The sequence below is a fragment of the Cucurbita pepo genome, chromosome LG14, assembly GCF_002806865.2.
Source record: "Cucurbita pepo subsp. pepo cultivar mu-cu-16 chromosome LG14, ASM280686v2, whole genome shotgun sequence".
Lineage (NCBI taxonomy): Eukaryota > Viridiplantae > Streptophyta > Magnoliopsida > Cucurbitales > Cucurbitaceae > Cucurbita > Cucurbita pepo.
The window spans coordinates 5,756,848-5,828,936 of NC_036651.1; the positions used below are offsets into that span (position 1 = coordinate 5,756,848).

Below are 72,089 nucleotides of genomic sequence, written 5' to 3' on the forward strand. Positions count from 1 at the left end.
GAGCTTATAATTTGTACGTCCATAAGATTCCATTGCTAGCTTATAGTAACGTTAAAAGAGTCAATTTATTTAAAAGAAAATTTAAAGGGTTCAAATTGATATTTAATATATTAGATATATTAAATATAAATAAAAAATAAATTTAATTTGAAATATCAAATTAAGANTGGCGACTCTAGATATGTGGAAATTTAGGGTCGTTACATAAAGTCTCGTAATGAATTATTTAGTCTTCTAACAATAATTTTTATTATTTNATTTAATATATTAAATATATTAAATAAATAGAGAAAATATATTTGATTCGNGGATCGTGTTCAAGTAATAACCTAAAGAGTCTATAGTATATGGATAAAGTTGGGTGCCTTATCCTGGAAACACTATTGATACAACCCATTTTGTAATCGTTACAAATGATTTCATCCAAATCGTTCATGTGAAGACATGTAAGTGGGGAATCCTATATAATGAGTTTGTATAAGATTGGACAAGGAAATATTTAATCTCTCTTTATAAATCCATTAATTGAGAAGATTAATATTTCACATGATGATCATATGCGACTCGTTCTTAATCTTGAGTGAGTTATGAACTCCTGCCTGTGAGGGCTTGTCCGTTAATTTACAGGGGTGAGAATGACTCTTTTAGCCGATTCAATTTGCCTATCATTTTGGGCACTTGACCAAATAGGGAGTTGGAAACATAATATCACGAGATGGAATTCACTCCTTTCCGCATAAGGAAAGTAGATGAGTTGTTCTCTTAAGTACCGATTTCGGGACTTGAACAATGGGGCCCCACCCTCTCATTGGTCCAAGAGGGACTTGGTTTATGATTGGATCATAAACAAATTATTCATTAGAGAATTAGTGATACTTAAGGTGAAAAATGTAATTACAAGGGTAAAAAGGACTTTTAACCCAACTGTAATTATGAACAAGTCGTTAAGGATCGACTTGCTTGTAATAGTTATATCAATAGACATAACTTGCCTAGAGTGCATAAGAGTGCAACTCTAGGTCTATAGTGAAGTGACTTATAGTTAATGAATAAAAATTGATTAATTAAAAAGTTTAATTAATTAATTTTATATATTGGAGCTTATAATTTGTACGTCCATAAGATTCCATTGCTAGCTTATAGTAACGTTAAAAGAGTCAATTTATTTAAAAGAAAATTTAAAGGGTTCAAATTGATATTTAATATATTAGATATATTAAATATAAATAAAAAATAAATTTAATTTGAAATATCAAATTAAGATTTAATATATTAAATATATTAAATAAATAGAGAAAATATATTTGATTCGAAGGGTTCAAATTAATATTTAATATATTAAATATATTAAAAAAATATATATTTGTTGTATTTGATAAATTAAATATTAAATTAATTAATATNTTTCACATGATGATCATATGCGACTCGTTCTTAATCTTGAGTGAGTTATGAACTCCTGCCTGTGAGGGCTTGTCCGTTAATTTACAGGGGTGAGAATGACTCTTTTAGCCGATTCAATTTGCCTATCATTTTGGGCACTTGACCAAATAGGGAGTTGGAAACATAATATCACGAGATGGAATTCACTCCTTTCCGCATAAGGAAAGTAGATGAGTTGTTCTCTTAAGTACCGATTTCGGGACTTGAACAATGGGGCCCCACCCTCTCATTGGTCCAAGAGGGACTTGGTTTATGATTGGATCATAAACAAATTATTCATTAGAGAATTAGTGATACTTAAGGTGAAAAATGTAATTACAAGGGTAAAAAGGACTTTTAACCCAACTGTAATTATGAACAAGTCGTTAAGGATCGACTTGCTTGTAATAGTTATATCAATAGACATAACTTGCCTAGAGTGCATAAGAGTGCAACTCTAGGTCTATAGTGAAGTGACTTATAGTTAATGAATAAAAATTGATTAATTAAAAAGTTTAATTAATTAATTTTATATATTGGAGCTTATAATTTGTACGTCCATAAGATTCCATTGCTAGCTTATAGTAACGTTAAAAGAGTCAATTTATTTAAAAGAAAATTTAAAGGGTTCAAATTGATATTTAATATATTAGATATATTAAATATAAATAAAAAATAAATTTAATTTGAAATATCAAATTAAGATTTAATATATTAAATATATTAAATAAATAGAGAAAATATATTTGATTCGAAGGGTTCAAATTAATATTTAATATATTAAATATATTAAAAAAATATATATTTGTTGTATTTGATAAATTAAATATTAAATTAATTAATATATTTTGGTACATTAAATAAAAATATATTTGAAATTTGAATGAGATTCAAATTAGTTAAATATATATTATGATATCTTATAATATTTAAATATGATTTATATAAGATATTATATCCTAATATATTAAATATGCAAATATATTATTTGACAAATATTCTCTAAGAGTTCCTGTAAATAGGACCTTCGGGTAAATAGGACCTTCCGGTTGAGCCAAAAACATACGAATCTCTCCCACTTTCTCGAATGAAATTACATCTACAGAGAATTTTCGAAACTATTCTTCTCCAATCCCTTATTACTCTCCTATTTATTGCTTTGTTTTAATTCATAATAAAAATCAAAATGGTTCCGAATGCTTCCTCTACGTGGAAGAAGAGTTCATTTCTTTTAGGTACATATTGTTTGCAATTTTTGCCAGCAATAACAAGTTCTCAAAGAAAATGATAATCTAGTTCAACATGTTTTACCTGCTTGTGAGAAACGAGATTAGAGCTAAAAAAAATAGTACTTTTGTTGTCATATAAGAGCAAGAGNCGATTTCGGGACTTGAACAATGGGGCCCCACCCTCTCATTGGTCCAAGAGGGACTTGGTTTATGATTGGATCATAAACAAATTATTCATTAGAGAATTAGTGATACTTAAGGTGAAAAATGTAATTACAAGGGTAAAAAGGACTTTTAACCCAACTGTAATTATGAACAAGTCGTTAAGGATCGACTTGCTTGTAATAGTTATATCAATAGACATAACTTGCCTAGAGTGCATAAGAGTGCAACTCTAGGTCTATAGTGAAGTGACTTATAGTTAATGAATAAAAATTGATTAATTAAAAAGTTTAATTAATTAATTTTATATATTGGAGCTTATAATTTGTACGTCCATAAGATTCCATTGCTAGCTTATAGTAACGTTAAAAGAGTCAATTTATTTAAAAGAAAATTTAAAGGGTTCAAATTGATATTTAATATATTAGATATATTAAATATAAATAAAAAATAAATTTAATTTGAAATATCAAATTAAGATTTAATATATTAAATATATTAAATAAATAGAGAAAATATATTTGATTCGAAGGGTTCAAATTAATATTTAATATATTAAATATATTAAAAAAATATATATTTGTTGTATTTGATAAATTAAATATTAAATTAATTAATATATTTTGGTACATTAAATAAAAATATATTTGAAATTTGAATGAGATTCAAATTAGTTAAATATATATTATGATATCTTATAATATTTAAATATGATTTATATAAGATATTATATCCTAATATATTAAATATGCAAATATATTATTTGACAAATATTCTCTAAGAGTTCCTGTAAATAGGACCTTCGGGTAAATAGGACCTTCCGGTTGAGCCAAAAACATACGAATCTCTCCCACTTTCTCGAATGAAATTACATCTACAGAGAATTTTCGAAACTATTCTTCTCCAATCCCTTATTACTCTCCTATTTATTGCTTTGTTTTAATTCATAATAAAAATCAAAATGGTTCCGAATGCTTCCTCTACGTGGAAGAAGAGTTCATTTCTTTTAGGTACATATTGTTTGCAATTTTTGCCAGCAATAACAAGTTCTCAAAGAAAATGATAATCTAGTTCAACATGTTTTACCTGCTTGTGAGAAACGAGATTAGAGCTAAAAAAAATAGTACTTTTGTTGTCATATAAGAGCAAGAGCGGCTGTGAAATAGGGATCTTGAGGTCATGCAAAAGATGCGTAACCCAAAGAAGTTCAGCAGCAGTTGTGGCAAGAGCACGATACTCATATTCAGAGCTGGAGCGTGAGACAATAGGTTGCTTTTTGGCACTCCAAGAAACGAGATTGTTACAAAGATAAATAGAATAGTTGGATGTAGTACGAGGAGTATCGGGACAACTAGCCCAATTAGCATCCGAATAAGCCACTAGCGCACTAGGAATAGTTGATGGATGAAAGGTAAGACCAAAGTGGAGTGTTCCTTTGACATAGCGAAGAATACGTTTGATAGCAAAAAAGTGATATGCAATATGGACATGCAAAACTTGACTGACAGAATTGACAACATAGGCAATATCTGGACGCGTAATGGTCAAGTACTAAATGGTGCCAACAAGAGATCTATAGAGAGTAGGATTAGAGAAAGAAGAATCATCAGCAGTCAGGTGTTGAGAAACAAACGTGAGAGTGTGAATTGGTTTGCTATCGAGCAACTAAGCACGAGTAAGAATATATCGAGCAGATTTTAACTAACTAATAAAGAGACTACTAGGAGTGGGTGAAGCTTCAAGACCAAGAAAGTAACTAAGAGAACCCAAATCTTTGGTAGCAAACTCAGAACAAAGCTTGCGAGTAAAACTGTCAATAAAAAATGAGTTGTTGCCGGTAACAATAATGTCATCAACATGAAGAAGCAAATAGATAAGGTTAGATTGATGATGAAAGACAAAAAGGGATGTGTCAATGTGAGTGCAAGAAAAATCAAGTGTGAGAAGAAATGAGCTAAAACTATTAAACTAGGAATAGTGAGCTATCTCTCCCAATAAGCCACTAGGGCACTATCTCTCCGCTCTCCATTTTTGTTTTGTTTTTTGTTTTTTTTTATAATTAACCGAAAAAGATAATTCTACGTATATTTATGTTTGTAGAGTATTCATCAAAGACATTATTTAGATCACATTCCTTATATTTGATGCTCAACTCAGTTTTTCCTTACAATTCACCCACACTTATAACCAAATCTTACAGGAAAAATAATACATTTTTCACTTCCACCGTATTCCCCGAAACACTTCTAGAATGATTACCGTTCCTTTTTACCTTTGCTTTTGTGATTTGGTTTCACAATTTATTTCATTAATTTTCTCTTATCATAATACTTTTTTTTTTGTCCCAAGAATAAGTCATCCCCTATTCTCTAGGTGCCTCTATCTGATCACGTAAGTCTTCAAGGGATGACTATATAGGCTAACACTCATTCTTCCTTAGCTCGCCTCTCTTGCTAGCATCCTGTAGTTTTTAGTATTGCCACATTTGTGATGCAACTACCCTGAATAATAAGGATAACTTTCTCTTCTTTTTTCTTACATCTCGATTACCTTCGATTCTGACACCTCCATTAGTGATACAGATTGTCTGACAACGAGCAAATAGGACAATATGTTTGCTTCCATTTTTAGCATTGAGAGTTCAAGTTTTAGGTCGAAGAGGNTTTTTTTTTTTTTTTTTTTTTTTTTTTTTTTTTTTTTTTTTTTTTTGCATGGGGTGATAGAGTTGTTTTAATACCCCAAACTTAGACTAGCCATTTTCTTCAATGAGCATGGGTGTGTGGTGTGGAATCATTCTTGAAAGTAGTTTGAGGTGCAAGCTCTTGGTTATTGTTTTTGTTGGGAAAATGGTCTAAAGATATGGTAAATTATGAGAATTTTTGCTGGTTAGGATTATAGTAGATTGGATCCCCACTTTAACTTTGATGAATACTCTTCAATTTGAGCTTTAATTACCTTAACTTTTTTTTTTCGAGTTATATATATATATATATATATATATATATATATATATATTTTCAAGGAAAAACACCTCTCACCTTAGTGTTTTATTTATCACATTGAAGCACTTTACACTAGATCTCTAGTTCTTGCACAAAGCATCCCTACTGCATACTAAAAAATGCATGATATATTACCCTATCTAATAAAGCTCATGTTTTTAAGGTGCATGCATGAACATCATTCAAAATTATATGCAGTCAATAAATCAAAAGTAGACAACAAAATATGGATGCATGCTTCAAAACAACTTAATAAGATTGTAAATGGTGTGTTTAAGAATTCCCTTTATCTATAGGCTGAAGATTCTTTGTGGCTCCATTCTTTTAAAACTTTCTTTAGATGCCACAAATTCTTTTAAAACTTCCTCTAGAAACTTGGAAATATTGTTGCTGTAAATCTGCTATCAGTCCAGCTGCGGGTGCTGTCTGTTATTGCATGTAAATTATGATATCTAGCCGCCCCTTTCTTACCATTTCAAGCTTACCCAAGAATATACAAGGCATATTTTCTGTCAATTTCTCTTCTCCATATGCATTTCTTTACTTGGAGGGGTTAGAAAATCTTTTAGAGTGTTCATAAAAAGCTTTCTTTTGTGGTGGTGCCTTGACATGTAGTTGGATGAGAAAGTGTACAACATTTAAATAAAATAAAACCACATGCAAATGAAAAGGAACAATTATGCGGCAACTAGCACTACAAGAGAATAATATTTGTCATCAATCAATCACATCCTGGCATGCACTGAGTGTAATTAACCTCCTTAATATGATGAAATTAGCAACCTAACCACATCTAAATCTCCCTAATTCATCTACAAAATTGGTCTAACTTCCTTGGGACATGCTAGTTATTCACGACAACAAGTAAAATAAAATCTAAAAGACTATAATTCTAATGAAAGTGAAGGTAACTATTTAAAAACAACTATATAAGTGCATAAATAAAAGAGAAGAAAAACTATCTTGCTTACTCGGAGCTTTCATATATTTGTTTGCAAATTATGACTAGCTCCCTCCTTCTCTCTGTTTTTTTTTTTTTTTAGTTATCCATTGTCAAAGAAATGATGTCCGTTCAGAACTCTCCATCCTACAGTGGGTGAGAATAATTTCGTGAAGTTTATCTACCATATATCAAATAGTTCTTCTAAGATGTAGTTCAAGGGTGTCATCGATAGATAGCTTCATTGATGAATTTATTCTTTCCTCTAATTCCTGTTATTCAAAAGCTCTTACAGTTTTTCCAGTTCTGCTTGTTGTTTAGTGCAATTATTCCCGCTGCTGTCTTTTTCTTGTTGCTGTTTTCAACTATTAGTTGCTGGATTCTCTGTCAATTTATAAATTGCTGAGCATTCCTCTACTACTACTGGATATTTAATGTTGTCATTCATATGAAATTCTATTTGTTGGTCATTCATTTTCAACATTATAGTTCCCTTGTGGACATCTACCAATGTTCTTCCGGTTTTCAAAAATGGTTTCCCCAAGATAATTGGTACATCATGATCCGCTTCATAATCTAAAATGATAAAATTTGCTGAAAATATGAATTTGTCAACTTGAATTAGGATATCTTCGATTTTTTCTTCTAGATGAGTGAAAGATCGATCTATTAGTTGAAGGGTGAGGGTAGTTGGTCTAGTTTCACAAATACCTAACTTTTTGTAAATAGACAGCGACATTAGATTAATGCTTGATCCCAAATCATATAATGCTCGACCTAACTTCTTCCCTCCTATTGATATTTGAATTGTGAATGAACTGGGGTCTTTCTCCTTCAGTGGGATCTCGTTTTTCAATATTGCACTACACTCTTCATTCAATGGTACCACCTTGAATTCTTCAAACTTTCTTCTATTGGTTAGCATATCCTTCAAGAATTTCACATAATTTGGCATTTGTTTCAAAGCTTCCACTAATGGTATGTGTATGTGAATTTCCTTAAATATATTCATGAACTTCTCGAAGTGGGCTTCTTCCTTCTTCCTTTTTATTCTTTGTGGAAAAGAAGGTGCTGGTGTGTTTGTTATACTTTCTTGTCCATTGCTGACTGCTGTTTGTGTTTTAGGAGGCTCCATAGTTTATGCATAATTTTTGCTGTGTTCTTTCTGTACAACAGCTTCCTCCTTTCTCTGTTGTATATCAGCAGCTTCTTGAGAGTGACTATCAATGTGTTCTTTAATTTTGACTATCATTGTGTTCTTTAATTTTTTCTCCCCTATTGAGTATTTCTTTCCCACCTCTCAATTCTATTGCTTGGCATTGCTCCATAACCTCTTTTTGGCATTTTGGTGTCTGCTGGCAGCTTACCAAGAGGTCTATTTCGTAACTCATTTGCTAATTGACCTACTTGAACTTCTAAATTTCGCAATGATGCTTGTTGTCTTTGTATCACAACATTATTTTTAGCCATATTAGGCTCTCAAACGATTTTCCCGGTATGTGTTGAGTTTGGCTAGTTCCTTTCCCTTGAGTGTTGGCTTGTTGAGAACCATATGCCAATTGATTTTGTAATCCAAAACCCGAAAGGTAATTTGCTTCAGGTGGCATTTGTTGATTGTATGAGCCTTCTTCCATGAGAAGTTTGGATAGTTTCTTCACCCAAGATTATAAGTATTTGAGAAGGGATTATTTTTCGGGTTGCCTTGACTAGCTTGATTCCCCACATAAAATATTGAGGTTGGATTGCTTGGACATTGATCAAAAGTGTGTTCCTCTCCACAATATACACAAGATTCACCTACCGTCTCGGTCATTACAACAGTTGTATGGGCTGGTGCTTTGGTCATTGAGTCTTGTCCCAATGCTAGGTTTTGTAAAATATTAGTCACCGAAGCTAGTGAGCGTGATAGAGACAAAGCATCAACTTCAAGTACTCCTCGGGTCTTCTTTCTTGGATTGCTTCTCACATCGACCCATTGACAATTGTTAGATGCTATTCTCTCTAAAATCTCATATGCTTCATTGTATGTCTTTGACAAAATAGCAACATTGGCGGAAGCATCCACCACTTGTTTAATAGCAATATTCAATCCATTGTAGAAAGTCTCCATTTGGATACAATGCGGTAGTCCATGGTGAGGACACTTCCTAAGCATCTCCTTGAATCTCTCCCAAGCTTCACTTAGTGTCTCATCTTCAAACTGTTGAAAAGCAACAATCTCATTTTTGAACCGTGCATTTCTAGTGGGTGGAAAATACTTGATTAAAAATTTCTCTGCTAGACTATTCCAAGAATCAATTGTTCCCGGTGCTATGGTATTCAACCATGATTTCGCACCATATTTCAAGGAATAAGGGAATAAGCTCAATCTAATCACGTCTTTATCCACTCCTTGAAATCAAAATGAGTCACTAACTCCCAAAAATGATTTTAGGTGTAGGTGGGGATCTTCCGACGGTAGTCCATGAAATTGCCCAAATGGTTTGCAACATTTGAAACATCAAGGGCATTAGCTCAAATGTGGTTGGTTGCATTTCAGGTCTAATAATGCACGGATTTAGCTCTTCCATAGCTGGGTGTGCATATGCTCGGATTGCTCTTTCTCTGTCATATGCTAAATGAATGGCATTAGCAGTAATTCTCTCTTGATTAGCCATCATCGCTAGATTTTCAAACTCCTGATTTAGTTGGGCCATTTGCTGTATATTCTGTTATGCCATTATCTTTTTATCCCTCAACTTTCATCTAAAGGTTCTCTTTATTTCGGGATCAAAAATAAATTCCAAACTCGTAGGTGGGTTCATGCACAGAATTCTGCAGCAATTAATTCAGCAGTAGAACAACTTACTTTAGCTTCTTTTTGGATCCAACTCACGAAAATCTACAACAAGTAAAATAACCAAATTAGCTTCCCCGGCAACGGTGCCAAAAAATTGGTCGCTTGTGGATGTATATAATAAAATGATGGAAAATTCACAAGAATAACGGTAAGTATACACTATCACAAGTAGCAAGTAATAAGTATCACAAGTAGCAAGTAATAAGTAAATTATCGATTCCACAGAGAACCTATCTTTTTGGTTAATTTAATGGCGGGAAATTAAGGAAGTTTTTGGGTAACATTCAAATGGGTGTTGGTGATTTTGACCAAATAAATAAAACTAAAGCAGAGTGCCACTACGGTACAATAACAGAAAATGATGAGAAAATCAATGATAATGAAGAAGGTTTGGCAAAAAGAGATTAAATAGATAAGTTATTGAGTTTGGTAGGAGATTTTAGTTCTTTTAATAGATTTCCAAGCCCACTTCTCAGGTGATGCATGGTGATTATTTATTTGTAATTTCTATTAACAAGGCTAGAGGGGAAGAATTATTTCTAACCTTTTTATTACCCTTCAAGTCTCCTTGCGATGGAAGTAAAGTATTAAAAGGAAGTTCATTGCTCCCTCTCTTCTCCCGAATAAGAGAACAACTGTGTACGTAAAGTAGCTAATTAAACACACATGTAAATCATTAACAATGACTCTTTAATCAACTAAGATCATACTGCCAACATACTTAAACTATATAAAACTCTCACGCCTCCCCTATAAAGTTTAGCTCTTCATACAAACTGAATTAAATAGAGGAATCCGCATCTCAATCAAGTAAGATTGATGGAATAAAAAAAGAGAATAAGGAAATAGAGAGTTATCCCGCTTTGTTGTCGTTCGTCAATGGAAATTCCCTTCCCTTGAGCTCTTATGTCCACCTCTTTGCCCTAATCAATCCTTGTTGGTCTCCTTTTCCTTCTGCTGTCAACTGACAGCTACTGGATTAGGGTTCTCTTCTTTTTCTTTGATTTCACAACAGTTTATTGCAGTATAGGCTGCTGATGTCTAATCCGATTTTTCTCCTGAAGTGTGGCTCCACTCCTTTTTTGGTATTCTTTTCCTTTTATAATGTTTGTTTCTTCTCATTGAGGGCTGAGAAAGGATAAAATCGTCCACCTAGGATGTTTCTAATTTGGTAGTCAATGACCCACGTGGACTGCTGATGTGGATTAAAATTTTTCGGTCATTCCCGAAAAGTTTGCTTTCCGGATTGCTTCAGCATAAGGTTCACAATCCCACGCATGTGATAGATTATGAGCCCTTGGAGGTGGTAGAAGACTTTAGTTACGAAGAAAGACCCGTGAGGGTCTTGACATGTGAAGTACAAACTTTATGCACCAAGGACATTGCTTTTGTCCCAGTGTTGTGGAGAAACTAGCAAATAAAGGAGGCTACGTGGGAACGGGAGGACGAAATGAGGAGAAATACCCATAACCATTTTTTAATGTAGACACTTTCGAGGACGAAGGTCCTTTTTAGGAGGGTATAATGTAACGATAGATATTTAAAAAAAAAATCAAACCTCGTTGAAAATCGCTAGATATCTGGCAAGGCGCTCTTTTCGCAGATTCAAACTGTAACATGCCCCTTCATAAACTCCCAACTCACACCCTCCATAACCAGCACAATCTTGGCTTCACTCTAAAACTTGCACACGTAGCCGAGAGAGAAAAGAGATAGAGAGAAAGAGAATCCTCACCGGCGGATCTCACGCCGATGACGTAATTTCTTACTCTTCAAGAAAGCCTCAACGTGGTAGTGGATGTAGCAGATCATAAGGAGTGTCGTTGTCACCATAGATAGCGTTATTGAATGAAGGAGGCGTTGTCGGAGATAAGTCATAAACGACCCACAAGAGAATCATCAAGAGTCGGGTTGAGAAGATGTGATCCATGGGTTGAACACTTAGACTCAGGTATGGCCCATGGACCCACTCGCAACCTTCTTCAACCCAACCTAGAAGCGTACGACCTACGACCAAACGGCCCAACCACTCTTCCACTGCCTAGACCAAAAGCGTGAAGTCCGATCTGCTTGTCGACCCGAAGTCTGTGCCTCAACATGAGTGACGACCCACGCCCCCTCAGCACCACACGTGCCTTGCACGTGTCCTGCTCCCAATCGCGGCTCATCTTGGCTCGGCTTGGCGACTCTACTTGATGGCTTAAATGACTCGATATTCACATTTTATATCGTTTTCTAAGTTTTTGACTCCCCCGAAGTCATTTTAGACCTTATTGAGGCTATTTAAGGTTAGTAAGACTCCTTTTTGCTAAAAAAAAAAATACTTTTGAAATAAAATTAGGAGTAATCAATTCACTTAGCTATAGTATGTGTAATCGCATGTCCTCGAGAATGTGATATGGGTTAGTATAGGTGAAGTTATATATTTGAAGAATAGTTCCGAAGCAACTACAGAATAGTTAGGGACTTCGACTAAGACCAAATAAGTAAGTGGCCTTACGGTTAGAGTTGGACAAGTGACGTTACGGTTAAGTTCCTAAATTATATTTTTTTAAAAGTTTGTGTCTACTCGATTAACTTTCAAAAATATTTAATAAATTCTAAAATTTGATCTATTAAACTTAAATTGAATTTCGTGTAATAACTCTATAAATTTTTCAATATTTAAAAGTTCAATGTATAAATAGACCTAAAAACTTCATTTCAAAATGTAATGATTTTGCAATAAAAGAATAAAATCTGAGTTGCAAGAGACTTCCAATTTTGGGTGCTAAAATTTTATTATAAAAATGAAGAAAAGTGGAGAGAAAAAACCAGGCAGGCATCGTAGAAGAAGAGAGAAAAATGGGTTTGAATTCATCACATATGGAATGTTTAGTGTTGATTACCATTTTATTTTGCATTACAAAATGTTATGCCCAAAATGTGTTCAATATCATGCAATTTGGTGCAAGAAATGATGGACGAACCGATAGCACTCACGTAAACCTTCTTTTTCTTATTTTATTTTGTGAAATTCATCGTCAGCTTATGAAGAGAACGATACATTTCTTATAGAGGTGTGGAAACCTCTTCCTAACAGGCGTGTTTTAAAATCGTAAGGCGGACCGACAATATTTGTTACTGTGGGCTTGAGCTCTTATATGTTTTATATTTCTTTTAAAAGTTTTTGAGAAACAGAAGAATTAGAAGCCAAAGAATTCTTAAAATTTTTACGTTATTTTCAAAACGTGATAGAACTTTTTGAAACAATAAGATGAGAGTTTCTTAGGTCTCATTTCTTGTTTTTTACTTTTTCTTTGTTTTATTATCGATCTCATGTGTACACATTTTAAAAATTCTAACCAATATTTTTTTAAATAAAAAAAGTAATTAAAAAAAACATGGTTTTTTCTTTTGAAATTTTGATAACAATCCCACAGCGGAAAACAATATCAAAGGGAGATTAGCTATTGTCTGTTTCTAGGTTAAGAAAATAAAAGGCTTATTTGATCGTTAAGTGTTTTTTTTTTTAATTTAAATTTAAANAAAAAAAAAAAAAAAAAAAAAAAAAAAAAAAAAAAAAAAAAAAAAAAAAAAAAATCCAAAACTAATAAAATTAAAAGTTTAGGTTATTTTGTTGAAAGAAGATTATAAAAGGTTACTTGGTTTGTATAGGCATTGAGTAAGGCATGGAGCCAAGCTTGTTGGCGTGATGGAGGTGGTGTAGTTTTAGTACCAGATGGGAGGTTTCTAATTCTTCCGTTGGTGCTTAAAGGTCGATGCAAAGGATCCATTGGTCTACGGATTAATGGCGAATTGTTGGCTCCTATCGACCAACATTTCGCCACTGGCCAAACTTGACTGAGTATCTATGAAGTCGACAACTTTTTTGTCGACGGTTATGGCAGCTTGAACGGCCGCGGTTCTTCAGCTTGGTCTATCAAAACTTTTAACCGTCCGATTGTAAATCCTTTTCTCGATTTTTTGGTTAAAGTGTTAGATGGAATAGGAATTCACTTTTTTTTCTTTTTTTAAAGTTATTTGTTTAGTGACCGTGAAAGTGTTTATATGTAGTCTATGAAACTCAATAAAATCAACCATGCGAGAATTACGGGTATAACATCGTACAATAGTAAATACTTCCATTTTGGTGTGCATGGATGTAGTGATGTCACGTTTGATCACATTAGAGTAATGGCTCTAGAAGATAGCCCCAACACAGATGGAATCCACATTTCCAAGTCAAGTGGTATCAACATTGTGCATTCAAGATTCGAAACGGGAGACGATTGCATCTCTCTTGGTCCTGGAAGTAAATTCATCAAAATAACAGACGTCCAGTGTGGTCCAGGTCATGGAGTTAGCATCGATAGCCTCGGAAAGTACCCAAATGAAGAAGATGTCTCTGAAGTCATAGTAAGAGACTCCACATTTGTTGGCACAAACAACGGTGTGAGGATTAAAATATGGTCATCTTCACTTCCTAGTTTTGTTACCAAGATCGCTTTTCTCAATCTCGAAATGAAGGACGTAAAAAGTCCTATTGTCATTGATAAAAAATATTGCCTTGATTGCAACAGAAATAAAATGGTATATATATTCAAATTTGATAGTCTTTGGATAAAGTGAAATTGAAAATGGTATTAATGAATGTTGTTTGTGGTCGACAGAGTAACTCAAAAGTGAAGATTCGAGACGGAGATATGAAAATATACAGGGGATTTCAACGACCCAAGTATGGATAAATTTGGAATGCAGCCAAGTTTTACCATGCGAAGGCATAGTGTTGGGTAACATTAACCTTCCCTTCAAGGGTGCTCGCCAACCAACTTCCATTTGTAATAATGTGAAGGGCCATGCTTTTGGCAAACAATTTCCAAACTCTTGCCTTTAATTACTTTGTGTTCTTCGTTCTTCCTTAAATTAAAAATAATTAGAACCCAAAGTAAGGTTCCATACAGTAATAATATATATATCTTTTTTTTTAGATAACTTCAAATTCGTCCCAATGTTACTATATAGTATATATACATGATGGTAGAAAAGAAGAATGTACAATAGAGTAAACACAGCACACGATCGACCATGTTCTATTTGTTCCACCATAGATGTAACTCAAAAAAATTGGTCGTTGGCTCTCTACGTGGATCGTTGAACCGAGCAAGTTTTTGTTGTTGGTTGAAGATCATAATCGAAGAAGAGATGTTAGAGCATATTTGGGATGACAAGACACCGAAAGAAGCATGGGACACGTTTGTGCTGTTGCTCTAAAAAAAGAACGATACGAGGCTACAAATTCTAGAGAATGAGTTTTTGTCAATTTCAGAACGTGACATGACAATTGCTCAGTAATTTCACAAGGTCAAATCAATCTGCCAGGAGATTACTGAACTAGACTCGAAGTCCGCCATTAGAGAATCTCGAATGAAGAGAATCATTATCCACGGATTGCGACCAGAACATAGAATCTTCGTTATTGCTGTACAAGGATGCCCTTCTCAACCATCACTTGTAGAGTTTGAAGATTTGTTAGCCAACCAAGAAGCCATGACTAAACAAATGAGAGACATCACATTTAAGGAAGAAGAAGCACTATACACAAGTGAAAGTTGGAGCAACAAGAAGTCGTCTACCAAACGTGGATACAAAAATGGTGACAAAAGAAGAAGTCATGAAGGAACTGCACAATCTGAGAGAGCTTAAAAGAATGACAACATGAGTTCTCAACGAAAGAGATTTGAAGGTAAGTGCTACAATTGCGGGAAGAAGGGCCACATGTCCAGATATTGTTGGTCCAAGAAAAAGTTTGTCGAAAGCAATGTGGCATCCTCCAACATAGAGATTGAGGAGGAATGGGATGCAGAGGCAATCTGTGTCATAGGAGAAGACTTGCTAGCGCTCATGGGAATGATGTGAGAACATATCGAACGAGGACGACTGAATCATTGATTTAGGATGCTCAAACCACATGATTAACGATCAAAGTGATGCAATGGAAGAGGGGTGGCCCTCAGAGAAAGAAGTATTACCAGGCTTGGACATTGAAGAAATTCTTCAACAGGTGATGGGGGAGAAAAACTGAAGAAATTCTTTCACAGAAGATGGGGGAGCAAATTATATACATTTGCTTAAATGCTGGTGTGCCTGGAGATTTGAGTGACATTGATGTTGATGAGCAAGAAGTGACTCAACCAAGTGAACCTGATGAAAAGGAAAGGACACCTCAACAACTTAGACACTCAGAAATAATCCAAAAGCCAAATCCGGAATATGCCAACGAAGTTATTATACAAGACAAAGTTAAAGAGCTAGAGACGTATGGAGAAACATCACCAAATACGGCTTGGCAGCAGACAATGGAGGACAAAATTATAGCCTTGGAGAAAAATCAAAATTGGGAACTAGTGCCAAGATCAGGAGAGGTTAAATCCTCTTTTGCAAGTTGAGTTACAAAATAAAGTATACCCCCAATGGATCAATTGTGAGATACAAAGCTCAGACGGTAGAACCAAGGTTCTCTCAACAATATGGACTAGACAATGATTTAATTTAGTCCATTGACGAAAATCACTATTGTACACGTTTCTCTAGTACTTTTGGTAAATAAAAATTGGAAATTATGGCAGATGGATATGAAGAATACTTTCCTGAACAGAGAGTTAAACAGAGAGTTCTACATGAACCAACCAAATGCATTCGAAAATGAAGTTGGAGTCATTAGTCAGTATATGCAAAGTCCGAAGAAGCCTCATTTTGATGCGACTCGACGGACCTTGAGATATGTTAAAGGATATCACGATACTCAAAGATCAAGCACCAGGTCTGTATTCAAGAACAATTTTTTGGTGTAGGAAAAGACAACCAACGGGATCATTGTCAACTAGAGAAGCAGAGTACAGAGCCACTCAGAAAAGTACATGGCTAAAACTCTTGATGGAAGATTGGCACCAGAAAATTGACTATTCAATACCACTTCATTGCGACAACCAATCTGCGATTCGCCTAACATAAAATCTGGTGTTTCATGTTAGAACAAAGCATGTGGAGAGGCACTACCATTCCATTAGAGAGAAAGTTCTGAAGGAAGAAAACGAGATGCAGCAGATCAAGACAGATGACCAAATGGCAGGCTTGTTTACAAAAGGGTTAACATGAGAGCTTTCGTTGTCAGCTCAACATGGTGCAGCGATTGAGGACTAGTGCTGAGGGGGAGTGTTAAAATATCATCACTATCCCAATAGAGCCAAACTCAATAATTGTATGAGACCATCTCTACTTATTATTTAACTCTTTTAGAATAAAAATAACTAGATATTGTAGGGAAGAGAGGTAGATATTTTAGGAAAAAGATTTAGATTTGTTAGGGTTAGATTGTGGGTAGGTTTTATAACTATATATTGTAGGGGAGAGAGGTAATATTTTAGGAAAAAGATTTAGATTTGTTAGGCTTAGATTGTGGGTAGGTTTCAGTATAAATATCCCTCTACCCTAAGTAGTTTATCATCCCAAGAAATACAAAATAGTAGTATGCTAGAAGGTGTGTTGTACAAAGTAGTAGTATTCTACAAAGTGTATTGTAATCTCTTTTTGATATGTCTTAATAAAGAGTGCGAGTGTTTCCCACCGAGAGTTGTGTTCAACACTTTCTATTATGAATCCTTTGTTATTTTATTAAGTTTTTACAAGATTATTAAGGATGATACTATTTGCTTAAGTTCAAACTAAATGATTGGTGTTAAATAATTTTTGTTTTTTTGTGCTCTTAACATGATTAAATCAGTAGTTGACTAAATAAGGAGGTTAAGGATAATCACTTAAAAATACAATAGTTTTTAATATAGATAGGTTTATAGAATGTCCTAATCCAGCATAATCTAACCACCGAAGAATGTGCATGCTAGCACGTTTTATCAATCTTACAAATATTGCTCAAAGAAAGGCTGAGTGTGTCTGTAACGGATCAGAAAAAAAAAAAAAGGTCGTCGGCAGGACTGAAACGGTCGTCGACGTTCGCCGGAGTTTTCGTTCGCACACGACCCACAAAGAGCGCCCGACGCCGGGGTCACCACAGAAACCAAACCCGACCTTTAGGTACCTCCAAGACACCTGCCGAGAAGAAAAATAGTGAGAAAACGAGAAAGACAGTGAGAAAATCTGACGAAGCTACGGCAAAGCCAAACCCTACGAAATCGACGTTGAAACCTCCTATTTACGCAACGAAAATAATCCCAAAGACTTTTACACACACCAGGGATAGATTTAGACGATTCCTACACGTTGTATACTGTAGGATAAGGGAGACAGAACGTCGGATTTCCGAACCCTCTCAGATCCGGGAGTGTTAGGCCTTTACGAACCAAACAAATACCAAAAATGGAATTAGGGGGAGAAGGAGACTCGAAAATGGAGGAAAAATGAGGCCAAAAGGACATCGAAACGACGTTATCGGGGAGAGAGAGAGAGGTCACCGAAAAATTTCGTGTAACCGAGCGAAGAAGACGAAGTCCGACCAGAGGGGCAGACTCCCGCGACTCGAATAGAGTCAACCCATTCCAGTCCAAACCTCAGCCGACGACACCCCCGCGGCCCAGTCGCCTCATTCCAAACCAGAAAGCCCAATTTCGGCCTAACCCATCAGCCGCGACCCGAGACCAAAAACCCAGCCGACCCAAGACCTGCAAGCCCAATCCAATACCCGACGCTCATAGCTCAGCCCACCTGCAGACGTTTCCTCTCAGTCTAGGCCCGATCCATCACTCGCGGTCAACCCAGACCTGCGACTACAACTGAAAACCCGCACACTTGACTCAACAACCCGCGCCTCGACCCGAGACCACTTCACACGCGTTGCCCTCTGGTTGTGCCACGTGGCACGTCTGTAGCGCGACACCCCTTGGCTCCGGTGGCTTAATCGGCTCGGCGGTGGCTTCTCGGCTTTGGTGACTTATTTGGCTCGAAAAACCTATTTCTGAACTATTTGTCACCGTTCTGACCCTCTCGAACTTAGTTTCGACCCCGTTTAAGGTAAAATAGATCATTTTAAGGTCGTATTTCACAAATTCAAGTTGGAAATTAATTATGTTTGTGAAATACTAACGAAGGTGTTGAATGATCCAATAGGAACCAACCACCAACGGGAGCGTAGGACGTATACAAGGAGCTTGGAGCTTATGTTTATATTTTAGGCAGTACTTCGGCTAAGGCCAAGTAAGTGGCTCACCCGTCGTAGGTTACGCGTTGTTTGTTGTATGTTGGCACGTGCCCGTGGGTTCGCACGTGTCATTAAATTGTATGCTAGACTGTTGTGCTTAAGTATGTAATCTTGTGAACGTGAATGCATGTTGTTTAGTATGATGTGATATGTAGTGCTTATGACGTTTATGATGTTCCTAAATGATTATGGCATGATTGTACGTAATATTTGTATGTATATAGCATGTTATGAATGACATGATATCACGATAAATGAAATGAAATGTAACCCCGTTAGGATTATGTATGATACGTAGACTAAAAAAATGCGAAATGACATGTTAAGCATTAAAGATGATAGTGGGGTTATTCATTAATGATAAAAGTAGAAATATTGGGGAGCTCATGCATTATATATGCTCATGCATTTGGGGGATACCCCTATTCCATCACGAGGGTACGGACGCGAACATCCAATGGCATGACAACGATCGTTATGTTTTGCATAGCGCTGTCGTGACGGTTACTAGTTCTAACGGGTGTCCGGCCTAAGGAGCTCCCAGAATATGCTCGCCCGACAAGGAAAGTGGCCCAGCGGTGTGCGAACTGGCTGGTGAGCCCATACTCGCACGTATGGGCTGTGTGTAGAGTATATGGTACATGTCCAAATTACCCGTTAGAACAGCATCGTAGGAGGACAGATTGAAAGATAGGTCCCATCATCTCATTGCATGTGATTGTTGCATAACCCCGATAGGGGGTCACTTACTGAGTATTCTAGAAATACTCAAGCCTCGTGCTACTATATTTTTCAGATAAAGGCAAGGCTCCCATGTGAGATCGACGGCGACATCGCACACCCCGGGACCGTGGCACATGCATAGGATAGTTGTTTTCCATTTTGTAGTATAAGTTAGTATAGGTTGAATTTTGGTTGCATTCAAAGGATAGGTTAGTTTAGGTTGAATTCCCGTTTGCATCATTGGTATAGGTTAGAATAGGTTGAATTGTAATCGCATAATAAATCATAGGGTAGTATAAGACAGTTGTTTTTTTTTTTCCCCTTTCTTTCCCCTTTCTTTCCCTGGTATTCTTTCACGAGGTAATAAAAGACCAGCGTAAGTCGCATTTATGATAAGAGCCCATTTAATGTAAATTCCGCATTTCAAGGTATAATAATGACCTTAAATTATAGGTAAAATTTAGGGTCCTTACAGTGTCATGACCCGATTTTTGAGACTTCGAAGCAAGGATTGCAACTTAAAACAAGTTGAAAACGATGGTGTTACTATAAACCGTGCATAAGCAATTTGGATGTTAGACACGCTAAGTACATTAATTGTAGTAAATTAGCTAGCATGTTCAAAAATATTAAAACTCAATGAGTTTGAATACTAACATTTTGTAGTTCAAATTCCTCTTTCCTCACGAACCGGTTTCAAACCACCACTAGTGTCTTCCCTTCGGCCTTAGAACTGGATTGTGGAATCCGGTGAGTGATTAAACTTGATAGGAATTTAGTATAGGTAAAGAGAATGTTTTTGAGAGATTTTCTCAAAAGTTCTCTAGAAGAATTTCCATGTAACTTGAATAGAGTCATATTTGCATCTTCATCCAAATTTGAGATTACCAAATTTTGACCCTCAAAATTCCACTCAAATTTCTGGGATTAGTTAACCAAATTCCACTGAAAATTCCACTCAATTAACCAAATTTTGACACTCAAAATTCCATTTAAACTTTTGGGTTTATTGGGCAAACATGCAAGTTTGGTTAAACTAAATTTTGACACTCAAAATTCCACTTAAATTTGTGGGATTATGTGGCAAACATGCATGTTTGGTTAAAATCATAGATTGACACTTCATATTCCACTAACTCAAAAGTGAAGTCAACATTTTGACTTTCTTTATTTTTAATTCAACAATTAATTTAAATAATTAATTTTAAATAAAAATAATATTAAATGATTAATTAAACAATTTAATTAATATTTAACATTAAAGCAAATGCCAATCCCAATCCATTTGGGTACATATTGATTATGAATCTCTATTCATAATTAAAATATTTAAATCTTATTTAAATATCTCCAATTCTGTCTTTTTGTTTAATTCATAATTAAAACAAAATGCGGTTAAATATATCGTATATATTTAGCGTATATTCCCTAATTTGAATTCGAACACTTCGAACTCACTCGTCATACTATTCTAAGGTTTAGTTCAATATGAGCTAGCAGTGGGACCTAATGGACCTACAGATCATGGGCTCCAACCTTCCGAGTTGAACCGACTAAACTCATTAACCTTGTTAACCAACATTCGTTAACTACTAGGACACTCCACTATAGCCTAGTAGTTGCACTCCCCTCACTATAGATATATTTCTGTCCATTTNTGCGGTTAAATATATCGTATATATGTAGCGCATATTCCCTAATTTGAATTCGAACACTTCGAACTCACTCGTCATACTATTCTAAGGTTTAGTTCAATATGAGCTAGCAGTGGGACCTAATGGACCTACAGATCATGGGCTCCAACCTTCCGAGTTGAACCGACTAAACTCATTAACCTTGTTAACCAACATTCGTTAACTACTAGGACACTCCACTATAGCCTAGTAGTTGCACTCCCCTCACTATAGATATATTTCTGTCCATTTGATGTAACCATATTAGTAAGTCAATCCTTCACAGGTTGTTCATAAGTAGAGCTAGGTTAATTTATCGTTTTACCCCTAAAGTTACTTCTTGTTTCTTAAGTCCCACTGATCCTCTAATGAACAATTGGTTTGTGGTCCAACCACCAAACTGAATCCCTCTCGGGCCAATAAGAGTGTGGGGTCCCTTGTTCAAGAGCTTAATACTTAAGGGAACAACCTCTCTACTATCCCTAAAAATGGGTTGGAGTGAATTCCATCTTACACCCTATGTCCCCAGCTATCACCCAGTCTTACCCCTGAAATGGGAGGCTTATTGAGTCGGCGAACTCGGGCCACTCTCACCCCATGCAAATCTAAGGATAATTCCGAATAAACAGGAGTTCATAGTTAGCTCAGGACTAAGATCGAGTTACCTTGGTCATCGAATGAAAAAATCAGTCTCAACAGTAAACGACATTATAAAGTGAGAGTGGTTTTGCTTCATGATCCGATCTTATGCAATACTCATTGTATAGGATGCCCCACTCACATGTCTCCACATGTACAATTTAGTGATCACATTGTTTATATCATATACAAAAGTGGGCCGCATCCATAGTGTCCCCAGAATAAGGTACTCAGCCTTACCCTGTACTATAATTGTTTATATCATATACAAAAGTGGGCCGCATCCATAGTGTCCCCAGAATAAGGTTCTCAGCCTTATCTCTGTACTATAGATCATTTTGACTATATACTTGAACTTGATCCACTCTTATGTCTCTATCATCAAGTAATCATGCTATAGCCCGAGTGTTCTTAGTTTATAGAATTTAGATTAATGATCGTAAAATTCACTTTATTCAATAACAATCTTTACTGAATAAACATCAATAATAACTTTATTGAAAACAGAATATGTTTTTGTTTACCAACTATGAGTTTTTGGACATAAAACCCAACAGAAAATATGGTAAAAATTTTCAAATTTAAAATAAAATGGATTTAAAATATGATATAAAATAAGGTGTCTCAATCATCACATAAAAAAATCATGGTATGACAAGATTGTATGATAAATATTTGGATTTAGGGAGGTTTCAAACATAAAAAATTATATTTTCATTATAAAAATTCAAAAATTGTTACAATAAGTTAATAGTCATTGTGGTATTGATTGACATGAGAGTTACCATTACTTTAATGTTTATTTTTAAGATTATAAATAGTCATTCATGATGTTGCTCTAGGAGGAAGATTTTGGATATAAAATAGAAAGTTGCATATTATGCTTCTTAAGCCACATGCTTGTTCTTTTACATTTCTTGTGTTTAAATTTGCATGCTAGAATCATTCAAATAGTTTTGATCAAGCTATCTTGTAGAGTGATTCGAATCACAAGTTTAGAAACGAGTTTTTCTTACCCTTTATTAGATAATCTAAATAATTTGTTTCAAAACTTTATCTTATATTGATTTTTAATCGTTTTTTGGGTTCTTCGATAATTTAGATCTAGAGGTAAAAACATGATATTTACTACCTTAAAAAAGAAGTTTAATTTTAAATAAAAAATCAATGCAAAGTAACAAAAGAGTTTTGGAGATTGTGGATATGGCTTTTTGTGGCTCCAACTCAAGATATCGGTTGCCGCCACCCTTCTTTTTTTTTTTACGATTCTGGATAGTAACAAAATTATTAATAAATGTAACAGAAAGAGGAAAATCAGACGTTAATTTATTGATTGAAAGAAGATTTTTAGTGAGATGAGGGACAATCAAGACATCTAATTAGTGAATATTTGGAACATGAGAAAGATACCGGTGTAGGTAATGGGTAGGAATGCACCGTTTCCTACGATCACAGAGTCCTTACCTATTAATTTTTAGACTGATCCAAAATAGATGGGTCAGCGGTCATATGGGCCGAAGCTCCAATGTCCAAAAACCAATCAAGAGCATCGGGTTCAGCAATAGAATAGGATGTGTTGAAGGCTTCAGCAAGGTGAACATGAGTAGAATCAGACCGAACATACCGTTGGTGGCAGCGGTCAACATAATGGCCCTCTGTGCGGCTTATTTGGCAGCGAGGTGGTTGACGACCCTGACCTGAGTGGGTTCATCCTCGATTGGAAGAGTTACTTGTAACGACCCTAAATTTCCACATACTCAGAGTCGCTACTAACATCTCATGCTCATCTATAATGCGGAAATATAACTCTTACATAAACATAATTGATAACGTAAACTTAAAAAAAAAACGTTTAAAACAACTTCTTCTCTGGAAAACACAGCCATGGTCTTACGTGTTTAAATATGAAATACTGAAATTTAGAGAAAACAAAAACAAAAACAAAATAATTTAAAACAATGAAATGCACAACAACCTAATCTAACTTAAGACTAGAATTTTAAATATGAATCTACCCTATGCACGTGCCACAATCTCTGCTCGCGATGCCGCCGTCCTTCGTACAAGTGCGCCTTGCCTTTACCTGAAAAATGATGTGGCACACGGCCTGAGTATTTCAAAGAATACTCAGTAAGTGGCCCCACTATAGGGACCATGCAAATGGAAACACATGTAATCATGATTTAGGGACCTATCTCTAAGCATCTTAGGGGTGGCCTCCAATCTCGGACAAATTGGATGTGTAGTACTTCTCTACACACGACTCACACGTGCGAGTGTGAATCTCTAGGGCACTCGCACACTCCCTGGACCCTCTGGTCAAGCTAATCTGTAGCGACGTCCGGAGGTCAGCGGAACCCCATAGTGTCATGCACCTCATGAACACCCTCATCTGTGTGCTTTCGCACCTGTGCGCATTCGCGCTCATCATACGGTGCGCGTCCGCACTCATCATCTCTAGGGGAAGTAGCCCTATGCTTATGAACATACAATATGCATGAGGTCCCTCTAAATCCATCATAATGTCTCTTCTGACACAACCCTCTAGTCTCATCTCTTTGTTACTCTAGGTAACACATACTCGTGGATATTTATATTAATATCATTTTCACGCTCTTAGGGTTGTGTCCTATGTCGATCTAACGACATGATGCAATATGGCACTCATCATCATATAGCATGCTCAATATGGAAAACATCATCATATTAAGGTAAACGTCACGCAATCATCATACTCATCATATTGCCACAAAGTGCATCAAACATATCAAGTACGACATTCATCAAAATATATATATACTGAGCACATCATCAAGTATCGTAACCCACACATCATCATAACTCATACATCATCATAACTCATATACCGCATCGTACGACATAGTTCATACATCATCGTAACTCATACAATTTTTAGCCTATCCTATAGTAAGGCCACTTACCTTGTTGGCCTTAGCCGAAGTATTCCCTAATTTAATTAACGTAAGCTCCCGTTCCTCGAGAGCTACTCCAAAGGTTGCTAAAGTTCGCTTCATATCGAACCGTTCGTCACCTTTCGTTAGCATTTCACATTTTAATTAATAATCCAACTAATAATGTGAAATACAGCTCTAAAACGGTCTCAGTAAAAATCGAATTCCACGTTTTCATTGTTTCTAAATTTTGGTTGGGTAGTAAAACTTAAATTGAAAATATGTCAATATTATTCCATGGTGCTTCAATCATTCAATCCAACTATGGTTTGTTATAATATTATATTCTCTCGTTACAAATAATAATAATTTCTCACATCTTCCATTTTCCTTCTCCCTGTTGTACCACTTTTGTTTCTCCTCTCTCTGTCTTCTTTTTTCTTTCATATGAATGACTATGAAATTATAAAATAATATTCTCAATTCTGTTTTGTCTTTACTAGTATGACTATCCTTTTTTTCTTCTCTTCCCTAAAAACTACTTATTAACAGAAGCCATTTTCTATTCTATTTTCTTCTATCTTTCTTCTCTTTCCTAAAAACTAAACGTAAGCTATTTTCAATCTATTCTGTTTTCTCCTCTCTGCCAAATGACCGTCGCGAGAGGTCATTTTCGATCTATTTTAATTTTTCTCACTAAAAATACTTATACATCCATCAATTATGATTTTCTTCTATCTCCTACAAATGATGATTCAAATGCAATTCTATAAGCCATTTTCAATCAATTTTGATTTTCTTCCGATATCAAAAAATCTAAATAATTGAAAAGTAGATCTAACATAACTTTTCTATCTCTGTCAGATAAAAGTAAAGGAGATCTAACTTACCGATTACTTTTCGGTCTCTTTCCATTCCTATTAAATCTGCTTGAAGTGAAGCCATCTCCAATACTTCTCTCCCAACATCTGTGATCTTTCCTCTGTTTCTTTCTCTGATTTTTCCCTTCTCAAAATCTTTGTTTCTGTTTCGTTTTTTTTTTTTTTTCCAGATCATTTTGCTGTGGTAGGAGGGGTTGGGGAGATATGTGGGGAAGGTGGAGAGAGTGATAATTTTTTTTTTTTTTTTTTTTTTTTTTTTTTTTTTTTCTTTTTCGGGTCGTTACATTACTTTTGTGAGAATGAGAACGACCTCGCTGGTTGCTAAAGGAAGTAGAGTGGCTTCCATGGGTGCGACCACGATCAGTGACTGCAAATGCCGTAGGAGTGGAGCGTTGAAACAAGTCAAAACTTTTAGGTTTAGAGACTAAATGTGCAAAATAGGGGAGAGGGGTGAGAACCATGCAGTAGAAAAAGCTGAAAAATTGGTATGGAGTCCATAACACAAACAAAAGATGACAAATCTTGGGGAGAGAAAAATTGGAAATAGCCTTCCTTCGACCAGATTTAACCAGGGAGAGTAAAGAGATAAAAAAATTACTGGTAAGTTAAATCTCTTTATCTCTGACCGAGATAGAAAAGTTATCTTAGATCTCTTCTATTTTTGTAATTATTTAAATTTTAGATATCTTAAGTAAAAATCAGAAGTGGTTGAAAATGGCAAGAGGTATAGAATTTAAAAAAAAAAAAATGTTCGCCATATTTTTTAGGAAAGAAAAGGAAAATCAGAATGATTGAAAATTGCCAACCGTATGGTGTTAACAAAACAAAGGCAAAACAGAAATACAGAGAGAAAAATAAAAAGTTTAAGAAAGAAAATATAGATAAGAAAAAATAAAGATTCGGGAAGAAGAATGACCATAGAGAAGGTCATCACATTGTTAACAAAATTAAGAAAAATACATAAAACAAGAGAGAAAAACAGACTACTATTAACAAAATCAAAAGAAGAAAAAAAAAAGAAATGCAGAGAAGGCGAGTACTGTTAACAAAATTGAAAAGAAAAGTAAAAAAAAAAAAAAAAGAAATACTGAAAAAAATAAAATAAAGGGGAGAGTTGAGTAAGAATTGATAAGAATCACCCAATGATTTGGGAGTAAAAATAAATTAAAAGATGAAACAAAGAAAATAAAAAAAATCACTTAAAATAACTCCATCAAATTATTCCATAAGATAGGAATAATAGAATATGAAATCTTAATAAAAATAGAATATATATAGATGCATATTATAACGTTACAAGACTCATGTAAAATTTTTAATGCTGGCATGAAGTCTAGCACATGAACCATTGTAAGATTTAGAGAATTGAACTTAAAATTGATGTCGTGAATTCATGTAGGTTGACTTGGATACAAACGATAAAACCTAACTTTGATTAAGGATAAATTGGTGACACCAGCCTAAGCTAATCATGTAAGTGACCTTACTATAGGATAGGCTAAAACTTGTATGAGTTATGATGATATATGAACTGTGTCGTACGATGCGGTATGTGAGCTATGATGATGTATGAGTGTATGATGATATATGAGTTATGAAGATGTGTGAGTTATGATACTTGATGATGAGTATAATATATATGTATATTTCGATGACGTACTTGATATGTTTGATACACTTTATGGCAATATGATGAGTATGATGATTGTGTGACGTTTACCTTAATATGATGATGTTTTTCATATTGAGCATGTTATATGATGATGAGTGCCATACTGCATCATGTCGTTAGATCGACATAGGACACAACCCTAAGAGCATGAAAACGATATTAATACAGGTATCCATGAGTATGTGTTACCAAGAGTAACAAAGAGATGAGACTAGAGGGTTGTGTCAGAAGAGACATTATGATGGATTTAGAGGGACCTCATGCATATTGTATATTCATAAGCATAGAGCTACTTCCCCGAGAGATGATGAGTGCAGACGCACACAGTATGATGATGAGTGCGAATGTGCACATATGAGGGTGTTTATGAGGCACATGACACTATGGGGTTCCGCTGACATCCGGACATCACTACAGATTAGCTTGACCAAAGGGTCAAGGGGGTGTGCGAGCGCCCTGGGGATTCACACACGCACGTGTGAGTCGTGTGTAGGGAAGTACTACAAATCCAATTTGTCCGAGACTGTAGGCCACTCCTTTGATGATTAGAGATAGGTCCCTAAATCACGATTGTATGTGTTTGCATTTGCATGACCCCCTAATAGTGGGGCCACTTAGGGAGTATTCTTTGAAATACTCAGGCCATGTGCCACATCGTTTTTCAGGTAAAGGCAAGACGCACTTGTACAGAGGACGACGACATCGCGAGCAAAGACTGTGGCACGTGCATAGGGTAGATTCATATTTAAATTTCTAGTTTTAGGTTAGAATAGATTGTTATGCATTTCATTGTTTTAAATTATTTTGTATTGCTTTTATGTTCTCTAAATTTCAGTATTTCGTATTTAAACACGTAAGACCATGGGTGTGTTTTTCCAGAGAAGAAGTTGTTTTAAACGTTTTTCGAAGTTCACGTTATAAATGATGTTCATATAAAAGTTATATTTTCGCATTATAGATGAGCATGAGACGTTAGTAGCAACTCTGAGTATGTAAAAATTTGGGGTCATTATAGTTGGTATCAGAGTTTTAGGTTTTAGATTTTGTAAACTAACCTACGATGTAGGCTTGACACGTTCCACGGTCCCAACGTCGATGCCCCGTCACCATCAGGTACGCCTTGCACAAGATAAGAAAAGAGAATTGTTTTCAAACTCACATGCATTTTTATGTTAATATTACTGAAATTGTTGTGATATTTCACGTATTTATTTAAGGGTATGATGTGATGTGTTGCATGGTGAGTGATTTTGTTTGCAATATGATGTGAACTTAGTATATGTGATATATAGCATAATTTCATAAGTAATGAGCCTTATACTTAAGAGATGCTATCTGAGTTTCTAGAACCATACTGCCTAGACCACGCGAAAGAGTAAGACGAGGAAAGGAACAACCTCCTATTAGAGGTAGAGGACGAGGTGGGGCTGAAGAGAACTCACCTCGAGAAGGATCAGAGACAAGGTTTGTATTAGAACCCTTATTGCATGTATGGTCGACAAGTACCCCAACGAGGGTAGACCTAGTAACTACGGATAGAGTAAAGAATGGCCAAGCAATAGTAGCCGATCAAACTCTAAGCGTAGACCTAATAGTAGTAAAGATGTCCGACTTCAACATAATACTAGGCATGGATTGACTAGCTACAAACTGNAAAAAAAAAAAAAAAAAAAAAAAAAAAAAAAAAAAAAAAAAAAAAAAAAGTGATATTCTCACTACCGGTGGGACATAGCTGTAAATTTAAAGGTACAAATACTGGGACTAACCCAAAGGTAGTCTCGATGATGAAAGCAAAGAGATTAGTCCAACAAGGTTGTTGGACTATATTAGCATGTGTTGTAGACGTAAGAGGAAAATAAAAGGCCCTAGAGAACGTGCCCATTGTAATGTACGGTCACTACGAATCCGTAGTGATGTCATTTGGCCTCACTAATGCCCCAGTTGTGTTTATGAAGTTAGTGAACCGGGTATTCAAGGACTATCTAGACATGTTCGTTATCGTGTTCATTGACGACATCCTAGTATACTCGAAAATAGACCTAGAACACCAAAAACACCTTAAAAAATTTCTAACCTCCCTAAGAGAGAACAAGTTGTACGCCAAGTTCTCCAAGTGCAAATTTGGCTACAACAAGTCTTTTTCTTAGGACACTGGTGTCAAAGGACAGAGTATCCATAGATTCCACTAAGGTCGGAACGGTCACAAAGTGGGAATGCCCAACTATGGTAACATCAGTACAAAGTTTCTTGGGACTAGCGGGATACTATCAAAGGTTCATGCCGAACTTCGACACAGTTATCGAGAAAAGGGGTACCATTTACATGGAATAATGATTGTGAGGCTAGCTTCCAGAATCTAAAAGAGAGATCGGTAACCGCCTTGTTACTCACAATACCTGAGAGCTCAGAATGGTACGTAATCTATAATGAGGCGTCCAAGAAGGGATTAGGATGTGTGTTAATGCAACGCGGTAAGGTTGTTGCATACATGTCCCGTCAACTAAAAGAATACGAAAAGAATTACCTTACCCATGACCTGGAGTTGGCCGCTGTAGTGTTCGCACTGAAAAATTTGGCGACACTATCTGTATGGAGAGAAAACTCAAATTTTCCCGACCACAAGAGTTTAAAACATTTCTTTACTCAGAAAGAGTTAAATATGAGGTAGAGAAGGTAGCTAGAATTGGTGAAGGACTACGATATAGATATATCTAGTACCACCTTGGAAAAGCAAACGTGGTCCCAAGCGCTTTGAGTAGAAAGACAACCCACTCGTCGGCCCTCATTACGAGGGAAGTAAGGGTACAAAGAGAATTTGAGCGAACCAATATAGTTATAGCGACCGAGAGAGTCATAACTCAACTGGGTCGACTCACAGTGCACCTATGGTTAGGCAGAGAATTATTACCTCCCAACGAGAGGATCCTAATCTACATGAAATCCTAGGCCAGCTGGTCGAAAGTTCAGTAGACAGATTCTCGAAGTTCTCAGATGAAGGACTATTGTATCAGGGACGCCTATGTGTCCTGAAAATAGAGTTAAGGAAAGAGATACTAACGGAAGCTCACAACTCGCCATTTGCCATGCACCCAGGAGGTACTAAGATGTACAAAGATTTAAAATAATATTTTTGGTGGAAGAGCATGAAGAGGGACGTGGTCGAGTTTGTGAGCAAGTGCTTAGTTTGTCAACAAGTGAAAGCTCCTAGACAAAAGACAGCGGGGATGTTACAGCCCCTAAGTATACTGGAGTGAAAGTGGAGAAACATAGCAATGAATTTCATAGTAGGATTACCCGAAACGCTTAAAGGATATACAGTGATCTGGATAATTGTCGATAGGTTGACCGAGTCGGCACACTCTTACCTGGGAAAGTCACATATACAGTTGATAACTGGGCACAACTGTGTGCGTAAGATAGTAAGACTACATAGAGTTCCAATATCTATAGTGTCGGATCAAGATCCACGCTCTACGTCGGCGTTTTGACGTTGACTTCAAAAAAGCGTTGGGTACTCGGCTCGAGATTGGCATCGCCTTCCACCCCCAAACAGATGGACAAACGGAGCGCTTAAACCAAATCTTAGAGGACACGTTACACGCTTGCATATTAGACTTTAAGGGAAGTTGCGCTTTCAAGCCACTATTGGAATGACACCGTTCGAGGCTCTGTATGGAAAATAGTGCAGGTCCCCGCTATGTTGGGACGAGGTAGGTAGAGAGATCTAGTAGGACCCGAGCTGGTCCTAGTCGCCAATGAGGTTGTTCAGAAAATTCGAGCGAGGATGCGTGCTGCTCAAAGTAGACAGAAAAGCTACGCCAATGTAAGGCATAGAAACTTAGAGTTCGAGATAGGAGATCTAGTATTCCTAAAGTTAGCACCCATGAAAGGTGTCTTGAGGTTCAGACGTAAGGGCAAGCTAAGAACTAGATTCATCGGACCATTCGAGGTCTTAAAGCGAATTGGTCTAGTAGCGTATAGGTTAGCCCTACCTCCCGCCCTCTCAGGAGTTCATGATGTATTTCACGTGTCGATGCTGAAGAAGTACATTACGGACCCTATCCACGTAATAGACTACGAACCCCTCCAACTCCATGAAGATCTGAGTTACGAGGAAAAAACCAATAAGAATCTTAGCAAGAGAAGTAAAAGTGTTACGCAACATAAACATTGCATTCGTTAAGATGTTGTAGCGAAAACACCACACCGAAGAGGCCACGTGGGAGCGTGAGGATGAAATAAAAGAAAAATTCCCCGACTTATAAGAGTTGGAGACTTTTAAGGACGAAATTTCTTTTAGGGATATATAATGTAACCATTGGAAAATTTAAAAAAATAAAAATAAAAATGATAATAGTAATGGTAGTAATAATAACAATAATAAATAACTAAATAAATAAAATAAATAATCCTTCCCTCCACCGGTGATCAAAAAAAAGAAAAAAAAATGTCAGAGAGAAAAATCCAAAAAGTAAACAAACCACAAACAATAGAGGCAGATTTGGGAAGAGACAACTGGAAATTGCCTTACTTCAAGCATATTTAACAAGAATAAAGAGAGTTAGGTAAGTTAGATCTCTATATCTTTTAGCAAGTTATNATTCTCAACAAAAATGAAAAGATGAAGCATAGTATATACAGACAGAAAGAAAATAAAAGATTAAAATAAATATGAGAAAACAAGAAAGTAGTCAATTGAACGTAAAATTGATGTCGTGAATTCATATAGGTTGACTTGAATACAAATGATAAAATCGAACTTTCAGTAAGGATAAATTGGTGACACCCGCCTAAGTTNAAAAAAAAAAAAAAAAAAAAAATATATATATATATATATAGAATTAAAAAAAGAAATTAGTTTATGATATTTTTAGAAAAAGAAAGGAAAATGAGAATGGATTGAAAATTGCCAACAATATGGTGTTATGGTGTTAACAGAATAAAGACAAAACAGAAATACAAGAGGAAGAAAATACAGATAAGAAAAAAGAAAGAGGAAAATAAGAAGTTTAACAAAAAAAAAATAAATAGATATAAAAAAAGGAAAGATTTGGAAAGAAAATCAATTAGAATAAATAAAATAAAATCAAAAGGAAAGAAACAAAAGTGGAAATACGGACACAGCCAAGGTACTATTAACAAAATGAAAAGAAAAGAAAAAAAGAAATACTGAAAAAAAAAAAGAAGGGTTGGAGTAAGAATCGATAATATGATTTAGAAGTAAGAATTCATTAAAAATTGGCCAAGAATATTCTCAACAAAAATGAAAAGATGAAGCATAGTATATACAGACAGAAAGAAAATAAAAGATTAAAATAAATATGAGAAAACAAGAAAGTAGTCAATTGAACGTAAAATTGATGTCGTGAATTCATATAGGTTGACTTGAATACAAATGATAAAATCGAACTTTCAGTAAGGATAAATTGGTGACACCCGCCTAAGTTAATCAGGTAAGTGACCTTACTATAGGATAGACTAAAAATTGTATGAGTTATGATGATGTATGAGTTATGACGATGTGTGAGTTATGATACTTGATGATGTGCGTAGTACATATATATTTCGATGAATCATGTACTTGATATGTTTAATGCACTTTATGACAATATGATAAGTATGATGATTGCGTGACGTTTACCTTAATATGATGATGTTTTCCATATTGAGCATGCTATATGATGATGAGTGCCATATTGCATCATGTCATGAGATCGACATAGGACACAACACTAAGAACATGAAAATGATATTAATACAAATATCCACGAGTATGTGTTACCTAGAGTAACAAAGAGATAAGACTAGAGGTTGTTTCAGAAGAGACATTATGATGGATTTAGAGGGACCCCATGCATATTGTATGTTCATAAGCGTAGGGCTACTTCCCCTAGAGATGATGAGTGCGGATGCGCACAATATGATGATGAGTGCGAATGTGCACATATGAGGGTGTTCATGAGGCGCTTGACACTATGGGGTTTCGCTGACCTTCGGACATCACTACAGATGATCTTGACCAGAGGGTCCAGGGGGTGTGTGAGCGCCCTGGGGATTCACACTCGCACGTGTGAGTCGTGTGTAGGGAAGTACTACACATCCAATTTATCCGAGACTAGAGGGTACTCCTATGATAATTAGAGATAGGTCTCTAAATCATGATGGCATGTGTTTGCATTTGCATGGCCCCTTATAGTAGGGCCAGTTACTGAGTATTCTTTGAAATACTCAGGCCGTGTGTCACATTATTTTTCAGTTAAAGGCAAGATGCACTTGTACGGAGGACGACGGCATCGCGAGCAGAGACTGTGGCACGTGTATAGGGTAGATTCATGTTTAAATTTCTAGTTTTAGGTTAGAATAGGTTGTTATGCATTTCATCGTTTTAAATTATTTTATATTGCTTTTAAGTTCTCTAAATTTCAATATTTCGTATTTAAACACGGAAGATCATGAGTGTGTTTTCCAGAGAAGAAGTTGTTTTAAGCGTTATTCGAAGTTTACGTTATAAATAATGTTCATGTAAGAGTTATATTTCCCCATTATAGATGGGCATAAGACGTTAGTAGCGATTTTGAGTATGTGAAAATTTAGGGTCGTTACACAGAGAAGCCATTGATCGGCTGCTTTCCACGCCAAATATTTGGGGTTGAATGTTAAGGAGGTTTTTGGTTTAAAGCCAGGTGGTGGAACCATAGTTCCCATCAACATAGCGTAGCATGTGTTGACTCTCAAGGAGAGGGAGAAGTTGACTTTTCCAAAGAGGATAATTGGAGGAAGAAAGTTTGATGGTGATCATATGAATGAGCGTTGCAAGGAAGAAGATGGTAAAAGGATTCATAAGCCATAGAAAAAAATGATAGGGTTGTTAAATCGAGAGGGCTTTGATACCATGAGAATATTTGTTAAAACCACCGCACTTAGATAGAGGAAAGTTCTCTATTTATAATGATTTTCAGAATAGAGAATTATGGTAAATACAAATAATATGGAAATAACAATAAATGAATACAATATATAAGGGCAAATACGGTGAGTCGTAACCTAAGTAAAATATATAGATAAGGTTTGAAAAGATCGAAGAAAAGGAGCTAAGGTAACCCAAGTTAGAACAAAGGGCCTAATTAGGATCGCACAACAACGCACACGCTCGATCTAGATGATCACAAAGAAAAGGATAGAGAGAATTGCAAGGAGAACTCTGGCTAAAAGAATTTTTCTATTGATGACTTCGGGTATGTACAACAAGAGAGAGTACAGAGAATAGAAAGTACATTTCAAAGCTTTACTGGACGGGATATATATATGGTTCAGTCTACTAAATATAGCTTTACCAGATTTAGCCATCTACTATATATAGCTATGTACCATATATAGCTTTACCGGATATAGCTTCACCATATATGGCTTTACCAAATATAGCTTTACCAGATATAGTCATTGACCAAGCTATAAATACAGGGAGCAGACTCCATAACTCAACAATTCTCCCACTTGGAGACTGATCTTACACCATACCAATTAGGGCTTTGCATAGCTTTAATTTTCCAACATCAACACATTTTGTCAACATGTCTGCTGGATTCTTTGCACCCTCTATCTTCTCCAAACACATATCGCCTTCTTCCACTAACCTGCGAGTGAAATGGTACCGTCTTCTAATGTGTTTTGTTCTTGAATGATAGACTGGGTTTTTCACCAACTGTATGGCACTCTGACTATCTGTATAAAGGATCTTCTTGCACTGCTTCCGGCCTAATTCTTCTAGATAGTCTGTCATCCATATCATCTCCTTTCCAGCTTCAGCTATGGCCACGTACTCAGCTTCAGTAGATGAAAGAGCAACGCATTTCTGAAGCTTAGACATCCAACTCACTGCTGTTCCATCTATAGTGTAGATATACCCAGATGTGCTCTTGCTGGAGTCTACATCTCCACTCAGATCAGCATCCACAAAACCTTGCAGAACTACTTTGCCATTGCCATAACAAAGTGTAGTATTGGATGTACCTCTCAGATATCTTAGAAGCCACTTCACAGCTTCCCAATGTTCCTTCCCTGGATTTGCCATGTACTTGCTAACAACTCCCACTGCATGTGTTATGTCAGGTCTAGTGCAGACCATAGCATACATCAAACTCCCAACTGCAGAAGCGTACGGAACTGATGCCATGTGCTCACGTTCCTCAACTGTCTTGGGAGATTGCCCCTTTGACAATTTAATATGATTTGCCAAGGGGGTAGTCCTGGGTTTAGCGTTATTCATCTTGAATTTGGACAACACCTTCTCAATGTACTGCTCTTGGGATAGATTTAATGTGCCAGCAGATCTATCTCGAGAAATCCTCATCCCAAGGATCTGCTTCGCTGCACCTAAATCTTTCATCTCAAATACTGAAGACAAGCTTGCCTTCAGGTGGTTTATCTCCCTCATACTTGATCCAGCAATTAGTATATCATCCACATACAGGAGTAGAAACACATAAGAATCAGTGTATTTCTTGAGGTAGCAACACTGATCCTTTTCACTTCTGTGGAAACCACTCTTGCTCATGAAGGAGTCAAACTTCTTGTACCATTGTCTCGGTGCTTGTTTCAGTCCATACAAGCTCTTATTGAGCTTACACACCATGTGCTCCTTGCTTGGAGCTGCAAATCCTTCGGGTTGTTGCATATAGATCTCCTCGTCTAGATCTCCATGTAAAAATGCCGTTTTTACATCCATTTGCTCAAGGTGCAAATTCTCCGATGCAACAATACTCAGTAGAATTCGGATAGTAGTTAATTTCACAACTGGAGAAAAGATCTCAGCATAATCAATGCCTTTTCTTTGTGAATATCCTTTAACTACTAACCGAGCCTTAAACCTCCTTCTGCCATCTGGTTCAACCTTGATTTTGAACACCCATTTGTTCAACAGAGCTCTCTTTCCTGTAGGCAACTCAGTCAGCACCCACGTATTATTCCTTTCAAGTGAGCTCATCTCATCATCCATGGCTTGCTCCCACTTAGTTGAATCTTCCACTTGTAGGGCCTCATCAAAGGACTCTGGTTCTCCTTCGTCAGTCAGCAACAGATAGTGTAATGAGGTTGAATATCTGTCTGGTGCTCTGGTAGTTCTGGATGATCTTCTCAACACCTGTTCAGGTGCAACTTGCTCCACGTCTGGTTCTTCAGCAATAGGATCAGCCACGTCTGGTTCTTCAGCAATAGGATCAGGAGTTTCTTGAGCTTCTGTTGTACCATCACTGTGTGAATTTTCTTGCCACTCAAATTCAACTCCCACTTGCTTCGTAGTCTCAGAGTTTATCTTCTCTCTGTCCTTGTACATGACATTTTCATCAAAGGTCACATCACAGTGTCTTAGGATCTTCATATTTTTCTCATCCCAAAACCTATACCCGAACATGTCAGAGCCATAGCCTATGAAGTAGCATTTCACAGCCTTAGCATCAAGCTTATCTCTCTTCTCTGGATCAACATGAACATACGCAGTACAGCCAAAGGTTCTCAAGTGAGAGTACTTGAGTTCTTTTCCTGTCCATACTTCTTCGGGCAATTTGAACTTCAAGGGTACTGACGGCCCTCTATTAATCAAATATGCTGCTGTGTTCACAGCATCAGCCCAGAATGCCTTTGGCAATCCAGAATGAATCCTCATGCTTCTTGCTCGCTCATTCAAGGTTCTGTTCATCCTTTCTGCAATACCATTTTGTCTTGCCTTACCGGGAATTGTTCTTATTAATCTAATTCCCTCAGCTGCACAAAATGTTATAAACTCTGATTTGTTGTACTCTCCTCCATTGTCAGACCTCAGGCATTTGATCTTCAAGCCGGTCTGATTTTCAACTTCAGCTTTCCACTTCTTGAAGGTGGTAAACACATCTGACTTATGTTTCAGAAAGTAAACCCATACCTTCCTGCTGAAGTCATCGATGAAGGTGACGTAGTACCTTGATCCACCAAGTGATGAAACTGGAGATGGTCCCCAGACGTCTGTATGGACCATTTCCAACCGCACTTTCTTCGGTTCTCTGGCAGCCTTTGTGAAACTAACTCGTTTCTGTTTGCCCATAACGCAGCTCTCACAAAGACCCATATCAACAGATTTTAAGCCTTCTAAAGCTCCTTTCGCAGTGAGCATCTTCATTCCTTTGACGCTCATATGTCCAAGTCTATTGTGCCATAGACTTGAATTGGAAGCACTCTCAGCAGCAGCAGTCATGTTTATACACTCTGCAGTAGTGTATAAGGTTCCAGATTTTGTGCCACGCGCAACAACCATGGCGCCCTTCACAATCTTCCAGGAACTCTTTCCAAACTCTGCTGCATAGCCTGTGCTATCCAACTGACCAATAGAGATCAGGTTCTTCTTGAGACCAGGAATGTATCTGACATCTTGTAATGTCCATTGATTTCCTGCTGGAGTTTGTATGGAGACATCTCCCTTTCCTTCAATCTCCAAGGTTTTATTGTCGGCAAGATACACCTTCCCGAAATTTCCTGATTTGAAATTTCGAAACAATTCCTTACTTGGAGACGAATGGAACGATGCACCTGAATCCAAAATCCAGGATTCAGCTGGGCTATCCACACTAAGGATTAAAACGTCCTCAGCATCTTCTGTTGTGTATATAGAATCATCATCATCTTCAGATTTATGATTCTGCTTCTTCTTTAGCTTTGTACAATCTGTCCGAAAGTGTCCTTTTCCCCCACAGCTCCAACACGTTACGTTGGGTTTGTTTGGAGATTTTCCCCGGTTCTTTGATTTTGAACGCCCATGTTTGTTTGAGCTCTTTGATTTGCTTCTTCCCCTTCGATCAACACTGAGAGCATTGCCTGATGAATCTCCAGTTTCCCGTTTGCGAATACTTTCGCTGAGAACTACATCTCGAATTTCATCAAACTTCAGTTTATCAGATCCTCGGGAACTGCTGATTGCGGCAACAACAGTATCCCATGACTCGGGTAAGGATGACATCAAAATCAACGCTTTAATTTCATCTTCGAAATTAATTTCCACCGAACCCAGTTGACTTATGATCATATTGAATTCATTTATATGATCCACAACACGTCCACCTTCAGACATCTGTAGAACAAAGGGCCTAATTAGGTGATTTAAGGAATATGATCTAAAGGACTCGAGACCGCTCAGATCCAATGGTTGAGTTCAAGGATGAAGTCGGTAAACCCCTTGTCAGAGTAGATATTTCCAACCAACATTCTAAAATACTCAAGTCCAAAAGTAATATAATTTTGGAACAATCAAGGTCAATCAAGGCTTCATTTATAAATTTGAGGTTCTTGGGTTTCATTTAGAATAGGAATCGTTTTGCAAGTTCCTAAAACTCGAGGTAGAAGTCTTTAGATATGAGTTTCCTTATTCTCTAATTTTCCAAAATTTAGGAGGGTCGTTAACCATTTTCTCTCAAACCAATTCCTATACATTCTAATAACCTCCCCAATAAGTTTCATGAAGGATATGAGAGTTTCAGATTTGCTCTAGGTTCATACTTGATTTTTAAGTAATCAAGATGTTACCTCATGACAAGCTTTAGGATAGCCTTTGCTTTTCAAGTAACTAGGAGGCTACCGGTAACATTTGAATCTTGATGAGAAATTAAAAAACCTGATTATCTCTTTTAAAGTCTAAGTTTCATGATTTATTGAGGGTATCAGAGGTCAAATTTGAAGATGAGGTAGAGGAGAAAAATGCTTACAAAACCCAATAAATCAAGAAAAATATAAAAGAAAATACAAAAAAAAAATAAGAAAAAATCAATCGAAGTCAACCCTAAGGGGTAAATCACAAATTTTGGATGTGCCCCACCATTGAAATATGCCGTAACAACAACACAAGAGAATTAAAAAGTATAAGTGCTTAAGATTCATCTATTCAAAGGATCTCTCCCCTCACGTTATTTTTTCTACTTCAATTGTTTGTTTAGATGTATTTCAATCTTGGGCTACATCCAACAACATCATCATATGGGTAATTGTGGATAGATTGACTAAGTTAGCACATTTCCTTTGTGGTAAAGCTAGTATGCAGTGGAAAATTGGGCAGAAGCCACCTACATGGTAGACAATTGGGCACAAATATACATGAAGTCAATTGGTTGTCAATTATATCATATCGAGACCCACGCTTTACGTTGGTAATTTGGAATAGTCTTCAAGAGGGGTAGGTACTCACCTAGATTTTAGTACGGCTTTTCATCCACAAACAGATTGTCAAATGGAACATTTATAAACCAAATCCTAGAAGATATGCTACATGCTTGTGTATCAGATTTCATAGGTAGCTAATACTCGAAATTACATTGAATGAAATTTACCTACAACAACAACTTTAAGGCAACTATTGACATGTCACTGTATGAGGCTTTGTAAGAAAAATGGTGCAAGATTCCATTTTGTTGGGACGAAGTAGGAGAACGAGAATTGGTTGGTCCCGAGTTCAAGTTACCAATGAGGTGGTGAAAAGATCAGGCGAGAATCTACACTGCTCAGAGTAGATAAAAAAGTTACGTGGATGTAAGGCATAGGAGCCTAGAATTTGGGGTGGGCGACATGCTGTTCTTATAGGTGACCCCGATGATAGGTGTTTTAAGGTTTGGACGCAAAAGCAAGTTGAATCCACACTTTATTGAACCCTGTGAGATCTTAGATCGGATTAGACTCGTTGCGTATAGATTAGCCCTACCATCGTCCCTCTCATCTGTGCATAACGTATTTCATGTGTCTGTATTTCATAAGTATCTGACCAATCCCACGCATGTGATAGACTATGAGCCCTTGGAGGTGGCAAAAGACTTGAGGTATGAAGAAAGACCAGTGAGTGTCTTGACACGTGAAGTACAAACTCTATACACAAAGGACATAGCTTTTGTTAAAGTGTTGTGGAGAAACCAACAAATAAAGGAGGATACGTTGGACACGGAGAAATACCCAAAACTATTTCTTAATGTAGACACTTTGTAGGACGAATGTCCTTTTTAGGAGGGAATAATGTAAAGATAGATATTAAAAAAAAAAAAAAAAAAAAATCAAACCTCGAAAATTGTTGGATATTTAGGGAGGCGCTATTTTCGCAGATTCAAACTGCTCCACACTCCTTCATAAACTCCCAACTCACACCCTCCATAACTAGTACAATCTTGCCTTCACTTTAAAACTTACACATGTAGCCAAGAGAGAAAAGAGATAGAAAGAAAGAGAATCCTTACTGGTGGATCTCATGCTGATGACGTAATTTCTTACTCTTCGAGAAAGCCTCAACGTGGTAGTGGATGTAGCAGATCATAAGGAGTGTCGTTGTCACCATTGATAGCGTTATTGAACAAAGAAGGCGTCGTCGGAGATAAGTCATAAACGACCATCAAGAGAATCATCAAGAGTCAGGTTGACAAGAAGAGATCCATGGGTTCAACACTCAAACTCGGGTATGACCCATGGACCCACTCACAACCTGCTTCAACCCAACCCAGAAGCGTACGACCCACGACCAAACGGCCAAACCACTCTTCCACTTCCTAGACTGAACGCGTGAAGCCCGATCCGCTTGTTGACTCAAAGTCTGTGCCTCGACTTGAGTGACGACCCACGTCCCCTTGGCACTGCATGTGCCTTGCACGTGTCCTACTCCGAATCACGGCTCATCTTGGCTCGGCTTGGCAGCTCTACTTGACAACTTAAACAGCTCGATATTCACATTTTATACCGTTTCCTAAGTTTTTGACTCCAAAGCCATTTTAGATGTTATTGAGATTATTTGGGGTAAGTAACACTTCTTTTCCTTCTAAATAAACACTTTTGAAAAAAAAAAAAAAAGAGAAATCAATGCACTGAGCTATAATATTATTATTTAAGTTATGCATATGGTGGCGTCTCTAATTTAGATAAAGAAATTTGGGAAGTTACAAGTCGTCGTATACATCCGATAATTTTTATCCTAATGTAGTTATCTCTAAAGCCATTATGTTTATGTTTAAGGTTGATTAACATATATGTACTAAAATGGATAATCATATTGGAAAATTTAAGGAAGATAACAGTGATATTTTTCCTTAAAAACTTCATTCATTTTAAAATGGAACGATTTTGCAATAAACCAATAAAAGCTGAGTTGGAAGAGACTTCCACTTTTGGGTGTTAAAATTTTGTTATAAAAATGAAGAAAAGTAGAGAGCAAAAACCAGGCAGGCATCGTAGAAGAAGAGAGAAAAATGGGTTTGAATTCATCACATATGGAATGTTTAGTGTTGATTACCATTTTATTTTGCATTACAAAATGTTATGCCCAAAATGTGTTTAATATCATGCAATTTGGTGCAAGAAATGATGGACGAACGGATAGCACTCAGGTAAACCTTCTCTTTCTTATTTTATTTTGTCACAACATTTCTTATAAGAGTGTGAAAACCTCTTCTAATAGATGTGTTTTAAAATCATGAGGCTGACAGTGATACGTACTAAGCCAAAACGGACAATATTTATTGTTACATATTTTATATTTCTTTTAAAAGGTTTTGAGAAACATAAGAGTTAGAAGTTGAAGCGTTCTTAAAATGTTTATGTTATTTTCAAAACGAGGTAGAATTTTTTTGAAACAATAAGAAGAGTTTCATAAGTCTCTTTTCTCGTTTTTTATTTTTCTTTGTTTTATTATCTCCCTACAAATATTTTCAAAATTCTAACCAATTTTTTTTAAACATAAAAAAATATTTAAAAAAAGAAACTTCGTTTTTTATTTTGGAATTTTGATAACAATCTCACTTTATTTTTTTTTAGAGGGAAAAAACTACAAAGGAGCTTAGCTATTGATTTTGTTTCTAGGTTAAGAAAATAATAGGCTTTTTTTTTTTTTAATCATTATTTACTTATAAAATCCATAAAAATAAATTTAAAATCAAGATTTTGGAAATTTAATTTTAAAAACTAATTTTTATATTATTTTAAATTATAAATTTAAAAGTACATTAAGAAAAAAATAAAGTTAGGGTAAATTTAATTATATAAATATTTCAACTTCATTTGGTTGATTTCGAAAATTAAAATTATAAAAATTAAGCCGATTTTGCCATTCATTTTTAAAATTCTCCAAGTGTTTTTTTTGTTATTTAAGTTATTTTGTTGAAAGAAGATTATAAAAGTTACTTTGGTGTGTATAGGCATTAAGTAAGGCATGGAGCGAAGCTTGTTCGCATGATGGAGGTGGTGTAGTTTTAGTACCAGATGGGAGGTTTCTAATTTTTTCGTTGGTGCTTAAAGGTCCATGCAAAGGATCCATTGGTCTACGAATTAATGGCGAATTGTTGGCTCCTATCGATCCAAATTTCGCCATTGGCCAAATCTGGCTGAGTATCTATGAAGTCGACAACTTATTTGTCGACGGTTATGGCAGCTTGAACGGTCGCGGTTCTTTAGCTTGGTCTATCAAAAAGTTTAACCGTCCAATTGTAAGTCCATTTTTTTGGATTCTTTGGTTAAAGTGTTAGATGGAACCCGAACTTCACTTTTTTTTTTTTTTAAGTTATTTGTTTAGTGACTGAAATTTTTTCTATGTAGTCTATGAAACTCTCTAAAATCAACCATGCGAGAATTACGAGTATAACATCGTACAATAGCAAATTCTTCCATTTTGGTGTGCATGGATGTAATGATGTCACGTTTGATCACATTAGAACAATGGCTCCAAAAGATAGCCCCAACACAGATGGAATCCACATTTCCAAGTCAAGTGGTATCAATATTATGCATTCAAGATTCGACACGGGAGACGATTGTATCTCTTTGGGCCCTGGAAGTAGATTCATCAACATAACAAACATCCATTGTGGTCCAGGTCACGGAATCAGCATCGGCAGCCTTGGAAAATTCCCAAATGAGGAAGATGTCTCTGACGTTTTAGTAAGAGACTCCACATTTGTTGGTACAGACAACGGTGTGAGGATCAAAACATGGTCGTCTTCACATCCTAGTTTTGTTACAAAGATTGCTTTTCTCAATCTCGAAATGAAGGACGTAAAAAACCCTATCGTCATTGATCAAAAATATTGCCTTGGCTGCAACAGAAATGAAATGGTATATATATTCAAATTTGATAATCGTCAGGTAAAGTAAAACTGAAAAATGATATTAATGAAGGTTGTTTTTGGTTGACAGAGTAACTCAAGAGTGAAGATTGGAGACGTGAGATATGAAAATATACGGGGGACTTCAGCAACCCAAGCGGCCGTAAATTTTGAATGTAGCCAAGTTTTACCATGCGAAGGCATAGTGTTGCAAGACATTAACCTCTCCTTCAATGGTCGTGGCCAACCAACTTCCATTTGTCACAATGTGAAAGGATCTGCTCTTGGCAAACAACTTCCCTCCTCTTGCCTTTGATTACTCCCTGTTTTTTTTTTTTTTTGTTCGTTCTTCCTTAGTTTAGATTTGGCCATTTCAATAAGGATTTCACGAAAATCCAAGGCTTCAAACTTTTTATTATTTTCAATTTAGCAAATCTTTTGTCTTTTTAAGATTTTGAAGACTTTTATGATTAAATAAAAAACAAATGAATGGAAGGTAATAACGTTGGAAAAAAAGAGAAGTTTATAACATAAAACACTATGACCTAATTTTAAAAATAAAACAAAGAAATATGAGCTATAAAAGAATTTGTTTCATTCTATCATTAATTTTTGCTAAACATTTAGTTAATAGTCACAAAATTATTGAACCATTTCTACACACGATTGTAACTCCTCAAATAGATAGTCCCTCTTCCATTCTCATGACGGGTTTATGGAATTGTGGTTTTGACTCCTGACCCATTTCTACACACGATTGTAACTCCTCAAGTAGCCACATCTGTCATCATCTTATGTGATTTTAGTCAAGCTGGATAGTATGTGTTTATAGATACCTACCGCGTGATAGGAGCACTACTAGGTTCGACTTAGGTCACTGAGTAGTGCTACTGAAGGTACCAATGGAAATAGAAGGAAATCGGGTTCCAATGTACCCTTCACGCTGCTAGCAACCTTGTAAACTCTCAACTTTTCTTGGATGACATTGAGATTTACTTGGTTCTTAGGGCATCTAGATGGTTGAATTCTTGAACTCAAATAATTAGGACATTCTAAACGAGCTAGTCTAGTTTTGGAAACACTAAGGTCTTTACCAGTGATCGCTGCTCACGATCCTAGGGTTCTAAGTCTACTGGAAAACATTTCACCTAGGTCAAAGCTAAAACCATCCTAGCTCTAGTTCTCTATCCTCATTCTGTAAGTATACAAGCCAACTCAGTTAGGAAATAATGTCCATCAATAATCTAGAGCACATAACGCATCCTCAAAAAGCATACATGCAAGCTCTCTGAAGAGATAACAACCATCAACTACCTAGAACACAATGGAAATAATTAAGCAAACCATCAACTACCTAGAACACAATGGAAATAATTAAGCAAACATACATTTTAAAATTCTTATACTAAGGCCATTTCATTCATTTTTCACCTCCTAAATTGCATTCTCATACAAATTACCCTTCTAAAGTCTTAATCATGTATAGTCTAAAAAATCAAAAAAATGGAAAAAACAGTTATGGCAGTAGCTGTAGTGGAGGAATCGTCAAATTCACGTGGGTAAGTAAGAAATCAATTAGGTAGATTTTGTGAGCCAATAAGCTTAGCTTAGTAAAATAAGTTATTGATTTGGAACAATTTTAGGAGAATTGTGAATAGTTATTAACTGGAGGATGTTCAAAAAAATGATAAGTGTTTGGTTTAGGAGAATTATTAGTTGATATTAACTTGTGGAGAAAGTTTAACAAATTAGGTAGTGTTTTCTCCCGTGAAATAGTCTTCAAATGTACACTTCATTCACAACAACAAAAGGAATTAAAAAGCCGAGGGCTTAAGAGAACTCACTATGGTTTGAAAGAAAAGTAGTTGTTAGTCTATCAAAAAATTTCAAAAGAATAATTTGTAGTAAGTGGAGTCATTGAGTGGACTTGAAGACCGTCGGTCTTTGTCACGATCTTGACATATTTATGATAAGTCCTAGGAGAAACTTAAGTCCCATTTCTAATTTTTACGAAGCTTTACAACTTTGTCAAACCTTTGACGAGATTCTCCTTTGTTGACTAAACACAATTCATAAGGAAACAAAGCTTGTTTAACCACAAACGCCACCTGTGCATTCATGTTCGTTCATTGTGACTTTAGCCGACTTGTCTCTACTCTAGGCCAAGTCATTCAACTCGACCTTACCTCTACTCTAGGACAAGGTCCTTTGAAAGCAATGTCTCATCTCATATTGTCATCTTCATTTCCAACAACACCAACCACGTTTCATGATGTCATACCAAGTCCCATGACGTCATCACTCCTTGTTGTTTTCTTGAACATATGTATCGAGAATTGACCCATGATTCATCTTTATTGTTAGAACGACCCAAACATCCATACATGTGAGTATTATCGAGGCATGAACCTTCTCATGTCTATGCCAAGTCATTTATGGATACTGTATTAGATAACACCCCCATATATCAACCTTCGACTCATGCATTGGGGTGCAATATTGACACATCCATGTCGTCTGACAGTCGAAAAATCTATTTTCAATGGAAAACGCCCAAGACGTTTGTCTTTCAACGCACCCACACCATGACATACGTGTGTGCCATGCAGTAGCTCACTTAAGCCATAGGGTCCAGGGTGGTGGAGAACTGACATCATGTCACTCCGTGTAGTACATTTTGAGGCATTTTTTTGTAAGATAGAAGTAGACGTAATTTTGGCAAATGGTCATACAACCTCATAGAGAGTGAGTCAGGTATTCGATTAACACCAAATTTTGCAAGCTGTCTAGCCCTTGCCTCCAATCTTGCTTATCCCTCCGCTGGACTCTAATGCATACTCTTCTTGCTATGTTGGATGATGCACTATCTTCCTCGATCATATCATGACATGTGTCTGTCTCAGCCTTCACATGGTTGGATAGGCGCCACTTAAGGATTGCCACCGGATTTGTCTATACGTAGAGGTCACTATGCATTATTTTCATAGTATGGTTAGTGTCAAACTATATGTATAATATGGATAAAGTTTAGTATTTTATTAAGCTAACAATATTAAAACATCCGAGTTTTTACGAATTACAAATAGCTTGTATAGTACCATGTTAATGGGTGTATCATATATTATAAGTTTGTATATAATTAAAACATAAAATATTTTTAATTTTTCGTTATAAATTTACTAATCGAGAAGATTAATATATGATAAGATGATGATATGTGACTCGATCTTAATCCTAAGTGACTTGTGAATTCCTACTCATGAAGGCATATCATTTGGGTTGCATGGGTAACCATGAGTTCTATGGTTGAATCAATAAATCGTGATGTTTTTTTTTTTAAAACATATCATCGTTTCAAGCTCCTTTGATTAGCCATCGATGTTTTTTCAGAATATTGGATTGAAACCATTGCATTTAACTTCATTTTCCTTTAACTTACCCTTTTAAACCTCAAACAACTCACCAATGAAGTACGTTGGTTTTGACCCTTACACCAAAACAAATAATTTAAGTATAAAGAATAACTTCAGGAGAAAATTTCTTTGTAAGGAAGAATCTTAGCCATAATGTTTTCCATTATTTTTGTGGTTGTGAATGTAAAATACATTTAAAGAATATTTTAAGGGAGAAAGCACTAACAAATTTTTTTATGCAATTTCTTCCATTAGTCTCATAAATTCATTGGGTTCTTCTCATTTTGGGCCTACCTGTACGCCTCTTTGGTTGAGATGACAAGTTTGATGCCCTATTTTTATTATGCTTTGGTGACCTTCCTCTAGGCCTCATTTGTGTAGTTCATAAGTCTGATGAAGCACATCGACTTATAGATTGCTCTTCGTTGACTAAAGTAACCTCTGACTTCTTCTTAGGTCTGTTCTTCGATTCTTTCTTCTACCAAACCACTAGTTTCTTCTTTCCTATTTTTCCACCAATGCTAATAGAGGGTTATGAAAGATGTTAATGGTCTTTCATTAATATCTAATATAAGGAGCTTTTTGTTCGTTTTAGGACTCTGTTTCTGTCGAATATCTTGAGGAACAAGTTTTCTAACTTCATTCTCTTGTCTTCTTTTGTCATTTGATCAAGGCTAATAATATTAGTCTTCATGCTTGGAATGTAATATACCTTAGTCAGTGACATTGATCTCCATTCTTGCATTGGACCAAGATGGATCCTTTGCCTTGGATTGGTGCAATTGATCTGCTGCCAAGCTTTATATTTCCAATGAGTTTCTTATAAAGCTCTTTGAACCTTGTTCGATCTCCCGTCATGTCAATGCTCGCTTCATTGTCTAGGTACCACATGTTGGTCTCCTCTCAATCTTCTTCATAACCTTCTCTTCATTGAGAAACAAGAGGTTTGACATTTTCTCGGCCAACATTAGTGCAAACTCTTTGTCCTACATGAATGTGAGGAGATGGTGTTGCAACATGACTGTGACACGTGCATAGGGTAGATTCATATTTAAATTTCTAGTTTTAGGTTAGAATAGGTTGTTATGCATTCCATCGTTTTAAATTATTTTTTATTGCTTTCAAGTTCTCTAAATTTCAGTATTTCGTATTTAAACACGTAAGACCATGGATGTGTTTTCTAGAGAAGAAGTTGTTTTAAGCGTTTTTTGAAGTTTACGTTATAAATGATGTTCATGTAAGAGTTATATTTTCGCATTATAGATGAGCATAAGATGTTAGTAGCGACTCTAAGTATGTGAAAACTTAGGGTTGTTACAGTTGGTTTCAGAGCTCTAGGTTTTAGATTCTGTAGACTAGCCTATGATGTAGGCTTGGCACGTTACATGGTCCCAATGTCGATCCCCGTCACTTTCAGGTACGCCTTGCACAAGATAAGAAAAGAGAAACTATCGCATAGTGCCCAGTCATCGGGATCTGGGCCTATTTCCAAAGCACCCTATCGCATGGCGCCAGCAGAGTTGAAGGAACTCAAAGCACAATTACAAGACTTACTGGATAAAGGGTTCATTCGACCTAGAGTATCCCTCTGGAGTGCGCTAGTGTTGTTTGTTAAGAAGAAAGATGGATCGTTGCTTCTGTGCATCAATGACAGAGAGCTAAATAAGAGAACTATAAAAAACAAATACCCTCTGTCTAGCATAGAAGACTTATTCGATCAACTCAGAGAACCAACTGTATTTTCTAGTATTACTAAAGTTAGCACCCATGAGAGGTGTCTTGAGGTTCAGACGTAAGGGCAATCTAAGTTCTAGATTCATCAGACCATTCGAGATCCTAAAGCAAATTGGTCTAGTAGCGTATAGGTTAGCCCTACCTCCCGCCCTCTCAGGAGTTCACGATGTATTTCACGTGTCGATGCTGAGGAAGTACATTACAGACCCTATCCACGCAATAGACTACGAACCACTCCAACTCTATGAAGATCTGAGTTACGAGGAAAAAACCAATAAAAATCTTAGCAAGAGAAGTAAAAGCGTTACGCAACAAAAACATTGCATTCGTTAAGGTGTTGTGGCGAAAACACCACACCGAATAGACCACGTAGGAGCATGAGGATGAAACAAGAGAAATTCACGGACGTATAAGAGTTGAAGACTTTATCAGAGGAAAGTATTTTCTAGGGGTATATAAGATAACAATTGGAAAATTTAAAAGAATAATAATAAAAATGATAATAGTAATAGTAATAATAATAATAATAATAATAATAATTAATAAATAAAATAAATAAATTGATCCTCCCTCCTAGCAGATTTAACAGGGAAGAGTAAAGAAACACAAAAGTTATACAAGTTAGATCTCTTTATTTTTTGGCTTAAAAAGTTATCTTACCACTCTTTTTAAGATATCCTACGGAAAATTAGAATCAGTTGAGAAAAAAAAATAAAAAATAAAAAAAATAGAATTGAAAAAAAGAGATTAGTTTCTCATATTTTTTTTTTTTTTTTTTAAAAAAAGGAAAATAAGAATCCATTGAAAATTGCAAAAGGCAAAACAGAAATACAGACAGGAAAATAGAAAGTTTAACCAATAAAATACATNACGTGTCGATGCTGAGGAAGTACATTACAGACCCTATCCACGCAATAGACTACGAACCACTCCAACTCTATGAAGATCTGAGTTACGAGGAAAAAACCAATAAAAATCTTAGCAAGAGAAGTAAAAGCGTTACGCAACAAAAACATTGCATTCGTTAAGGTGTTGTGGCGAAAACACCACACCGAATAGACCACGTAGGAGCATGAGGATGAAACAAGAGAAATTCACGGACGTATAAGAGTTGAAGACTTTATCAGAGGAAAGTATTTTCTAGGGGTATATAAGATAACAATTGGAAAATTTAAAAGAATAATAATAAAAATGATAATAGTAATAGTAATAATAATAATAATAATAATAATAATTAATAAATAAAATAAATAAATTGATCCTCCCTCCTAGCAGATTTAACAGGGAAGAGTAAAGAAACACAAAAGTTATACAAGTTAGATCTCTTTATTTTTTGGCTTAAAAAGTTATCTTACCACTCTTTTTAAGATATCCTACGGAAAATTAGAATCAGTTGAGAAAAAAAAATAAAAAATAAAAAAAATAGAATTGAAAAAAAGAGATTAGTTTCTCATTTTTTTTTTTTTTTTTTTTAAAAAAAGGAAAATAAGAATCCATTGAAAATTGCAAAAGGCAAAACAGAAATACAGACAGGAAAATAGAAAGTTTAACCAATAAAATACATATAAGAAAAAGGAAAGATTCGGTAAGAAAATCAATTAGGATAAGTAAAATAAAGAGAAAAAAAATATATAGAACCAGAGAGAATGCCAGAACATTTTAACAAAATCAAAAAGAAAGAAAAGAGGAAATATATAGAAAGCGTATTAACAAAATGAAAAGAAAAGGAAATACGAGAAAAGAAATAAAAGAGAAGGGTTGGAGTAAGAATTGATAAGTATTTGACAAATAATATGATTTGGAAACAAGGATCGACTAAAAATTGGCCAAAAATATCTCTGAACAAGAATTAAAAGATGAAAAGATGAAGCATAGTATATAGCTACAAAAAGAAAATAATAGATTAGAATAAGTACGAGAAAACAAGAAAGCAATCTCTTAAAATAATTCCATCAAATTATTCCAGAAGACATAACAATAGAAAATGAAATCTTAATAAAAATAAAATATATATGCATATTATAACGTTCTAAGACTTTACTCATGCAAAGTTTTTAATGCTCGCATGAAGTCTAACACATGAACCATTGTAAGATTTAGAGAATTGAACGTGAAATTAATGTCGTGAATTCATATAGGTTGACTTGGATACAAAAGATAAAATCGAACTTTCATTAAGGATAAATTAGTGACACCTGCCTAAGTTAATCAGGTAAATAACCTCACTATAGGATAAGCTAAAAATTGTATGAGTTATGATGATGTATGAACTGTGTCGTACGATGCAGTATGTGAGCTATGATGATGTATGACTGTATGATGATGTATGAGTTATGACGATGTGTGAGTTATGATACTTAATGATGTGCGTAGTGCACATATATTTTGATGAATGACGTACTTGATATGTTTGATGCACTTTATGGCAATATGATGAGTATGATGATTGCATGAAATTTACCTTAACATGATGATGTTTTCTATATTGAGCATGCTATATGATGATAAGTGTTATATTGCATCGTGTTGTTAGATCGACATAGGACACAACCCTAAGAGCATGAAAATGATATTAATACAAATATCCACAAGTATGTGTTACCTAGAGTAACAAACATATGAGACTAGAGGGTTGTGTCAGAAGAGACATTATGATAGATTTAGGGGGACCCATGCATATTGTATGTTCATAAGCATAGAGCTAGTTCCCCTAGAGATGATGAGTGCGGATGCAAACAGTATGTTGATGAGTGGGAATGTACACGAATGCGAATGTGCACAAATGAGGGTGTTCATGAGGCGCATGACACTATGGGGTTCCGCTGACCTCCGGACGTCGCTACAGATTAGCTTGACGGTCCAGGGGGTGTGCGAGCTTCCTGGGGATTCACTCGCACATGTGAGTCGTGTGTAGGGAAGTACTACATATCCAATTTGTCCGAGACTGGAGGCCAGTCCTATGATGATTAGAAATAGGTCTCTAAATCATGATTGCATGTGTTTGCATTTGCATGATCCCTTATAGTGGGGCCACTTACTGAGTATTTTTTGAAATACTCAGGCCGTGTGCCACATCATTTTTCGGCTAAAGGCAAGACGCACTTGTACGGAGGACGACGACATCGCGAGCAGAGACTATGGCACGTGCATATGGTAGAATCATATTTAAATTCCTAGTTTTAGATTGGAATAGGTTGTTATACATTCATCGTTTTAAATTATTTTGTATTGCTTTTAAGTTCTCTAAATTTCAGTATTTCGTATTTAAACACCTAAGACCATGGGTGTGTTTTCTAGAGAAGAAGTTGTTTTAAGCGTTTTTCGAAGTTTACGTTATAAATGATGTTCATGTAAGAGTTATATTTCCGCATTATAGATGAACATGAGACGTTAGTAGCGATTTTGAGTATGTGAAAATTTCGGATCATTACAGTGAGAAGCCGTTGATCGGCTGCTTTCCATGCCAAATATTTGGGGTTGAGTGTTAAGGAGGATTTTGGTTCAAAGCTAGGTGGTGGAACCCTAGTTCCCATCAACATACCCCAGCATGTATGGACTTTCAAGGAGAGGGAGAAATTGACTTTTCTAAAGATGATAATTGGACGAAAAAAGTTTGATGGTGATGATATGAATTAGCGTGTTGAAAGGAAGAAGATGGTAAGAGGATTCAGGAGCCATAGAAAAAAGTGACAAGGTTGTTAAACTGAGAGGGCTTTAATACCACGAGAATATTTGTTAAGACCACCACTTAAATCGGTGAAAGTTCTCTGTTTTTAATGATTTTTGCCATAGATAATTATGGTAAATACAAATAATATGGAAATAACAATAAATGAATACAATATATCTGCATTTAATAAAATGGCAAATATGGTAACCCGTAACGTAAGACAAATATATAGATAAGGTTTAAAAAGATCGAAAAAAAAGGAACTAAGGTAACCCAAGTAAGAACAAAGGGCCTAATTAGGTGATTTAATGAATATGATCTAAAGGACTCGAGACCGCTCAGATCCAATGGTTGAGTTCAAGGATGAAGTCGGTAAACCCCTTGTCGGAGTAGATATTTCCAACGAACATTCTAAAAAACTCAAGTCCAAAATTAATATAATTTTGGAACAATAAAGGTCAGTCAAGGCTTCATTTATATATATATATATATGATGAGGTTCTTGGCTTTCATTTAGAACAAGAATCCAATCTTGAAAGTTTCTAAAACTCGAGGGAGAAGTCTTTAGATATGAGTTTCTTTATTCTCTGATTTTCCAAAATTTAAGAGCAGTAGTTAATTATTTTCCCTCAATCCAATTCCTATAAATTACAATAAGCTCTCCAATAAGTTTCATAAAGGATTCGAGAGTTTAAGATGAACTCTAGGATCATACTTAATTTTTAAGTAATCAAGATGTTATATTATGACAAACTTTAGGATAGCCTTTAGTTTTCAAGTAACTAGGAGGCTACGAGTAACATTTGAGTCTTGATTTGAAATTAAAAAACCTGATTTTCTCTTTTATAGTCTAACATTCATGATTTTATTGAGGGTATTAGAGGCCAAATTTGAAGATGAGGCAGAGAAAAATGCTTACAAAATTGAAATATGTAATAACCACAAAAGAGAATTAAAAAGCATAAATGCTTAAGATTCTTCTATTCAGGGGATCTCTCCCCTCAAGTTATTTTTTGTACTTCAATTGTTTGTTTCAGACCTATTTCAATCTTGGGCTACATCCAACAACATAGTCATATGAGTAATTGTGGATAGATTGACAAAGTTTGCATATTTCCTTCGTGGTAAAGCTACCTATACAGTGGAAAATTGGGCACAAGCCACCTACACCATGGACAATTGGGCACAAATATACACGAAGATAATTGTTAGACTACATGAAGTTCCTGTGTCAATTATATCATATCGAGACCCACGCTTTACGTTGGTAATTTGGAATAGTCTTCGGGAGGGTTAGGTACTCACCTAGATTTTATATGACTTTTCATCCACAAATAGATTGTCAAATGGAACGTTTATAAACGAGATCCTAGAAGATACGCTACATGCTTGTGTATCAGATTTCATAGGTAGCTGGTACTCGAAAGTACATCGAATGAAATTTGCCGACAACAACAACTTTAAGGCAACTATTGACATGTCACTGTATAAGGCTTTGTATGAAAAATGGTGCAGGACTCCATTTTGTTGGGACGAAGTAGGAGAACGAGAATTGGTTGGTCCCCAATTAGTTCAAGTTACCAATGAAGTGGTGAAAAGATCGGGGGGAGAATGTGTACTGCTTAGAGTAGATTGAAAAGTTATGTGGATGTAAGGCATATGAGCCTAGAATTTGGGGTGGGTGACATGTTGTTCTTATAGGTGACCCTGCTGATAGGTGTTTTAAGGTTTGGACGCAAAAGCAAGTTGAATCCACACTTTATTGAACCCTTCGAGATCATAGATCGGATTAGACTCGTTGCGTACAGATTAACCCTACCATCGTCCCTCTCATCTGTGCATAAGGTGTTTCATGTGTGTGTACTTCATAAGTATTTAACCAATCCCACGCATATGATAGATTGTGAGACCTTGGAGGTGGCAAAAGACTTAGGTTACGAAGAAAGACCAGTGAGTGTCTTGACACGTGAAGTACAAACTCTACGCACCAAAGACATCGCTTTTGTCAAATTGTTGTGGACAAACTAGCAAATAAAGGAGGCTACATTGGAAAGGGAGGACGAAATGAGGGAGAAATACCCAAAACTATTTCTTAATGTAGACACTTTGGAGGACGAATGTCTTTTTTAAGAGGGAATAATGTAAAGATAGATATTTTAAAAAAAAAAAAAATTGAACCTCGCTGAAAATTTCGAGATATCTGGCGAGACGTTATTTTCATAGATTCAAATTGCTCCACGCCCCTTCATAAACTCCAAACTCGCACCTCCATAACCAACACAATCTTGCCTTCACTCTAAAACTTACACATGAAGCCGAGAGAGAAAAGAGATAGAGAGAAAGAGAATCCTCATCGGTGAATCTCACGCCGATGACGTAATTTCTTACTCTTTGAGAAAGTCTCGATGTAGTAGTGGATGTAGCAAATCATAAGGAGTGTCGTTGTCACCATTGATAGTGTTATTGAATGAAGAAGGCGTCGTCGGAGATAAGTCATAAACGACCCTCAAGAGAATCATCAATAGTCGAGTTGAGAAGAAGAGATCCACAGGTTGAACACTCTGACTCGGGTATGACCCATGGACCCACTCGCAACCCGCTTCAACCCAACCCAAAAGCGTATGACCCACGACCAAACAACCCAACCACTCTTCCACTACCTAGACTGAACGTGTGAAGCCTGATTCGCTCGTCAACTCAAAGTCTGTGCCTCGACTTGAGTGACGACCCATGCCCCCTCGGCACTGCACGTGCCTTGCACATGTCCTGCTCCCAATCATGGCTCATCTTGGCTCGACTTGGCGGCTCTATTTGATGACTTAAACAGCTCGATATTCACATTTTATACGGTTTCTTAAGTTTTTGACCCCAAAGCCATTTAGTTATTGAGGCTATTTGGGGTAAGTAAGATTTCTTTTTCTTCCAAATAAACACTTTAGAAAAAAAAAAAGTAGGAGTAATCCATTCACTTATCTATAACATATGTTATTTAAGTTACGCATAGGATGGCGTATTTAATTTAGATAAAAAAAAATTAGGACGTTACAAGTCATTTGTAGTTTGTATGCTTAGATAATTTTTATCCTAGTTTAGTTATCTCTAAACCATTAGCCCTATGTTTAAGGTTGATTAACATATATGTATTAAAATGAACAACCATATTAAAACAAGGAAAATTTAAGGAAGATAACAGTGATATTTTTCCTTAAAAACTTCATTTCAAAATGAAATGATTTTACAATAAAAGAATAAAATCTGTGTTGGAAGAGACTTCCATTTTTTGGTGTTAAAATTTTGTTATAAGAATGAAAGAAAAGTAGAGAGCAAAACCAGGCATAGTAGAAGAAGAGAGAAAAATGGGTTTGAATTCATCACCTATTGAATGTTTGGTGTTCATTGCCATTTTACTTTGCATTACTAAATGCTATGCCCAAAATGTGTTCAATATCATGCAATTTGGTGCAAGAAATGATGGACGAACGGATAGCACTCAGGTAAACCTTCTTTTTCTTATTTCATTTTGTGACAACATTTTTTATAAGAGTGTGAAAACCTCATATAACAGATGTATTTTAAAATCGTGAGGCTGACAGTAATACGTACTAAGCTAAAACGGACAATATTTGTTGACCGTGGGCTTCAATTGTTACATGTTTTATATTTCTTTTAAAAGGTTTTGAGAAACATAAGAGTTAGAAGTTGAAGCGTTCTTAAAATGTTTTGTTATTTTCAAAACGTGGTAGAATTTTTTGAAACAATAAGATAGGTCTAGTTTCTAATTTTTTTTATTTTTTCTTTGTTTTATTATCCCTCTACAAATATTTTCAAAATTCTAACCATTTTTTTTTAAATAAAAAAAATTATTTAAAAAAAAACAAAAAAAAAAAAACTTCATTTTTTATTTTGGAATTTTGATAACAATCCCACTTTATTTTTTTAGAGGGAAAAAACTACAAAGGGGGCTTAGCTATTGATTTTGTTTCTAGGTTAAGAAAAAAAAAAGGCTTTTTATTTTTTTTATTATTTTATTATTTTTTATTTTTTTTATCATTATTTACTTATAAAATCCATAATAATAAATTTAAAATCAAGATTTTGGAAATTTAATTTTAAAAATTAATTTTTAGATTATTTTAAATTATAAATTTAAAAGTACATTAAGAAAATGAAAAAAAAAAAAGACTTATAATGCAAACATACTTATTTTACTACTATTAAATAATAAGAAACAAGAAATCATATGATTTAATGTCATGTTAAATTACTATTCAACCTTAAATTAAAATTACAAGTTAGGGTAAATTTAATTGTATAAATATTTCACCTTCATTTGGTTGATATCGGAAATTAAAATTATAAAAATTAAGTGGTTTTTGCCATTCATTTTTTTTAATTCTCTAAGTGTTTTTTTTTTAATTTAAATTGAAAAGAATTAAAAAAAAAAATCCAAAACTAATAAAATTAAAAATTTAAGTTATTTTGTTGGGAGAAGATTATAAAAGTTACTTGGTGTGTATAGGCATTAAGTAAGGCATGGAGCGAAGCTTGTTCGCATGATGGAGGTGGTGTAGTTTTAGTACCAGATGGGAGGTTTCTAATTTTTTCGTTGGTGCTTAAAGGTCCATGCAAAGGATCCATTGGTCTACGAATTAATGGCGAATTGTTGGCTCCTATCGATCCAAATTTTGCCATTGGCCAAATCTGGCTGAGTATCTATGAAGTCGACAACTTATTTGTCGACGGTTATGGCAGCTTGAACGGTCGCGGTTCTTTAGCTTGGTCTATCAAAAAGTTTAACCGTCCAATTGTAAGTCCATTTTTTTGGATTCTTTGGTTAAAGTGTTAGATGGAACCCGAATTTTCATTTTTTTTTTTGTTTAAGTTATTTGTTTAGTGACTGTGAAATTGTTTTTATGTAGTCTATGAAACTCTCTAAAATCAACCATGCGAGAATTACGGGTATAACATCGTACAATAGCAAAAACTTCCATTTTAGTGTGCATGGATGTAATGATGTCACGTTTGATCACATTAGAACAATGGCTCCAAAAGATAGCCCCAACACAGATGGAATCCACATTTCCAAGTCAAGTGGTATCAACATTATGCATTCAAGATTCGACACGGGAGACGATTGTATCTCTTTGGGCCCTGGAAGTAGATTCATCAACATAACAAACATCTATTGTGGTCCAGGTCACGGAATCAGCATCGGCAGCCTTGGAAAATACCCAAATGAGGAAGATGTCTCTGATGTTATAGTAAGAGACTCTACATTTGTTGGTACAGACAACGGTGTGAGGATCAAAACATGGTCGTCTTCACTTCCTAGTTCTGTTACCAAGATCACTTTTCTCAATCTCGAAATGAAGGACGTAAAAAACCCTATCGTCATTGATCAAAATTATTGCCTTGACTGCCAGAGAGATCAAATGGTATATATATTCAATTTTGATAGCCATTAGGTAAAGTAAAACTGAAAATGGTATTAATGAATGTTGTTTGTGGTCAACAGAGTAACTCAAGAGTGAAGATTCGAGACGTGAGATATGAAAATATACGGGGGACTTCAGCAACCCAAGTGGCCGTAAATTTTGAATGCAGCCACGTTTTACCATGCGAAGACATAGTGTTGGGTAACATTAACCTCCCCTTCAAGGGTGCTGGCCAACCAACTTCTATTTGTAATAATGTGAAGGGCCATGCTTTTGGCAAACAATTTCCAAACTCTTGCCTTTAATTTCTTTTGTGTTCTTCGCTCTTCCTTAAATTAAAAATAATTAGAACCCAAAGTGAGGTTCATACAGTAATAATATATATATCTTTTTTAGATAACTTGAAATTTGTCCCAATATTACTATATAGTATATATACATGATGGTAGATATACATATACCCACATAATTGATAATTGTTCAAGTGGGTTAAATATTTACGAATTGTTTAATTTACTCAAAAGTAAAAAAGAAAGAATGTACAATAGAGTTGTAATGGTCCAGATTCACCAGATATTGTCCTCTAAAGGCTTTCCCTCAAGGCTTTAAAAGCAGTTTGCTAGGGGAAGGTTTTTCCCTTTCGGGCTTTCCCTTAAGGCTTTAAAACGTGTTTGCTAGGAGAAGGTTTCCACACATTTATAAATGGTGGTTTGTTCTCCTCCCCAACCAATGTGGGACATCACAATCCACCCCCCTTCGGGGCCAGCGTCCTCGCTGGCACTCTTTCCTTCCAACAATCGATGTGGGACTGCCCCCAAATCCACTCCCCTTTGGGGCCCAGCGTTCTTACTGGCACACCGCCTCGTGTCTACCCCCCTTCGGGGAACAGCGAGAAGGCTGGCACATCGTCCAGTGTTTGGCTCTGATATCATTTGTAACGGCACAGATTCACCGCTAGTAGATATTGTCTTCTTTGGGCTTTCCGTTTTAGGCTTCCCCTCAAGGCTTTAAAACGCGTTTACTAGAGGAAGGTTTTCACATTTTTGGATTTTCCCTTTCAACCAATGTAGGACATCAGAAGAGTAAACATAATATACGATCTACCATGTTCTATTTGTTCCACCACAGATGTAACTCAAAAAAATTGATCATTGGCTCTCTACGTGGATCGTTGAACAGAGCAAGTTTTTGTTGTTGGTTGTCTCCACGCTTTGTTCACATGGTTGGGTCCACACACAACAAGCAAGATTACCTATATTTTGGTTCCTTATTACATGATAGATGGTAGTGGTTTTGATTTTTTACCATAGGCTAGATGTTCAATATTTTAAGTCGGGTCACAAGTTCGATTATCAGTTTCTTTAGGTCTAGTTAGAGTCATAGGGTAGATGAACATATTTGTTATTGCTTTAATATTCAAAAGTCTTTCAAGTGGTATGTCGTTGATTTGCATATGTTCTTTCTGTTAAAATATCATCACTAGCACAACAGAGACAAGCTCAATCAGTGTATGAGCCCATCTATACTGATTTGAGTATTTTAGAATAAAGATGACAAGATATTTTAGGGAAGAGAGGTAGATATTTTAGGAAAAAAAATTAGATTTGTTAGGCGTGTAGGCTCACTATAATACCCGTCTACCCTACTTAGGTTATCATCCCAAGAAATATAAAGTACTGGTATTCTAGAAAGTGTCTTATACAAAGTTGCAGTATTCTACAAAGTGTCTTGTAATCTCTTCTCAATGGGTGTTAATAAAGAGTGCGGATGTTTCCCACAGAGAGTTGTGGAGAAACCAGTATTCTAGAAAGTGTCTTATACAAAGTTGCAGTATTCTACAAAGTGTCTTGTAATCTCTTCTCAATGGGTGTTAATAAAGAGTGCGGATGTTTCCCACAGAGAGTTGTGGAGAAACCAGTATTCTAGAAAGTGTCTTATACAAAGTTGCAGTATTCTACAAAGTGTCTTGTAATCTTTCTCAATTGGTGTTAATAAAAAGTGCGGATGTTTCCCACAGACAGTTGTGGAGAAACCAGTAAATAAATAAAGGAGGCTACGTTAGAAAGGGAGGAGGAAATGAGGGAGAAATACCCATAACTATTTCATAATGTAGACACTTTTCGAGGACTAATGTCCTTTTTAAGAGGGTATAATGTAAAGATAGATATTTAAAAAAAAAAAAATCGAACCTCGCTCAAAATTGCCAGACATCTGGCGAGGCGCTATTTTCGCAGATTCAAACTGCTTCATGCCCCTTCATAAACTCCCAATTCACACCCTCCATAACCAACACAATCTTGCCTTCGCTCTAAAACTTACACAAGTAGCCGAGAGAGAAAAGAGATAGAGAGAAAGAGAATCCTCACCTGTGGATCTCACGCCGATGACATAATTTCTTACTCTTCAAGAAAGCCTCGACATCGTAGTGGATGTAGCAGATCATAAGGAGTGTCGTTGTCACCATTGATAGCGTTATTGAACGAAGAAGGCGTCGTCGAAGATAAGTCATAAACGATCATCAAGAGAATCATCAAGAGTCGGGTTGAGAAGATGAGATCCACGGGTTGAACATTAAGACTCGGGTATGGCCCATGGACCCACTCGCAACCCGCTTCAGCCCAACCCAGAAGCATACGACTCACGACCAAACGGCCCAACCACTCTTCTACTGCCTAGACCGAACGCGTGAAGCCCGATCCGCTCATCGACCCAAAGTGTATGCCTCGACTTGAGTGACGACCCCCGCCCCCTCAACACCACATGTACCTTGCACGTGTCCTGCTCCCAATCACGGCTCATCTTGGCAGCTCTACTTAATGGCTTAGACGGCTCAATATTCATATTTTATACCGTTTCCTAAGTTTTTGACCCCTCTCCTAGAAGCCATTTTAGACCTTATTGAGGCTATTTGAGGTAAGTAAGACCTCTTTTTGCTCAAAGTAAACGCTTTTGAAAAAATTAGGAGTAATCAATTCACTTAGGTATAGCACATGTTATTTAAGTCATGTATGTGGTTGCATCTCTAATTTAAATAAGAAAATTACGGACGTTACAACTTATTTGTATAATTAGATAATTTTTATCTTAATTTAGTTATCTCTAAAGCCATTAGCCCTATGTTTAAGTTTGATTAACATATATGTATTAAAATGAATAATCCTATCAAACCAACCATTGAAACTCACATAGTATGTGAGTTTATTTAAAATTAAATTAAAATTCTAACGGTCGAGTATATTGGTCTATCTCATTCTATCTCATTAACTTTAAAAAATATTTAATAAATTCTAAATTTTGATATATTAAACTTAAATTTAACTTTTAGGTGTTAAAATTTTATTATAAAAATGAAAGAAATGTAGAGAGCAAAAATGGGTTTAAATTCATCACATATGGAATGTTTAGTGTTCATTACCATTTTACTGCGTTCCTAAATGTTATGCTCAAAATGAAGTGTTCAATATCATGCAATTGAGTGCAAGAAACGTAAACCTTATTTTTTATTCTTATTTCATTTTGTGATATTTCACGTCGACTTAACATTTTTTATAAGGGTGTGGAAACCTTTTCCTAACATAGGTGTCTTAAAACTGTGAGACTGGCAATGATATGTACCCGACCAAAATGGACAATATTTGTTATGATGGTGTTACTATAACACATGCGGAAGCAATTTGGATCTTAGGCACTTTTAGAACATCAATTATTGTAAATGACTAGCATGTTCATAAGTATTAAAACTTAATGAGTTTAAATACTAACCTTTTGTAGTTCAAACTCCTTTTGCCTCACGAACCGATTTCGAACCACCACTAGTGTCTTCTCCACTATTCTCCGGCCTTAGAACGGGATTGTGGAATCCGGTGAGTGACTAAACTTGGGAGGGATTTTGTATACGTGAAAGAGAGTGCTTGTGAGAGGTTTTTCATCAAGATGAAGAATCCCTTCCAAGTATCATGATCACTCTATTTAAAGAGTCAAGTTTGCATGTTCATGCAAACTTGAGATCACCAAATCTTGACACTTAAAATTCCACTCAAATGTTTGAGATTATGTGGCAAGCATGCATGTTTGAGTTAACCAAATTTTGACACTCAAAATTCCACTCAAACTTGTGGGGTTTATTTGGCAAACATGCAAGTTTGGTTAAACCAAATTTTGACACCTCAAAATTCCACTAACATGATTTTTCCATTAGATGAAAGTCAACATTTTGACTTTCTTCATTTTAATTAGATGAAAGTCAACATTTTGACTTTCTTCATTTTAATTCAACAATTAATTTGAATAATGAATTTCAAATTAAAGTAACATTAAATAATTAATTAAACTATTTAATTAATATTTAATATTAATTCAAATGCCAATCCCAGTCAATTCCGACACATAATTGATTAAGATATTTAAATCTTATTTAAATATCTCAGATTCTCTCTTTTCGTTTATTTCGTAAATAAAATAAAATTGCGGTTAAATATATCGTATATATGTAACGCATATTCCCTAATTTGAATTCGAACACTTCGAACTCACTCGTCACACTGTTCTATGGTTTAGTCCGATATGAGCTAGCAGAGGGACCTAATGGACCTATAGATCATGGGCTCCAACGATTCAAGATTAACCGATTAAACTCATTAACCTGGTTAACCAACATTCGTTAACTACTAGGACACTCCACTATAGCCTAGTAGTTGCACTCCCCTCACTATAGATATATTTCTGTCCATCTGATATAACCATGATTAGTAAGTCGATCCTTCACAGGTTGTTCGTAACTAGAGCTGGGTCAATTTACCGTTTTACCCCTGAAGTTACTTCTTGTTCCTTATGTCTCACTGATCCTCTAATAAACAATTGGTTTGTGGTCCAACCAGTAAACCGAATCCCTCTCAGGCCAATGAGAGGGTGGGGCCCCTTGTTCAAGACCTGGAGTCAGTGCTTAAGGGAACTACCTTTCTTCTATCCCTAAAAGTGGGTAGGAGTGAATTCCGTCTTGCACCCCACGTCCCCAGCCATTCACCCAGTCTTACCCCTGAAATGGGAGGCCTGTTGAGTCGGCGAACTAGAGCCACTCTCACCCATGCAAATCTAAGGATAATTCCGAATAAACAGGAGTTCATGGTTAGCTCAGGATTAAAACCGAGTTACCTAGGTTATCGAATGAAAAGAAAATCAGTCTCAACAGTAAACGACTTTATAAAGTGAGAGTGGTTTTCTTCATGGTCCGATCTTATGCAATACTCATTGCATAGGACGCCCCCACTCACATGTCTCCACATGCACAATTTAGTGATCGCATTGTTTATATCATATACAAAAGTGGGCCGCATCCATAGTGTCCCCAGAATAAGGTACTCAGCCTTATCCTTATACTATAGATCATTTTGACTATATACTTGAACTTGATCCACTCTTATGTCTCTACATATAGTTCAAGTAGTCATACTATAGCCAGAGTGTTCTTAGTTTATTGGATTTAGATTAATGATCGTAAAGTTCACTTTATTCAATAACAATTTTTTCTGAATAAACAACAATAATAACTTTATTGAAAATAGAATATATCTTTGTTTACAAACTATGAGTTTTAGGACATAAAACCCAACAAACTCCCACTTGGACTAAAACTCTAGTGGGGTTTTATAACGTTGAGTAGAGAGAAATACAATAAACTAGGGCATCACATACTCATGCCTTTTCTCCCACTTGCCCTAGATTACATAACTCGTAGTCCTAGACTCACTAGGTGCCCTTCAAACACTTTAGCCGTGAGGGGCTTTGTAAATGGATCAGCAATGTTGTGTTCTGAAGCTATCTGTGTGACGATCACATCTCCTCGTTGCACAATCTCCCTTATGAGATGATATTTGCGCTCAATATGTTTTCCTCGCTTATGGCTTCTTGGTTCTTTTGAATTTGCAACTGCTCCACTGTTATCACAATAAAGAGTGACGGGAAGATGCATATTTGGAACGACTTCCAAATCAGTTAAGAACTTCCTAAGCCATACAGATTCTTTCGCTGCTTCACAAGCAGCAACATACTCAGCCTCCATGGTGGAATCAGCAATGCAACCTTGCTTTATGCTTCTCCATATTACTGCTCCTCCGTTCAGAGTGAAGACAGATCCTGATGTCGATTTCCTTGTATCTACATCGGTCTGAAAATCTGAGTCAGTGTACCCTGTAAGGATCAGATCCTTAGCACCGTACATTAGCATATAGTCCCTCGTTCTCCTAAGATACTTGAGGATATTCTTAACGGCAGTCCAATGAGTACGTCCCGGATTGGACTGATATCTGCTGACAATTCCCACAGCATAGCATATGTCGGGTCGGGTACATAGCATAGCATACATCAGACTACCGACCGCTGATGCATAGGGAATGTGTTTCATATCCTCAACTTCTTGAGGTGTCTTAGGACTTTGTTCCTTCGACAAATGAACTCCATGCCTGAAAGGTAATAATCCTTTCTTGGAGTCCTGCATCTTATATCGAATCAACATTTTGTCGATGTACGATGCTTGAGACAAAGCTAGTGTTTTGTTCTTGCGATTTCGAACAATTTGGATTCCAAGAACAAACTGAGCCTCTCCCAAATCTTTCATTTGGAATTGTGTCGCCAGCCAATGCTTAATGTCAGTCAGAATTCCCACATCATTTCCAATTAGTAGGATATCGTCAACGTACAACACCAGGAAAGCTACTGTAGAGTTGACTATCCTTTTATAAACACAAGGTTCGTCAACATTCTGTTTAAAGCCATAAGATTTGATCGCAGTATCAAACTTTATGTTCCAGGATCGAGATGCTTGCTTCAACCCATAAATGGATCTTTTAAGCTTGCAAACCCTTTGCTCGTGATCCTGTTCAATGAACCCCTCTGGTTGAGCCATATAGATACTCTCTTCAAGATCGCCGTTTAGAAAAGCTGTCTTAACATCCATTTGCCAAATTTCATAATCATAAAATGTGGCAATAGACAAGAGTATTCTAATTGATTTAAGCATAGCAACAGGTGAGAAGGTTTCTTCATAGTCCACCCCCTCTCTTTGGGTATAACCCTTTGCTACTAGTCTTGCTTTAAAGGTCTGTACCTTACCGGTTTGGTCTCGTTTTCTCTTATAGATCCATTTGCAACCAATAGGTTTTACCCCATCTGGTTGATCTACAAGTTCCCAGACTGAATTGAAGTACATTGACTCCATTTCAAGATTCATGGCTTTAATCCACTGATCTCTATCAACATCATTCATTGCCTGTTTATAGGACAATGGATCCTCAACGCCATCATCAGGTATGATGACTTGAGTTTCTATCAAACCCAAGTAACGATCGGGTTGAGTTATAACCCTCCCACTACGTCGAGGCATTCTCAACTTTTGAGAAGGATGTGATTGACCAGAAGTGTCAGCTCCATCAACAACTCTGGTTGAACGACCAGCTTGATCAACAACTCTTGTTGTTTTATCAGTAACTTCTTTAGAAATCTCACTTAATACTAGTTTGCTACGAGGTTGATGATTTCTTACGTGATCTTCCTCTAAGAATGTAGCGTTCGTTGATACAAACACTCTATTTTCTTGAGGATCATAAAACAAACCACCTTTCGTCTCTTTGGGGTATCCTACGAATAGACATAATTTTGAACGACGTTCTAATTTCTTGGGATTTTGCAACAACACATGTGCTGGACATCCCCAAATTCTGAAGTGACGTAAACTACCTTTACGCCCTTTCCATAACTCATAAGGTGTTTCTGAAACACTCTTAGTAGGAACCATGTTCAAAATGTATGTAGCAGTCTCCACTGCATATCCCCAAAACGGATCGGGTAATTGAGCGAAACTCATCATGGACCGAACCATGTCCAATAGAGTTCTATTTCTCCTTTCTGATACACCATTTTGTTGAGGCACACCAGGGGCTGAGAGTTGAGACCTTATTCCATGTTCTATCATATAGTCCTGAAATCTTAAATCCATGTACTCTCCTCCTCGATCTGATCGAAGTGTTTTAATAGTTTTACCTAATAGATTCTCAACCTCAGTCTTATACTCTCTGAATTTTTCAAGAGCTTCCGACTTGTGATGCATTAGGTAAAGATAGCCATACCTTGAATAATCATCAATAAAACTGATGAAATATTCATACCCTCCTCGTGCTTTGACATTCATTGGACCACAGAGATCTGTATGCACGAGTTCTAAGGTTTCTTTGGCTCTATAGCCTTTTTCGCAAAATGATCGTTTAGTCATTTTACCCTCAAGACAAGACTCACATGGAGGTAAAGAATTGTCTTCTAACTTATTTAGAAGTCCTCTTTTAACCAATCTCTCAATCCTATTGAGATTAATGTGGCCTAGTCTTAAGTGCCAAAGATAGGTATTAGGAGAAATCTTTTGTCGCTTATTTTGAGTTTCAGCTGTTTTAAACATCTCAATATTTAAAATAGCTTTTGTTTTGCTCGGTTTTAACATATATAAGTTGTTTTCTAGTTTTGCAGAACAAATATGAATACCTCTTTTGCAAATGAACACTTCATTGATTTCAAAAGATACTTTATACAACTGTTCTAATAAACAAGAGATGGATATTAGATTTCTTTTCATTCCAGGAACAAAAAGTACATTATCTAATATAATGAATCTATCTCCAAAAAACAACTTTAAATTTCCTACTGATCTTGCTGAGACAACCTCTCCTGTTCCAACCCTGAGTGTTATCTCGCCGTCCGCAAGCATTCTCCAGGAGCTAGTTTCCTGGTAAAAAGAACAAATATGATTAGTCGCCCCTGAATCTAGTATCCAAGTTGAGTTGTCATACTCTACTAAACACATTTCTACAACGAGTAAATCATATTTACCTTGTTGTGTCTTTTCGGCTTTCTTCTCTGCAAGGTATTTTGGGCAGTTTCTCTTCCAGTGCCCGTTTTCGTTGCAATGGAAACATTTTCCTTTATCTACTTTTTGAACCTTGTTCTTGCGGTTAGTAGGAATCTTATTTTTCCCTTTTCCCTTCTTCTTCATCAAAACACTTTTAGAAGTTGAAGGTCCAGACTTATTTTTGGAGGACGATCCTCGTAGTAATTTCTTGGAGATGGCAACATTTGCTTCTCCTGTTTGTCCCTTGTTTGTTAAGAGGGACTGATAAGTCTGTAGCTCATTGAGAAGAGCAGTCAAGTTATATTCTATTTTGTTCATAACCACATTGGTGCGGAACTGGAAGAAGCTCTTCGGAAGAGACATCATGATAAAACTGACTTGACTCTTCTCATCAATGACAGCTTCATTTTCTTCTGCCACATTGAAATGGACCATCATGTCCAGGACATGTTCTCTAACTGAGGTCCCTTCTTTCATACGGCAGTTGTAAATGTATTTTATGGCTTCATGTCTAAGGGAGAAGGACGGTTGTCCAAACATCCCTTTTAGAGATTCCATAATCTCTTTAGCAGTACCCATAACATCGTGTTTCTTAGCCAAGACATCAGATATGCTGGCTAGAATGTACACTCGGGCTTTGTCATTTGCCTTTATCCATCTGTCATATGCATCCCGAGCTGTTCGGTTTGCATTTGAGTTTGGGTTTGGAGGACACTCCTCAGTTAAAACAAACTTTAAATCATCAATGACCAGTATTGTGTTTAGGTTTGATTTCCAAGTTGTGTAGTTGTCGCCGTTTAATTTCTCAGAAGCGAGTAATTGTACTATTGAGTTTGTCATGCTGTGATATAAAGAAAATTCTATTAGTGATTTTGACTTAATCCTGTTTAATCCAATCAGTTTTAGCAAATGTAATAATGTACCCAAATCATTATTAATTTGCAACGATACTTTAGTGAGTTAGAGCAACTGCTACCGAGGGGCAGTCAATCACTCATTCACTAAACCAAGACATTCTTGACTTAAACACTAATCCCAGAATAACTCTTGTTCCTATAGTGTTTTAGTTATCGCTATTTTGGTCAAGAATATACTAACTCTTAGTAATTCTTCGCAAGTGTGACCCACCAATTTCAGACCTCAGAAATCGGCCCCAACAACGCTATCGAATGAAAAGGCCAAAGTTGGGAATGGACCTAAGAAATCCTATCCATTTCTGGAGTTTGCGTTGTTCCGACTCCCATGTTACGACCCTCCGAATGGGTAGTTGCTCTAGGGCAACATGCAGGCGGAACATGGGAATCTCACGGTGCAACCTAGTGGTGGAGACCATAGGACGTGTTGACTTCCTTCTCCCACTTACTATAAATACTTTCTCAATTCCCCTTGTTATTGACTCATGCAAATACCTTCCGAATGGAGGACGCTCCCAGGGCGACACGAGGCCGAGCATGAATCTCACTGTGTGAATTTTACAGAGAGCGTGAAGAGAAAACGATGTATCTTATACACCATTTTCCTCCCACTAAGTATTTTATATGGTTGGGTATACTCATTACTTAAGTATATTCCGGCTAATTAAATATAACTTAAGTCTAGGTGATTTTTCTAAATCTTAAATCACTTAAGCATGCTCATAAAACTCGGCTAACTAAGCTCAAGTACTGGTCCGATCTCCAGGTAGTAGGTGTTCCGTAAACCGTCAACTTAAGTACCTTCAGCCTTAGACAAGATCGTGCCAGGTGAGCTTTCTCGTAACCGCAATTTTATAAGACATCGACCCCTTTTAACTGTTAAAATTGATCGTGCTCGGTTCTTAACCCTTAGTGAGCATGCACTTATCTTTATTATAGATTTTAACGTCTACCTCATTTTATGACGTTGAAAATAACCTATAACATGCTTTATATAACAATTTATATAATCATCCATTCCATGCAATAATATAACAATTTATATCTATCACTCATGGAACCCTAAGACATGCATACTATACATTATAACACTTATAACATACTTGGAATGCATGAAACATGCTTAGCCTATGGTGGGATTTTAAATCTATATGACATACTTTATGCATATACATTTTCTATTTAATTAAAACATACATTCATAATGCATAATTAATTAAACACACTAAAGTGGGTTGGTTTTGGCATTTTAAAGCAAGCAATTAACTAAATTATTACATTAATAACTAAAAATAACTTGAGCCGCTCCCGACGATCACGAACTGGACCAACCAACTCTTAAAAACGTTCAATCGGTCCCCAACGACAGAAAAAACACCCGAACCGCCTCTTCCATCCTCTTCGGTTCAGCTTGCTTATCTCTTCCATTTTCGATCAATTACAACCTAAAGTGGACTCTAATGACTTTATAAAAATTACAGACCTTTCTTCATTTATTAAAGCCCATACACCTTAGGCTTATTACAATAATTGTATCAAATGGAAGCATAAAAAAAATGCCAAAACCAAAACCATCCACTTTAGCAACCACAAATTTCATGCATGAAATGGTACCCACCATGATCAAATTAATGTAAATAAAGTGCCTAAAACTTGCTCTGATACCAATTGATGGTGTTAATATAACACATGCGGAAGCAATTTGGATCTTAGGCACTTTTAGAACATCAATTATTGTAAATGACTAGCATGTTCATAAGTATTAAAACTTAATGAGTTTAAATACTAACCTTTTGTAGTTCAAACTCCTTTTGCCTCACGAACCGATTTCGAACCACCACTAGTGTCTTCTCCACTATTCTCCGGCCTTAGAACGGGATTGTGGAATCCGGTGAGTGACTAAACTTGGGAGGGATTTTGTATACGTGAAAGAGAGTGCTTGTGAGAGGTTTTTCATCAAGATGAAGAATCCCTTCCAAGTATCATGATCACTCTATTTAAAGAGTCAAGTTTGCATGTTCATGCAAACTTGAGATCACCAAATCTTGACACTTAAAATTCCACTCAAATGTTTGAGATTATGTGGCAAGCATGCATGTTTGAGTTAACCAAATTTTGACACTCAAAATTCCACTCAAACTTGTGGGGTTTATTTGGCAAACATGCAAGTTTGGTTAAACCAAATTTTGACACCTCAAAATTCCACTAACATGATTTTTCCATTAGATGAAAGTCAACATTTTGACTTTCTTCATTTTAATTAGATGAAAGTCAACATTTTGACTTTCTTCATTTTAATTCAACAATTAATTTGAATAATGAATTTCAAATTAAAGTAACATTAAATAATTAATTAAACTATTTAATTAATATTTAATATTAATTCAAATGCCAATCCCAGTCAATTCCGACACATAATTGATTAAGATATTTAAATCTTATTTAAATATCTCAGATTCTCTCTTTTCGTTTATTTCGTAAATAAAATAAAATTGCGGTTAAATATATCGTATATATGTAACGCATATTCCCTAATTTGAATTCGAACACTTCGAACTCACTCGTCACACTGTTCTATGGTTTAGTCCGATATGAGCTAGCAGAGGGACCTAATGGACCTATAGATCATGGGCTCCAACGATTCAAGATTAACCGATTAAACTCATTAACCTGGTTAACCAACATTCGTTAACTACTAGGACACTCCACTATAGCCTAGTAGTTGCACTCCCCTCACTATAGATATATTTCTGTCCATCTGATATAACCATGATTAGTAAGTCGATCCTTCACAGGTTGTTCGTAACTAGAGCTGGGTCAATTTACCGTTTTACCCCTGAAGTTACTTCTTGTTCCTTATGTCTCACTGATCCTCTAATAAACAATTGGTTTGTGGTCCAACCAGTAAACCGAATCCCTCTCAGGCCAATGAGAGGGTGGGGCCCCTTGTTCAAGACCTGGAGTCAGTGCTTAAGGGAACTACCTTTCTTCTATCCCTAAAAGTGGGTAGGAGTGAATTCCGTCTTGCACCCCACGTCCCCAGCCATTCACCCAGTCTTACCCCTGAAATGGGAGGCCTGTTGAGTCGGCGAACTAGAGCCACTCTCACCCATGCAAATCTAAGGATAATTCCGAATAAACAGGAGTTCATGGTTAGCTCAGGATTAAAACCGAGTTACCTAGGTTATCGAATGAAAAGAAAATCAGTCTCAACAGTAAACGACATTATAAAGTGAGAGTGGTTTTCTTCATGGTCCGATCTTATGCAATACTCATTGCATAGGACGCCCCCACTCACATGTCTCCACATGCACAATTTAGTGATCACATTGTTTATATCATATACAAAAGTGGGCCGCATCCATAGTGTCCCCAGAATAAGGTACTCAGCCTTATCCTTATACTATAGATCATTTTGACTATATACTTGAACTTGATCCACTCTTATGTCTCTACATATAGTTCAAGTAATCATACTATAGCCAGAGTGTTCTTAGTTTATTGGATTTAGATTAACGATCGTAAAGTTCACTTTATTCAATAACAATTTTTTACTGAATAAACATCAATAATAACTTTATTGAAAATAGAATATATCTTTGTTTACAAACTATGAGTTTCAGGACATAAAACCCAACATGTTAACCGTGGACTTGAGCTATTAATGGATACACGTAGTATTATTGAGTCATGTCATGAGATGTTTATGCTACTGGAATGTACTTTCATGTTATGTAATATGTCATGTAATGCAAGTCATGTGAGACGCCATGTGATGTAAGAAACATAAATGCGATGTTAGCACTGCTTATGTAATGCCATGTAAGATATGTTAAGGGACCTCATGCATATATGTATGTTACGTGCATCGAGATTCTTCCCCTTTATGATACGAAAGAATGAATTACGATATTTATGTTCGCCATGATATCATGCGGGCCCTTTTCTGTTATGTGGTGTCCGGCGACGTGTAACACGTTGTGTCCGACCAAGTCAGGCCCAGGGGGTATGTATACGAGCCCGCCTGGTTGGTCCATGTACACGTACATGGGCCGTGTGTGAAGGAGTACCACACACTCAACCCTACCATGAATAAGAAAGCGCCCAAGGCTATGAAAAGTTTATGAAAGGTTAGGTTCCGCTCATATGTTGCATGTGTTTGCATTCCTAACCCCAACAGTGGGGTGACTTACTGAGTATTTCATAAAATACTCAAGCTACCTACATTTTTCAGGTAAAGCAAGGCACCAATGTACGGTTGCGCGTAGCTGAGGACACCATGGAAGTTGGAGATGAGATATTTTTAGGAGTTTACGTTTATTGTACTGTTTTAAGTTATAGGTTTGAGTATTGCTTTATTTAGATTTATTTTTGAATTCCGTTATTGAAGGTTTATTTTTGGAGATAGGTTGTTTTGGATTCATGAATCTTTATAAAAGACTTTGTTTTGTTTCCAAGGTTTTTATGACGAGCTTCTGCTTAATGAATTATGTATGCATGGGTGATGTCACTAATTAGGTTTAGAAAATTAGGGGCGTTACACAAACAAATGGTCATCACCATAAAAAGTCACTCGAAGAGATGTGACAAGGATAAAGAGAAGGAAATAGGGGAGTATAACGCTCTGGTACCCGTTACTCATGAACAGTAACTACCCAACATGG

The 72,089-nt window shown here is 36.1% G+C and overlaps 3 protein-coding genes and 1 non-coding gene across 4 annotated transcripts; all 4 read left to right on the forward strand.

Annotated features, from left to right (window-relative positions):
• Positions 1-8,881: 8,881 nt before the first annotated feature.
• On the forward strand, positions 8,882-8,987 carry LOC111810955. Its single transcript, XR_002817471.1, has one exon. It is a non-coding gene; the product is annotated as a small nucleolar RNA R71 (small nucleolar RNA).
• A 4,783-nt stretch (positions 8,988-13,770) lies between these two features.
• On the forward strand, positions 13,771-15,279 carry LOC111810452 (probable polygalacturonase At2g43860). The gene is made up of 2 exons (XM_023697158.1): positions 13,771-14,166; positions 14,956-15,279. Exons 1-2 carry the CDS (start codon positions 13,771-13,773, stop codon positions 15,277-15,279), a joined length of 720 nt encoding a protein of 239 aa, XP_023552926.1.
• Positions 15,280-15,677: 398 nt separating this feature from the next.
• LOC111810453 (exopolygalacturonase-like) lies at positions 15,678-43,685 on the forward strand. The gene is made up of 6 exons (XM_023697161.1): positions 15,678-15,998; positions 16,203-16,396; positions 16,608-16,701; positions 42,467-42,754; positions 42,864-43,379; positions 43,461-43,685. Exons 1-6 carry the CDS (start codon positions 15,678-15,680, stop codon positions 43,683-43,685), a joined length of 1,638 nt encoding a protein of 545 aa, XP_023552929.1.
• Positions 43,686-55,542: 11,857 nt separating this feature from the next.
• Positions 55,543-57,926, forward strand: LOC111810454 (exopolygalacturonase-like). Its single transcript, XM_023697162.1, has 4 exons — positions 55,543-55,680; positions 56,706-56,993; positions 57,106-57,621; positions 57,702-57,926. Exons 1-4 carry the CDS (start codon positions 55,543-55,545, stop codon positions 57,924-57,926), a joined length of 1,167 nt encoding a protein of 388 aa, XP_023552930.1.
• Positions 57,927-72,089: the final 14,163 nt, after the last annotated feature.

Coding starts and splice junctions, on each gene's coding strand:
- LOC111810453 (XM_023697161.1), top strand. CDS start 15,678: ATGGGGGAGCAAATTATATACATTTGCTTAAATGCTGGTGTGCCTGGA. Junction 15,999..16,202: donor TAGTGCCAAGATCAGGAGAG/GTTAAATCCTCT, acceptor AAATTATGGCAG/ATGGATATGAAGAATACTTT. Junction 16,702..42,466: donor TCAAGACAGATGACCAAATG/GCAGGCTTGTTT, acceptor TGGTGTGTATAG/GCATTAAGTAAGGCATGGAG.
- LOC111810454 (XM_023697162.1), top strand. CDS start 55,543: ATGGGTTTGAATTCATCACCTATTGAATGTTTGGTGTTCATTGCCATT. Junction 55,681..56,705: donor GACGAACGGATAGCACTCAG/GTAAACCTTCTT, acceptor TGGTGTGTATAG/GCATTAAGTAAGGCATGGAG. Junction 57,622..57,701: donor ACTGCCAGAGAGATCAAATG/GTATATATATTC, acceptor TGTGGTCAACAG/AGTAACTCAAGAGTGAAGAT.
- LOC111810452 (XM_023697158.1), top strand. CDS start 13,771: ATGGCTCTAGAAGATAGCCCCAACACAGATGGAATCCACATTTCCAAG. Junction 14,167..14,955: donor ATTGCAACAGAAATAAAATG/GTATATATATTC, acceptor TCAATCTGCCAG/GAGATTACTGAACTAGACTC.